Source organism: Lonchura striata, chromosome 31 (assembly GCF_050655825.1).
Source record: "Lonchura striata isolate lonStrDom1 chromosome 31, ASM5065582v1, whole genome shotgun sequence".
NCBI lineage: Eukaryota > Metazoa > Chordata > Aves > Passeriformes > Estrildidae > Lonchura > Lonchura striata.
This window is the reverse complement of record NC_140733.1, coordinates 3,117,497-3,188,412: the sequence shown is the minus strand read 5'-3', so window position 1 is coordinate 3,188,412 and position 70,916 is coordinate 3,117,497. Positions and strand designations below refer to the sequence as shown.

At 48.5% G+C, this 70,916-nt stretch overlaps 2 protein-coding genes across 2 annotated transcripts; one reads left to right on the top strand and one right to left on the bottom strand.

Moving 5' to 3' along the window:
• Nucleotides 1-14,078: 14,078 nt before the first annotated feature.
• LOC146764745 (uncharacterized) lies at nucleotides 14,079-24,907 on the bottom strand. The gene is made up of 2 exons (XM_085563674.1): nucleotides 24,844-24,907; nucleotides 14,079-15,367 (listed from the first exon to the last, which is right to left on the bottom strand). The coding sequence occupies exon 2, from the start codon at nucleotides 15,354-15,356 to the stop codon at nucleotides 14,532-14,534; it is 825 nt and encodes a 274-aa protein (XP_085419800.1). The 5' UTR covers nucleotides 15,357-15,367; nucleotides 24,844-24,907; the 3' UTR covers nucleotides 14,079-14,531.
• Nucleotides 24,908-59,844: 34,937 nt separating this feature from the next.
• On the top strand, nucleotides 59,845-61,573 carry LOC146764744 (uncharacterized). The gene has a single exon (XM_085563676.1). The coding sequence runs from the start codon at nucleotides 60,343-60,345 to the stop codon at nucleotides 61,138-61,140; it is 798 nt and encodes a 265-aa protein (XP_085419802.1). The 5' UTR covers nucleotides 59,845-60,342; the 3' UTR covers nucleotides 61,141-61,573.
• The last annotated feature ends 9,343 nt before the right edge of the window (nucleotides 61,574-70,916 follow it).

Here is a 70,916-nt window from a genome sequence, read left to right as displayed (position 1 = left end):
TTATTTGGGGGAGGAAAAAAAAAGGAAATGTTCTATGATACTATCATCATCATCATCACAATGAACTGCAAATTAGTTAAATGTCATCAACGACTCAGACTGTGGACTTACTTCTCAGAGTGCAGCACTGGCTTTACTATCCCTTGAATCTGCAGATGTGCTACAGTCTTTAAAATCCGTTTCATGCTTACCTAATTTGGAGTGAAGCACAGCTCTGTGAGAGCTTTAGGGATTGGGCCTACCCTGGCACTCTCTTGTGTCTGGAGTGACCTGCCCAAGGCATCTGCCACCTGAAGAGCAAAGCAGGGTATGGAAAAGCACAGGCTGCAGAGCAGCTCGAACTGCAGGGAGCCCATTCCTGTCAGGAGTAACACGATGTCATGGTTTGACACTGGCACAATGCCAGCGCCCCCATGAAAATGTAACCTATCAATTGAATGCTGTGAAACGTGATTGAGAACAGAGCAAAGCAGGCCAAACTTAATAACAAGGGGAAAACTTTATTACACTACTACTACTACTACTATAAAAGGAAAAAAAAGGGAGGAAAAAAACACACACAAAATTTGAAATGAAAATCTTTCAAAACATTCCTCCTCCCACCACCCACCTCCAACAAACCACAGCGAGACACGATTGGACCCTTAATCAAGTCTTCACCCTTCAAGAAAATCAATACTGAGTCCATTGGGGGAGAGGGGAGTCCCCCTATAGCACCATAGACCCCCAGGAAACACAGCTGCCACCTCTTGTGTTTCCATGTCACACATGGCACTGCCCAAACACATCGAGCCAGTGTGACACTCTCCTCTCCATGTCACAGTGCTCTCACCACCGTGCATGGACAGAGACTGCTTATAGGGCCCCTTTAAGGATGCTTTGCCAAGGACCAACAGGAACAACAGTCCAGTGTCTCATTTTGGGACTACAGTCCCCCCCATTTTCCCCTGAGGCTGGGGGTCCAAGAACAGAGATCACCTTCTCTTCTTCTCTGAAGACGGAGGGCATCCTCACACCCTCCTCTGCTTTCCTCTGTTCATCCTTGAACTGGTAGTTGCTGGTGGAGTTTCTTGGCTCACATTGCGTTCCCCTAAAATGCAGTCTCTCTTGAAGGAAGGATTGGTTCAGTCTATAGCTGACAAAAAGACTCCAGCCAACAGCCACTCCATCATCTCCCCCAACCTTCTTTCCCTAATAACTGAGGTCCCTGGCTGTCTCTCTTTTTCTTCAAATTGAGGAGGAGCAATATTTCACAAAGCCTTCATTTCACAGGAAAGGGTTAAAATTCCCAGACTCCCCAGATGGCTAAAATCTCCAGCTCAGGACGCTGTGCTGTCTCCCATGCTGGGCATCTTCCCCCCTCCTCCTCCTTCTCCTCTGCCCGCAAACTCACGGGTGTCTGCAGGCTCTCTATGTCTTTTTCTCTAGGCTGGCCGGGGGGGAACAAAGACATCTCAGACGTTCTCCGCCCTTCCATCCGCAGGAACTGGCCCAGCTCAATTCCAGACCCTTCACCCCCTGGCCTACCTCTGCAGGCCACATGGCTTCCCCTTCCCCACCCAGCTCATGGCTGGGCAGGGGAGGTTTGCACTCTGCAATGACCGGAACCAAAGAGAGCGAGTTCTCCTGGGAGTTCTGCTTTTAACCCCTCTGTGTTCTCAGAGGCGTGTCCACCTTCAATTGGTCACCCCAAGTGTCAGTATCCAAACCTGACCCCTGACTGGACTGACCTCTTCCTTCCAAGAAAATTCTTTTCCTGTGTCAAGCCACGACACACAACCATCCCACCTTAGGACTGGGTTTTGTGAGAAACAACTGCTCAATTTATGTTGGCGAGGTGCCACGGGAGACAAGACTTAAGATATCATGATCATCAAGTCTCAGTTTATTGTGACAGATTACACAGTTTATATATACTCGCTAATTAGCTCATGCATATTGTGAAAGCCAAGCTCCTAATTGGTCGCGTAGCCCTTCATACTTTGACTAATTTTACAGTTTCATGTCCCTTTCTATTTAACTATTCTTCTGCCAAGCTCCCTACAAATTTAAAAACTTTAAAATGTTTATTAAACATTTACAAAAACATAAGAGAAGGACTAATAAGGAAGAACAGGCCTGGGAAGGCCCCCTGCCCCATGGCTGCTTGCCAGGTGGCTGCCTCATCTTCAAGACTGATGCTTCACCTTTCACATTCCTGGAGGGTGTCTGATGCATCAGACACCCCTGGCCCCTCCCAGAGTCTGTCAGTCAACCCTTCTTTGCCCTTTATTGGTGGAATTTATTTCTTGCAGCTGCATTTGAAGGTCAGGTGTTGTCACATCGCATCCCCCCAGCAACAAGCTTTTCCATTCCTAACTCTCCCATGCAAGGGGTATATGTCGACACCTATTGTGGTGGACCCCCACCTCAGGGAATGACGTGCATTGACTCCATGTTTGCAGAAGGCTGAACAAAAGCTTTATTAAGCTGTCCTATATTACACGATACTAAAACCTATACCACTGCTATACTGAAGAAAAACCCATGACACTTAGAGACAGTCCAACACAGAGTGGCTCCAGTTGGTCAAATTAAATCAAAACACCATCACCAGAGTCCAATGAAGAAATCCCTCTTTGGTAAACAATCTCCATTCCACATGTGCCAAACAACAGATGCAGCAAATGAAGATAATTGTTTTTCTTTCTCTGAGCTTTCTCACAGCCTTCCCCAGGATTTTCCTGGGAAAGTCTGTGTCTCTCACTGTTCAAAGGATATGTGAATATCACACATGCCTTCTTTCTACCTGTCCTAGAAAGCCCACCTGTTCCAGGTGGGAACAATAGGGAGTGAAGGGGAAGGGGACTGTGGGGAGAACACAGAACATCTAAACAACAAATCACAAAAACACAACTCTACATCAATAAAGCTTCTCTTAAGATACACACAATATTCATCCCTTAATTGCAAGAGCCAATCCATCTCATTATCTATCTATTACAGTTTGGATGGAGACCAGAACTAATACCTTGCAAAAGGAAAAGAGGGTACAAAGGTCCCTGCAGTCCCCTGGCCTGGTACCCCAGCCAGTGGGGAAAGGAAGAGGGCAGCATGTGGCCAGGAGTTTAAAAGGGGGCTGTGTCCTCCAAAACTTTGAGAGAGAAAACCCCAGCAGCAGATGTCCCCATGGACTCTCTCCCTTTATTCAAATAAAGATGCAGGGCTCCTCTGGCTCCCTTATGGACACTGGCTTTTCACAGCCTGGTTTGTATGCACACCCATTTCCTTGTATCAGAGTATCACCAGCCTGCAGTGACTCCCTGCCACTCTGGTCTGCAGGAGAAATGGAACTAATTTCCATTAAGGCCCTCCCAGAGGGAAGGAAGAGCACACCCAGAGGAGACAAGCAACCCCTGCAGGCATCCAAACTTCTTCACCAGATGCCGAGTGAGTCGCAGAGGGGACGTAGTGGGTGCATTTCCCTCAGCCTTCTCCTGAGACTCAGCAGCCGGGGGCTTGCTCTGCACATGTGTGTTGAATAATATACCAATTTTATTTTTTTTTTTCATTTCTTTAGTCAGGCTTGTTATGGACAAATTCAATTGGGGAGGCTAATTATAGATAAATCAATTAACATGAATTTATTAAGCAAGTGGTATTAAGCAAAAGAACAGCACTGGGTGGCCGGGGAGTCTCTGTTCTGCCACGGCGCACCTTCCCCCTTTGACCTTTTTGTTTTTATAGTCCCTTTTTTTTTTTCTGGTTGACGTATTTTCTCCCGATGTACTCTTCGCAGGTGCAATTGGTTGCTAGGGGGTCTTTTTTCTGCCCTTGGTGGTCATAAGGATGAAGGCTCCTCATCTTCCTTGCAGATTTTCCTTGGCCTAAAAGTTAACTTGTATATAATTAGCTACACAGTCTTCTATGCTAGTTGCATCTGCACAATTCTTAAGCAGAATACTTGCTGTTTTCCCCCATTCTCCTTCTCCTCCCACATCTTGAGATTCCCTACTCCGTTCAGATTCTTATCTCCTTCAATGCTCATTTTGATGAACAAAGACCTTTTTATTTACTACAATCCCTCCTTTTTCTCTTGACCAATTTGTTCATTAAAACACTTTAACTTTTGGTAGCTTAAGACCAGGATTTCATCTACTTTTGAATCTCTGGGCAATGTTTCCTACCTATCTCTAATAAGTGTTAGATGAGCTGCCTCTAATCTTCCTTTTACAATGTCTATGTATTTATTAAGAATGCAAGTTTTAAAGTTAAACTTAGTAACAACAATATTACGGGACCTGCAATCTCCCTTATACAGAATTTCTCCTTGAGTGCCATACTCCAGAATTTTGCACCTCTCAGGGTACCATGAGACCTTTAAAAATTTATCTGGATGGGTGACAGACTAGGCGGTTGCTATGGCTTCACAGCCCTAATACTCACAGATATTCCCCAGGATAATTTCAATATCCCCCCCCAGGTTTGGAACTAGGACACCAATAGGTAGCCCGGAGTTCAGGTTTACTCCATCTCCTCCACACAGAGTTTACCAAGTCCTCATTAGTAACAAAAAAAACATGGGAGTTACAGTGGTGGCATTATGCTTAACAACTTTCCCTTGCTCTATTTTGGTCAGAGTCCAATTAAATGGCTGGTATGCATAGTCCCCTTGACCAGGCCAGGTACAACATATAACTAATATGCACAGAATTTGCCAGCAAGGGTGGAGTCCAAACTGCCCCAGGATTTGATTATCATTATCTCCCCATTCCCAGTGTTTGTTTTGACATGTTATTGCCGGGCTCACCTTTACCCTTGGGAGATCAGTATCCTTGAGGCAGTTCTTGAAATACTTTGAATTGTCCCATTTGAGGGCTCTTTCCTCCACCACTTCTCATCCCTCTGCCTCGCTCGCCGACTCGGTTGCTCCGAGCCGCGAGGCGCACCATCTTCTCAGCAGCAAGGATATTCTTCAGGAGGACCCTTACTCTGTTTTTGCTGCCTCTTTTTGAATGATTCCCAGCTTTTATCCTTCACTTGTGGTGAGTCACACTGAATCCCAGGTAAAGTTTTCCGGCAATTCCCTTTGATAATTTGAACAACTGGGGGAATTGGTTCATTGGAGTGGAAACAACAATTTTCAGGCCTAGCCCCCTTAGTAAACACCTCCCACCACTCTTGGGATTCCCTTGGTAGGGTCCCGTTCTCTTCTCCAATCCTTAGGACTGACTCTGTCAGTTCTCTTTCTAACTGATAACACCTTTACAAATACCCCTAGGAGGAGTGCCTCTGTAACTATGGACCCACCACCGTTCCTGGCAAATTTTACAAATAGAGCATACAAAAGGGTAACAATTACAATCCTTATTTGCACAATATACTCTAAAATCATTAGTTATAGGATATTCATAGTCCAATATCTCACTCTACCAGCTGGTTTGTACAATTTTTACTGAGTCCATTCAGTCCATTTAAATGTGACCTTAAGGTCCCCGGGCTGGCTGGTTATTCTCCAGGGCTCTTGGGCAGCAGCAGGAATCGCTCCCTTTATTCGGCTCGCATGGGTCCACCCCTCCTCGGCGGTTCTGACTGCAGTTTCTGTAGAGAGTAAAACAACATAGGGGGCTTCCCAGTTTGGGGTCAGTGAGGTTTCTTTCCAGGTTTTTATTAACACCTTATCACCTGGATTTATATTATGGATTGCTAGCTCTAAAGGAGGTTTTTGCACTAGTAACTCAGCTCTTCTAAGCCCTTCCCAAGCTTTCATAAGTTGCTTGACATATTGGTTAATTTGTTGATTACTCATTTCAGGGTGATCTATAGGAGAATCCATGTCATAAGGCATCCCATAAAGCATTTCAAATGGAGAAATTCCAATATCAGTTCTGGGCTGAGTTCTTATATTTAACAAGGCTAAAGGTAAACATTTTACCCAAGATAAGTGTGTTTTATACATCGATTTAGTTAGTTGTTTCTTAATTTTCCCATTTACACTTTCCACTTTACCCAAGCTTTGTGGATGCCAGGGAGTATGATATTGCCACTTTGTTCCTAGCATTGTAACTACTTCTTTAATTATTTTGGAGGCAAAGTGTGGCCCTCTGTCTGAGTCTATTACTTCTGCTATTTCATAGCGGGGGATTATCTCTTCTAATAGTATTTTTACTACTGTTTGTGTAGTTGCCCTGGAGGTAAGGAATGTCTCTACAAAGTGAGTCAAGTGATCTATTATCACCAATAAGTGTTTATACCTTCCTACTTTAGGCAAATCAGTAAAATCGATTTGAATGTGGGAAAACGGTCTATGTGCCAATTCCCGTCCCCCCATTTCCCACACCACTCAGGATTTCTCACACCTGGGTCTACTCCTGGGTCAGGGGTCTCTTCAGCCCCTCTAGAAATCTCAGCCCTCATTCTAGAGAGACTGCAGACTGTATAGAGAAAGTTACCAGATTAAACACCAGGAAGATGGTCTCTTTAACAGTCAGGGGAAACAGAACATTCTCTAATAGGGAGCTAAGAGATTCAGAGGAGAAGAAGGAAAGCAAAGGTTTAAAAGCCTCATCCCTTGCTACTCCTCTAACAAACTGGCTGCACAATCATGACCATGATCCATGCATTCCTGGAACAGACTTCAGCACCTTCATAAACTCCCTGCAAGCCATGACACCCAAGCCCAGCCTGATGGGTATTCTGGTCAGTGCTCTTCTACTCCAAAAACTACATATTAGGGACAATACTGGAGCTATTCCTGGATAAAAAAATAAACCTAGGGACCATAGAGGGATTAAGATCTCAAAAAACCCTAGGGACCAGAGACACATGCAAGCCTTCACCCCAAGAGACACTATGAATTCAAACAACATAACCAGTAATTGCTCCATACCAACACAAAGTAATTGGAACCAAAATATGATTACAACAGGGTTTTTTTCCACTCTCTCAAGCCACAAGTTTTGCAGAAAAATACTTGTTCTAGTTTAGAGCAAATTTTAGATAAAACCTCTGAAAGGAGCCCGCAGAAAACAAACCCCCACAACCCATCCCCACCCACCTGGTTCGGGAAGAATTTTCTCGGACAGAAATTGAAAAGAACCTGTTTATTTAACAAACAAAACCCTTCCCAGCACTAAAAAAATGAACAACATCAGATGACAACAAAACTTTTTCACCATTCTGCAGAGATGACAAATCCAGAAAGTCTCTCCTGGGAGTGGTCGCCCGGGTCTGGGCGCTGGGGATTGCTCTGGGCACTGGGGATGGCTGCTGCAGATCACAGAGCGCAGGCTCCCGGTGCTCCTCGGTGTTTCCCAAATCCCATTCCAGAGCAGGTTGGATGGTATTCAGGAAAGGGAAAGGGAAAAGAAACAGTCCAGGGAAAGAACTGGACTGCTTAGCTAAACTAATTTAAAAAGCAAAGGCAAAAGCAAAAGCAAGCAAAAAAAAAAGCAAAGCAAAGCAAGCAAAAGCCAGCAAGCAAAGCAAAGCAAGCCAGCCAGCACTGGCCTCTACTAGACAGCAGACCATGGTGGGAGGTGAGCCAGCTGATAACAAGGCAAAACAAACCTTCACTTTCTGAGTCAGTTCTGAGAGCACAGAACAGAATATCAAACACACACAGAACACACAATTGGAGATACAAACACCATAGCGTCACCCTCAGACATTCCACCCCTTATCTCCATATCTTCAACATCATGTAAAAACTCCATCAAGTAAAAACTTCCATCTTTCACTTACTCATAAACATTTCCTTCCATCTCATTTACTCAAACTTTTGACATTTACACATTTCCTTCTACTTCACTTGCTCAAACCTTTGACACTTACACATTTCCTTCTGTCTCATGTCTGTGTGTTTTCATGTACAGACACTGGCAGTAACATCCAGCAAACATTGATATTTGCACGAGTCTCACCCCACAGTCAGATCCCCCTGAGGTACACATCGTGTTGCTCCATCTCTCTGCATTATCCACCATGTACAGCCTGGTCCCTGAGCAAAGACAATCCCACAAATGGGTTTTCCTTACTTGAGGCAGAATTGATCCACACTGATTTCCCTAACAAACCTCTGGCATGTGCCACTGGGACTTTATCTCCATCTACTATATTCAGGGGCTCAGACTGGGCAGGACCTGCTCGATTGGTGGAACCTCGGCTGTTAACTAACCAGGTGGCCTTTGCTAAATGCTGCTCCCAATTTTTGAAAGATCCCCCACCCAATGCTCTTAAGGTGATTTTTAACAGTCCATTGTACCTCTCCACTTTGCCTGCAGCTGGTGCATGGTAGGGGATGTGGTACACCCACTCAATGCCATGTTCCCTAGCCCAGGTGTTGATAAGGCTGTTCTTGAAATGAGTCCCATTTGCTGACTCAATCCTCTCAGGGGTACCATGCCTCCAAAGGACCTGCTTTTCAAGGCCCAGGATGGTGTTACGGGCTGTAGCATGAGGCACAGGGTAGGCTAGGCTTCCAACCTTCCAGTGGTGGTTTCTACCATGGTGAGCACATAGCGCTTGCCTTGGCGTGTCTGGGGCAGTGTGATGTGGTCAATCTGCCAGGCCTCCCCATAGCTGTACTTGGACCACTGCCGACCATACCAGAGGGGCTTCACCCGCTTGGCCTGTTTGATGGCAGCACACGTCTCACAGTCATGGATCACATGATGGTGATGGAACACTGTCCATGGCTAGATCCACCCCTCAGTCTCATGCCCACTTGTAGGTGGCATCTCTGCCCTGATGACCTGAGGCATCATGGGCCCATCGAGCCAGGAACAACTCCCCCTTGTGTTCCCAATCGAGGTCTATCTTTGATACCCCTATCTTTGCAGCCTGATCTACCTGCTGATTGTTTTCCTGCTCTTCATTAGCTCTGCTTCTGGGGACATGGGCATCTACATGGTGAACCTTCACAGGTAGCTTCTCTACCCAGGTAGCGATATCTTTCCTCTCTTCAGTAGCCCAAATAGGTTTTCCTCTACACTGCCAGTTAGCCTCTTTCTACCTCTCCAGCCACCCCCACAGAGCACTGGCTACCATCCATGAATCAGTGTAGAGGTAGAGCTTTGGCCACTTCTCCCTTTCTGCAATGTCTAGGGCCAGTTGAACGGCTTTGAGTTCAGCAAGCTGGCTTGATCCACCTTCTCCTTCAGTGGCCTCTGCAACCCATTGTGTGGGACTCCATACAGCTGCTTTCCACTTCCGATTCATCCCTACGATGCGACAAGAACTGTCAGTGAATAGAGCCTAATGTGGTTCCTCTGCTGGCAGTTGGTTGTATGGTGGAGCTTCTTCAGCCTGTGTCACTGGTTCTTCTTCTTCATCTGTGACACCAAAACTTTCACCTTCGGGCCAATTTGTAATTATTTCCAAAATCCCAGGGCGATTCAGTTTACCAATATGGGCACGCTGCATGATGAGGGCAATCCACTTGCTCCATGGAGCTCTGGTGGCATGGTGGGTGGAGGGAACCTTTGCTTTGAACATCCACCCCAGCACCGGCAGTCCGGGTGCCAGAAGGAGTTGTGCTTCCGTGCCAATCACCTCTGAGGTGGCCTGGACTCCTTCATAGGCAGCCAAGATTTCCTTCTCTGTTGGGGTGTAGTTGGCTTCAGACCCTCTGTAGCTCCAACTCCAAAATCCCAGTGGTCGGCCTCGAGTCTCCCCAGGCACCTTCTGCCAAAGGCTCCAGGACAACCCATGGTTCCCGGCTGCAGAGTAGAGCACATTCTTGACCTCTGGTCCTGTCCTAACTGGGCCAAGGGCTACAGCATGAGCAATCTCCTGCTTGATCTGGGTGAATGTTTGTTGCTGCTCAGGGCCCCAATGGAAATCATTCTTCTTGCGGGTAACCAGGTAGAGAGGGCTCACAATCTGGCTATACTCGGGAATGTGCATTCTCCAGAAACCTATGGCACCTAAGAAAGCTTGTGTCTCTTTCTTGTTGGTTGGTGGGGACATAGCTGTGATCTTGTTGATGACATCTGTAGGAATCTGACCCCATCCATCTTGCCACTTCACTCCCAGGAACTGGATCTCTCAAGCAGGTCCCTTCACTTTACTCTTCTTGATGGCAAAACCAGCTTCCAGGAGGATTCGGATGATTTTCTCTCCTTTCTTGAACACTTCTGCTGCTGTGTTCCCCCACACAATGATATCATCAATATATTGTAGATGTTCTGGAGCTTCACCCTTTTCTAGTGCAGTCTGGATCAGTCCATGGCAGATGGTGGGGCTGTGTTTCCACCCCTGGGGCAGTTGGTTCCAGGTGTACTGCACGCCCCTCCAGGTGAAAGCAAACTGAGGCCTGCATTCTGCTGCCAGAGGAATGGAGAAAAACGCATTAGCAATATCAATGGTGGCATACCACTTTGCTGCCTTGGACTCCAGCTCATACTGGAGTTCCAGCATGTCCGGTACAGCAGCGCTCAGTGGTGGAGTCACTTCATTCAATGCATGGTAGTCCACTGTCAATCTCCATTCTCCTTCAGATTTACGCACAGGCCAGATGGGGCTGTTGAAGGGTGAGTGGGTTTTGCTGAGCACCCCTTGGCTCTCCAGCTCTCAGATCATCTTATGGATGGGAACCACAGCATCTCGAGTTGTTCTGTACTGTCAACGATGCACTGTTGAAGTGGCAATTGGTACCTTTTGTTCTTCTCCCTTCAAAAGTCCTACTGTAGTTGGATTCTCAGACAGTCCAGGCAAGGTGTTCAATTTCTGGATGCCCTCTGTCACTACAGCTGCTCTCCCAAATGCCCACCTGAGTCCCTTTGGGTCTTTAAAATACCCCCTTCAAAGATAATCTATGCCCAAAATACATGGGGCCTCTGGGCCAGTCACAATAGGGTGTTTCTTCCACTCCTTTCCTGCCAGACTTACATCAGCTTCCACCAAGGTAAAGTCCTGTGATCCCCCTGTCACACCGGCGATAGAGACAGATTCTGCCCCTACATGTCTCGATGGAATTAATGTGCATTGTGCACCAGTATCGACCAAAGCCTTTTATCTTTGTGGCTCCGATGTGCCAGGCCAGCAAATCCACACAGTCCAGAAAACACGGTTTTCCCTCACCTCTACCTGGCTAGAGGCAGGGCCCCTCTAAGCCTGGCTATCCTTCTTGCCTTGGGCGTATGTCTTAGAGGTTCCTTCAAGGGGATCGGACATGGTATCATCATCATCATGCCTGGCAGTTTGGCTACGGGCAACTGGAGCTGCTCTCCTTTTGGTGGCACTTCTCTCTGGGTCTTGCCTTCCTTCAATTCATGCACCCGTTGTGCCAGAGCAGCAGCAGATTTTCTGTCCCATCTCCTCATGTTTTCTCTGCAGTCATGCAGGAAGAACCACAGCTCAACTCATGGGGTGTACCTTCTCTCACCATCTGAGGAACATCTACATTGCATACCAGAACCTCTGATCTGTACTGCTGAAATTTGGAAAAGGTCCTCCTTAATCTCCTCCCTGAGTCTCTTATGATTCTCTTCTTACCTTCTAATTTCTGCAGATGTGTTTGCACTGCTGCAATTCTGGCATGGGTTGGGCCATGTACAGCATCTGCATATGCTCGGAGTTTCCTTGCCATGTCGAGCAAGGTCTCATCCCTCTCCTCCTGCTTCATTATTGCTAAAGCAGAAGCGTATTCATGTGGCCCAAGCCGTACAAGTTTTTGCCACATCACAGATGTACATGGTACCAAGTCTGGATTCCTAGTTGTTATTTCATCTGAGAAGATAATCTCTGCCACTGCCATTTCTCTCAGACGTTGGATCCCGTGTTCTATAGTCTTCCACTGGGTCTGCTGCATATAAAGATCATCTGCACACAGGTATCTTTGTGCTACACTTTCCAGAACCCGTGCCCAGAGGCTGTGAGGGTTAGCCCCCCTCATCATTCCTTGATCAATGACAGGATCATGTGACAGGAATCCCAAATGTCTCGCTTCAGTGCCATCCAGAATTGTAGCCTCGCCTGCAGCATCCCAAATACGGACCAACCAACTAATTACTGACCCCCGTGGCTCTCCCAGTCCATCCCAGTCTCTCCCAGTGCCTCCCGGCTGTCCATCTCAGCCTGGCGTGGCGCTGCCGCCCCTCAGCCAATCAGAGCGCGAGTCTCTGATGACTCATCAGTTGCCAGGCAGACCCGCAGCGCCGCGTGCCCCGCACTGGACTCGGCCTCCCAGTGCCGCGCGCTTCATTCCCAGTTCCTCCCAGTGCCGCCCCAGTCCTTCCCACTCCTTCCCAGCCCATTCCCAGTTCTTCCCAGTGCCGCCCCAGTCCCTCCCACTCCTTCCCAGCCCATTCCCAGTTCCTCCCAGTGCCGCCCCAGTCCTTCCCACTCCTTCCCAGCCCATTCCCAGTTTCTCCCAGTGCCGCCCCAGTCCCTCCCACTCCTTCCCAGCCCATTCCCAATTCCTCCCCAGTTCACTCCGAGATCTCCACCCTCTCTGCCAGTGCCCCCCATCCCCTCCCCTCTCTCTGAGTATCATCCCAGTCTTGCCCAGTTCATTCCCAGTCCCTCCCAGTCCATTCCCATTCTGCCCCATAGACACACCACCCCTCCTCTCTCTCTCCACCTTTCTCCCAGCTGATCCCAGTGTGTTCCCGCTCTCTCCCAGTGCCCCCCACCGTGTCCATCTCGCTGGTGCCCTCGAGCTCCCAGCCCAGCCCCGGCACCTGCTCTGCTCCTTGGTGGATATCTACCCTGCCCACACCCAGCTGAGGTGGTTCCAGGGCCAGCAGGAGCTCTCTGTGGTGGCCACCGACATGGTCCCCAATGGGGACTGGACCCACCAGCTCCTGGTGCTGCTGGAAACCCCAACCCGGGCCAGGGTCACCTCCACCTGCCAGGTGGAGCACATCAGCCTGGACCACCCAGTGAGCCAGCACTGGGATACAGGGGAGGAATTGGGGGCGCTGGGAGAACCACTGGGATGTGCTGGGAGCAACTGGGAGGGAGTTGGAGAGATCCTGGTTTCAACTGGGAGAGGAGGTTGTAGGTTTGGAAGGGCTAAGAAGGGGTTTGAAGGATACTGGGGAGGGTGGGATGGGGTTCTGGGGGTCCTGGTGGGCACTGGGAAGAGACTGGGAGAGGATTTGGGGGTCCTGGGGCAGTGGGGGCAACTGGAAGGAGGCTGTGGGATCCTGAGAGGGACAGGAGGGGCTTTGGTGGGTCCTGGGGAGGTCAGGAAGGGATCAAGAGGGAGGTTTCAGGGGATCCTGAGTGGGTTGGGAGCGATGAGGAGGGTGCTTGGAGGGGCCTGGGTGTCTGTGAGAGTTTTTGGGAGATCCTGACCACTGTGGACCACCCAGATGCTGCTGGATGCTGCCGCAGCAAGATGCTGACAGGAACTGGAGACTCCCGAGTTGGGTTTTGTCTTCCTGGCACTGGGATCGGGTTCTACGTGCGCAAGAGAGTCTGGGGGGTCCCGTGAGTCGTGTCCCCCCTCCCCCAGAGTGTGTGTGCTCCCCGGGGCCCCCAGCCCGGTGTCACCCCCTTTTCTCTGCCCACAGAGCTCCTGAGCCGCTGGCGGCCGCAGCCGCTCCCTGTGACCTCGGGCCCGGCCGGGACCCCCGCTCCATCCCCACGCTGATTTTGGGGGGGTCGTGTCCCCCCAGCCCTGCTGTCACTCTGCCCCTGCCCCCTGCTCCCAGTGTTCCCAGTAAAGCTTCCCAGTTAAACCCAGCCCAGTTCATGGGGGCACTGGGGAGGGACTTGGGGGGACCCCACGGCGGGGCCGGCCCTGGGCAGGGAGGGCGGGTCCAGGTGGGAAACACTGCCTGCTGCGGGTCTGCCCGGCAACTGGTGAGTCATCAGCCCCGCTCGCTCTCATTGGCTGACTCTTCTCCACCGCGTTCTCTCATTGGCTGAGGAGAGGCCCGGCAGTGCAGAGAAGGAACGGGAGAGATCCCGCCCCGAGCACCGGCACGGGGACAACAGACCCGGCCTGGGCACAGGGAGGGAATTTATTACCAACCAAACCACGGCAGCACCAGAAGAAGGGAAAGAAATCCCTCCAGCACCTTCCCCCACCCAACGGGGATCACCCACAACAGGGTTATCCACCATGGAGAGACAGGGACACCCGAGTTTAGACCAAAGCCAATTTTATTGAGTGTACCAGGTGTTTATACAGGGATTTACTTGTATGGTGCTTATAGAGGGCTCTGTTTTTGGTAGCAATTTCCCATTGGTTACACATTCTTCGTGACATCCAGTAACCTGGGAACATTTCTTTTATCACAAAGACTCACACCATGTTGCTTGGCCACTTCTTGCCCAGGGAGACTTCAAGTGTGTCTGTGTCTCCCACAGTTTCTGCTCAGTCAGGCCTCAGATATCAGGCCCCCTTATCAGCTCCATTGCTTTACTCTCTGTTTTATCCCCATACGGGGGCACCAGGGCTCTGCCCCACGGGGGTCACTGGGGATCATCCAGCCTGGATCCTCCCATGGATGGAGCTGCAGCAGCGCACCAAGCTCTTCCCTCACTCTCTTCCCTCACTCCAAGCTCTTCCCTCACTCGGGGCACTCACAGGGCTTCCCTTAGTGGCACCTCCGTTGGTGCTGGGTCAAGGCTGAGCTCTGTGAGAAGCTCTTCCCACACTTCCCACACTCGTAGGGCCTCTCCCCGGTCTGGATGCGCCGGTGCACGGTGAGGCTGGAGTTTTGCTTGAAGCCCTTCCTGCAGTCGGGGCAGCGGTAGGGCCTCTCCTCTGTGTGAATCCGCTCATGTAGGAGGACACTGGAGCTGGTCCGAAACCTCTTCCCACACTGGGGACACTCGTAGGGCCTCTCCCCAGTGTGGATGCGCTGGTGTGTTCTCAGGCCTGAGCTCCTCCCAAAGCTCTTCCCACATTCCAAGCACTCATAGGGCCGTTCCCCAGTGTGGATCACCTGGTGGTCAACCAGGCTAGACCTGTGACTGAAGCCCTTCCCACACTTCCCACACTCGTAGGGCCTCTCCCCGGTGTGGATGCGCCGGTGCCTGATGCGGCTGGAGTTGTGCTTGAAGCCCTTCCCGCAGTCGGAGCAGCGGAAGGGCCTCTCCTCTGTGTGACTCCGCTCGTGTCTGAGGAGATGGGAGCTTCTCTGAAACCTCTTCCCACACACCCCACACTCGTAGGGCCTCTCCCCAGTGTGGATCCTCTGGTGCCGGATGAGGCTGGAGCTCCACCTGAAACCCTTCCCACATTCCAAGCACTTGTGGGGCTTCTCCCTGCCATGAGGCTTCTCCACCAGCTCCGAGCTCCGCCTGGATCTCCGCCCGCCTTCCTGGCTCAGGGGGGCTCTTTCCTCCCCGCAGCTCCCTGGGCTGGGTTTGCAGCTCCTCCTCCTGCAGCATCTCCGGGGCTTTTCCTCCTCCTCCATCCAGCCACGCCCTGGAAATGTAAACTCCTGGTTTGGGGAAAAAACAAGAGGAGAGCACCTTGGACTGGAGGTTTCTCCTTGCCCAAGTTCATCTCAGGAAGTCATTGCGAATCTTGTGTCTGTAAGAACCTCCAAAGCACCAAGATTCAGCCCAAAAATCCCATAAACTTCCAAGACACAGAACAAAAACACCCCAAACATAACAGCTCAGCAAATCCTCCTCCAAAAGGTAAAGATTCAGCTGCCACATAAAACCAAAGCACCAACATTTAGCCCAAGAAAACTCAGAAACACCAAGATTCACCCCGTGAAAATCGTGGATCCACCTCCACAGTCACCTGCTGCATGTGGGGGGAGCAGCACTCCTGGGGCTGGGGGGAGGCTGCACCTATAAGGACTGGTGGAACCTTCTGCTGCTTCCTCTTTCTGCTCCTCCTCCTCCTCCTCTTGTGTGCCTGCTCTTCCTCACACTCCTCTTCCTACTGCCATTCCTCCTTATCCTGCAAAATCCCACCTTCTCCTGCCACCTGCATCGTTTGACCATTCTGTTCCTCAAGCCTGCTTCTCCTTCCCTTCTCCTCCTGCCCCCAGGCCCAGCACCCACTGCCGGCTCCCTCTTCCCCCCAGCCCCACAGCATCCCAGCGCAGGGGCAGGGATGGAGCTGGGGCAGGTCGGGCTGGGGCAGCGCTGGGCTCTCGGCCGCTCCCGCCCGCACTCGGTCCCCACTGCAGCCGCTCCCGCCAGGACAGCGCGGGGGGGCCCGGCCTTGGCGCTGCCCCACTCCCACCTCCCCAAATTCCCCTCGCGGGGCCATGGGGCCGAGGGGGGGCGCAGGTGGGTCCAGGTGGGGAATGCTGAGATAATTTCAAGAGTGGGTCCCCTAGAAGAAGAATTGGAATTTGTGGTAGACACAGGGGCAAAAAGAACCTTTCTGTTAAATATTCCAAAAGGTTATAGTGTAAGCAAAGATACCGTAATAGTAACAGGAGCAAAAGGAGAGAGTTTCACCGTACCCGTTATTAAAAATGTGGTAATAGAGGGAGAAACTAAATTTTGGATGAGGGATGTTTTCTTGGTCCCAGGGGCAGGTAGCAATTTACTGGGACAAGATTTACAGGTGAAATTAGGAATAGGGGTTGTTCCAGAAGATGGGAAGATGACAGCTAGACTTTTAAAACTAGGCCAGGAGGATGGAAGAAGAATTAACAAGGAAGTTTGGGCTGGGGAGGGAAATAGGGGAAGATTAAATATTGACCCCATAAAGATTACAACTGAGGAAAAAAAAATTGTCCCATACATGTATGGCAGTATCCTGTATCTTTAGAAGGACGGGAATGTTTAAAGCCAGTAATAGAAGGACTAACAAAGGATGGACATTAGAACCTTGTATGTCTCCCCATAATACCCCAATACTCCCAGTAAAGAAGCCTGATGGGAGCTATAGACTGGTACAAGCCTTAAGGGAGGTTAACAAAGAACTCAGACCCGCTATCCAGTGGTACCAAATCCTTATACTCTTTTCAGTAAAGTTCCTCCCCAGCATCAGTGGTTTAGTGTAGTGGACCTTAAAGATGCCTTTTGGGCTTGCCCATTAGCCCAGGAGAGCAAGTTATCTTTGCTTTTGAATGGAAGGACCCACTAACTGGAGAAAACAGCAATTAAGATGGACAAAACGACCACAGGGGCTTACAGAATCCCCAAACTTATTTGGACAAGCTTTAGAAACAATACTACAAACTTTCCCCACTCCCCCTGAAATATAAATTATCCAATAAGTGGATAATCTTTTACTTTCTGGGGAAGCTGAAGCTGGAGAGGCTACTATAAATCTTTTGAATTTTCTTGGGGAAAAAGGATTAAGGGTATCAAAAGGGAAGCTGCAATTTGTAGAATCAGAGGTAAAATATCTTGGACACTTGCTTAGTAAGGGTAGTTGGAAGCTCAACCCAGACTGAAACACAGGGATTCTATCCCTTCCCCCTCCCCCTTCAAAGGGGGAAATCAGAAAGATACTCAGATTATTGGGATATTATAGATTGTGGATTGAAGGAAATACACAGGCAGTAAAATTTTCTAATAAAAAAAACTGACAGAGGGAGATGATATAAAATGGATCAAAAAGGGTAATGAAAAACTAAGAAAAAAGAAGTAAAAACTAGCCCCAATATCAACTTTAAGCTTACCTTCACTAGCAACACTCTTTCATTTGTATGTAAATGAAAAAAAGGGGGTAGCTCATAGGGTTTTGTTTCAAGAGTGGGGAGGAGTAAAGAGACCCGTGGCTTATTTATCAAAGATGTGGGATCCAGTAAATCAAGGCTGGCCAGTGTGTATTCAAGCTATAGCAGCTACTGCAATCCTAGTAGAGGAAAGTCATAAACTGACTTCTAGAGGTAAATTAATTGTAATTGTGTGCACACCTCATGCAGTACTAAATTTCTTCCAATTTGCTTTGTGATTTTTATCTTGAAATACATAACTTACTGTACTCTAGGATTGAAAAACTAGTTTACACCTGTGACATAGCAAAACCTGCTATTAATTTGAGTCAATGCAAGCTGTTCAATCAACTGTTCTCAGTGTGTAAAGTTAAACTAAAGGTAACACCAACTGCTTGGTAGGTCAATGAGAAACAATTTTCCTTCCAACCAGTCCTTTTTCAAGTACCCAAATGTGTTTTGCTTTCTTAGTTTTTTTGTTTTGTTTGTTTGCTAGTTTTTCTGGAAGTGCTAACTACTTGCAGTGTATCTAGAAGAGCAAATAAAATTGTGCATACAAAACACTTGTAAAAAAATAGGGTTCCTTTTTTCCCACAATGGGAGGTGGCTACATATAGAAAAGGGAAACTACAAATCTAAATGAAGAAAAAGTTTCAGTATCTTCTAATGTAAACAATTTGTTACTTCCAGCATCACAGTGGGTGTGTGACACACACATATGAAAAAGATGGTGAGGGAGATCTCTGTTTACTACAGTTTCCTATTTCTTGAATGAGTTAGAGAGCTATGAAGCAATTGTGATTCCTTGTGTGGATTACCCAGGCCTGCAGGGAGGGCTTGGCCATGGTTCCCTCTGTGCTGCAGGCAGCCCTGCAGCGTGGCAGCAGTGGCTTGCCTCTGGTGAGTTTGCAGGCAGGGTGCTCCAGCACTGCAGTGCTCAGGGGCAGTTTCCTATTTTGACACCAAAGCTTAAATTCAAGAGTGCCTCTTCCCATCCAGTTATTGTTTGTACTGTAAGAACCTCTTCAGAGAGTGTCTCCTGGCAGTCAAAAAGAGAGTATTGCAGAGATAAATTCCTTACTTGCTGTCTCCCCCACTGTATCCACATTTTGTCTATTCCCTCTTCAAATTATAGATTTGTAAAACTCATGCTCTGTGTCCTCAGATGCCCTTCCCAAATCAAACCTTGGCTTCTTTGCAAATTATATTGCACTAACAAGGATTGCCTTAAATTTTTTATTGCAGGCAAGATCACTTCAGAAGTAAGTTTTTGTTTACCTTGTTCCTACAACCCTTTCAAGCTTGTGAATGGAAAATTGTGACAGCAAAATAAGTCTTTAGTTTTAGCACTGTCAGCTGTGGGTAGCTGGTAGCCCTTGGTGGAGGGTGCCGTGAATTAAAGGCCTGCAGAACACACATAACAAAAGTAATTAAATTTGTAAGGAAGTTGAAAAAGGAGGGAGAGGTGATTGGCAGACTCACCTCTCCAGGATGTAGGACTAATGTTAGAAAGTGGACTGATATTGGAATGTGGATGTTGAAATGTGAAGAGAGAAAAAGAGAGCGAAAGAGAGAGAAAGGGAGAAGAGAGAAGAAGAGAGAAGAAGAAAGAGAGAAGAAGAGAGAAGAAGAGAGAAGAGAGAAGAAGAGAGAAGAAGAGAGAAGAAGAGAGAAGAAGAAAGAGAGAAGAAGAGAGAAGAAGAAAGAGAGAAGAAGAGAGAAGAAGAGAAAAAGAGAGAAAAAGAGAGAAGAAGAGAGAAAAAGAGAAAAAGAGAGAAAAAGAGAGAAGAGAGAAAAAGAGAGAAGAAGAAAGAAAAAGAGAGAAAAAGAGAGAAGAAGAGAGAAAAAGAGAGAAAAAGAGAAAAAGAGAGAGAAAGGGAAACAAAGAGAAAGAGAAAGAGGGAGAGCGAAATACACCCCAAAGTCCCCATACCGTCGCTATCTGTGAGTTCTCCTCCATTCCTGCTAGACAGAGTGACAACAAGGGGAGGGGAGTGAGGAAGTACAGTCAAAGGCAAAGCTGTGAAAAAGAGGGAGAGCTGGACCACCAATAGAGATAAGATCAAAGCAGAGATAGCTGACTCTCACAATGTGCTTTATTTTCTTAAACAAGACTTCTTTTTTTTTCCTTCTGATTTTTGTTATTAAGGAAAGGAGGCTTTTGTTCTGAAGAATGGGTCTGTAAGACTAAAACAGTTGGATGTTGCCTAAAAAGCAAAAAACCAAGAGATGTGATACATCTTGTGTTAAATTTGGGCTAGTCTTTTTTTTATTTAACTAATTATAGCTCACAAGAAGAAGAATTGGCCTCTGCAGCAATTAGCACAGATGGATACAAGAAGAAGAAGCAGCTATAGAAAAAGTTTTTAGTTAAACCCAGAAAGTTTTGAAGAAAACTAATGGTGAAAGTTAATGCAGTATTGTTTTTCTTTTCTTTTAACACTGTGTTATTAAGAAGTCCTTTCCAGGTACTACTAAAGCAGCAATCCCAACCATGGAAAAGAGGGTGAATTCATGCCAGCAAAATAAAAGAATTTGTGAAGAAACGTGAGGAATGGACTATCACATCTAAACCAGGTGATACCAAATTAACTTTCACCCAGGACTGGGTGGTAATGGTTTAGGAAGACCCAAATGATCCAAGGCAGGTACAAAGAATAACACCTAACTGAGAAATAAGGCAAAGCTTGCATCACTGGTTCTAAGCCCTGCCTGAATAAGCCCTGAGACGCCTCCGACACCTCCTTGGCAGAGGAACACTGCCACTTCAAACAGGAGGATCGGGAGTGTTTGAGTCAAAGAGTTCTTATAGTCTGGCCTTAGCCTGTGGCTTGTACAGGCAAGAAGGGAAATTGCCATTAACACTATGCTGTATACTTTATTTGATTCATCCCCACATTGGACATGGCAGCTGGGTTATAAGTGAATGTTTAAATTATGAGAATAATTGGCATTGTAGCTCACAAAATCTATGTTCTTGTGGCAAGAAGTATTGAGTACTGAATCAATCCCCTATACAGAAAGACCTCAAAAACTGAAGTAATAAATTGCTTTTGTAGATGGGGATTATCAATGCCTGTGGACTGAGAGATACCTGAGGAATGGTGGAAAACCACAGTTAAAAGGTGTCAAAAACAATTTGCCTGGAAATGAGTAAAAAAGGAGTGACAAGGGAAACAGAGGGCAAGCCTGGATTGAGCACTGTACTCACCAGCGAGAAGATCACACGTACCTGCTGTGGGCAGCAGCCCCACAGGCAGGGGAGGTGGGGGTATAAGCCATGCCAGACCTCTGTCATTCCTGTTTCTGTCTCTCATTTGTTGTCTTTTCCCTTCTGAGATAGCAGCAAGATCGTGTCACAAATGCTACAGAAAGTATCACATGGAAAGAAACCAAAGTTCCTTTTTGTTACACACCCCCATGTCAACAGCCACTGTTATAACCCATCCAAATTAAGTACCTGCAGGAAAAAGGGGGAAAATTATCACATACAAAGAACTTAGGAAAAAGTAGTAATACTTGGGGCATGGAATGTCCAAAAGGAGAGAGATGGATTTGTTTTACATTTGATCTTAGAAATATAGTCCAAGATTCGGTAAAGAGACAGTTAGTAAAAAAAAAAGGTAAAACAAGCACAGCAGTCTAGCTCTGTGTTAACCCCAAATTATATCCTCAGTCATATTAAATTACTCCAAGCAGTTATAGAGAAGTTAATAAACAAAGCTGCTCAGGCATTGGAATTAATATGGAGTCTGCAAAGCCAAACATTACCTGCAGTGCATTAAAATAGGTTGGCTTTACGCTATTTATTGGCTAAAGAATGGGGTGTACAGATTGTTGAAAATAGATGGCAATGAGGATGTCATCCTGGAAAAAACAAAGGATATCAGAAAAAAATTATGACCCAGGTATCAGTCCAAAAATGGGAAAATAACGTTAAAAACTAGCAGGTGGGGTAATGTATTGAAAATGGGATGGTGGAAGAAATTAGGATTCTTCCTTTTATGTGTTACAAGTGTTTTGATATTTCTTCTTTGTTTAATCCCATGTTTTATTTGATTACCAACAGAGTCCAAAGAATGCAAGAGGACAGGAAATATTCTTTATAAATCATTTGGCTTGAGCAGTAAGAAGTGGGATTGTGAAAAATGCATATTTATGACTGGCTTTTCGCAAATGGTACAATGAATATTATATGTGTAATGTTAGAAAGTTATGCTGTATTAATTCCCTTACATATTGTGTTAAGTGTAGTTTTAGGTTACAACATAATGTTAAAATAGAGATTATGTATGTGGGGGGAGTTTTCTTTTTAGGAATGAGATGCTCCCTTCGAAGAACACCTAAATCTTCCAAAGGAGAGGAATTTATGGCTTCTGATCAGGAGAAGCTAATTTCTTCAGGCCTTGCTCAGACTTGAAGACGCCAGGGGATTAAAGGGAACAGTTGACATACAACAGAGTTTCTTGTTTAGAACAGAATGTATGCATAACGATGAAGGATGTATGAATATGCAACAAGTGTCTTGGTTTAAGGGTGATTCCTTTGTTCACAAGTCAAGCTTCTCTTGACTTAGGGTCCGAGAGCATCTGGACATCCACAATTCTTTGCTCTTTTTGTCTTGTAATTGTCCTTATTCTAATTGTATTATTATTTTTATAACCATTTTATTATTATTAAACTTTTAAAATTTTAAAAACCAAGTGATTAGAGTTTTTCAAAATTTTCAAAACTAGATGAGATTTAAAGGTGACCCTTTAACTCATGAACAATAAATAGATGATTTGAAGGAAAAAAAAAAGCATCAGATTGTGGGGGGGGGCACAACTGAGGCTGCTGAAGGCTGCTGTGGAAGAGAAGCTGCATTCCAGGCACCCAGGAGGAGCTTCAGAAATGCAAATTTAACACTGCTGGGGCAAACTGGGGACAATGTACCTGGCTCTTCTTGCCTGGGGCAGGAATTGGCTGATTCCATCTGCCCCTCACCCCAAGCTCTGCCTGCTTGCACGGATGGAATCTGCACAGCTGAAGGCAGAGCCCATGCTGAGGATCTCTGACTCTGCAACAGAAATGGCTGAAGCTGCAAAGGGAAACAGCAAATGGAGAATGTTGTGAAAACTTCACTAAAATAAGGGGGGGATCATCCCTCTGCCCACTCCAACATCTGCTGTCACTGTCTGTGCTGTACAGGGTGTATCAGAGCACTGGGGGTTTTGCTAGAACAAGTTCAGGGAAATCAGTTGGAATTCAAGTATATGATGAAGGATTAAGAAAAAAATGGTAAATTGATGCAACTTCAGCTGCAGGGAGCACTCAAAAATGGGGAAAAAGATAAAGGGCCAACAGAACAAATCCTACAACACCATGGACCAGCCCCTGGGAACCAAAAAAATTTTGTGAAAAATGCATGTTATCTGGCTCCACGCAGATAGTTACTATATGTATTATATTACATTGATAAGTTGTGCTGTATTAACATTTTAATAGTATGGTAAATGTATCTTTGAAGATAAAATGAAGCTTTAGTAGTTAAAAGAGAAAATATGCATTGCGGGGGGGGGGGGGGGGGTTAAGGAATGAGAACACCTAAATTCACTCAAGGAACACCTAAATTCTCCAGACAAGAGCAATTTATTGTTTTCTTACTAGAAGAAGCTAATTTCTTCAGGCCTTGCTCAGACTGAAGCACGCCGTGGGGATTAAAAAAACAGCTGACATACAACAACAGACAGAGTTTCTTGTTTTAAATAAAATGTATGCATAACCATGAAGGATATATGAATATGCAACAGTGTATTTTTTTAGGGGTGATTCCTTTATTCACAAGGTATGCTTGTTGTGGCTTAAGTGCCCAAGAGAGCATCCTGACATCTGTAAGTCTTTGTTTTTATTGTCTTGTAATCATCCTAACTCTAAATTTTAATTAGTCTAATTGTATTCCTACTTTTAGAACCATTTCACTATTATTAAACTTCTAACATTTAAAAAGCAAGTGATTGGCATTTCTCACAAATTCTTACCAGGAGACTGAGAACCCATTTATCATTTCAATGGCATCATTACATTGCAAGCTGTCCTCGAAAGAAGAACCAACCAGACAGCTCCAGCTCCTGACTTTCCTGCCGACCAAGCCACTGAAATGAGGAACACAACATTTCACCAGGGGATGGGATCAGTTTATCTGTGAGCAGAAAAAGGAGGAGTTTGTGGAAAACTAAATGACTCAAACTGCTGCTGGTAAAGAGATGACAAGGGAAAAGTGGTGAAAAGGATAACAAAGGAAATAGGAGAGCAGTTTATGTATTGGTCAAACACAGAAAGGATGGGAATGGGACACGGTTTCCTGGCTCCCCAGCACACCAGGGGTCAAACGAATGCTGCTTCTCCTCTTCTGTGCTGCAGCAACTCTCATCTTTTTACCATGCTCCACACCTTGGCAGTGCAGCTCATCCAGCAGCTGAGCCAGGGCATGCAGGTGGCAGCCAGGCCTCCTGATCCACAAACGGCTACAAAAGGACAGGGAATGAGGGCACCGAGAATAATCCCAAAACCAAAGAGGGCCCGGGAAGGACAAAACAGAGTCAAGGAGTGAATCTGCCTGGAGATAGGGTCGGGCACCTGTAGATAAGGGGAGAATCCATCAGTTCCAATAAATGTTACAAATTGACCCAGACAGCTGCTCAAAGTCCCGCTACATTCCCGAAATTCGCCGAGAAGAACAAAGACTTATCAGAGCCATGAATATCGGCTGTTATACAAAAGGAGGGTGCACATTAACGAGGACAGGCTCCAGGCGCATCGGGAAGTCGGAACCTTCCAAGGAACTCAGCCGGTGGGCAAAGGCAGAGGGAGATGCGGCCGGGAAAATGAGGATAAAAAGGAGGCTGCGGACTACAGCCACGGCAGAGAGCGCACGGCAAATGCCCCACGGCCTCTGCCCCTGCTCGGCAATAAAGTCACTTTGACAGGACTCCTCGCTCTCCGCCGGGCACACGAACCTCCGGCGACGGGAATTTCCCCGCCCGCTCCCGGCCGCGGGGCAGCCCCTCTGTCCTGCCCACAGCAGCCGGGCCGAGCCAGCGCTGCTCCGGCAGCGGCTCCTGCCCGGCCCCGGCGGGAAGGAGACCGCGGGCAGCCGCTCCCGCAGCGCCCTCAGCCCGGGGCCGGCACGGGCCGGACACGGCACCGGCGAGCCGCCGGAGCCCCCTGCCGCCCCCTCCGCCCGCAGCCGGCCCCGAGCCCCCGCAGAGCCCAGCGCGGCTCCCACCTGCGCCGGGGCCGCCTCCGAGCTCCGCCGCCGCCGCCTCACCGCGCTCCGGCCGCTGCCGCCGCTGCCGGGCCCGCGCAGCCGCTCGGCCAATGGCGGCGCTGGGCGGCCACGGCCGCCCTCAGCCCGCCGCCGGGGCCGCGCCGCGCCCCGCTCCCACCAATCAGCGCGCCGCAACCGCGACTGACGGCACCGGCGGCCAATGGCAGCGAGCTCGGGGCGGGCTCTGCGCACGGCCCCGCCTCGCCCCGCGCTCTCGGCGCCCCCGGGCTGCGTGAGGGGAAAGCCGGAGATGAGGAACAGCCCCGGCACGGGCCCGGCCCGAGCCGGGATTGAGCTGCCCACACAAACAAACTTCTCCGCGCCTCCCGCCACGGCTTTCCCGGCCCTGCGCCTCCCGTGCCTCCGCCTCTGCGGGAAGCCCAGGAGCCTCACTTCTCCTGCCCCTCGTTAGCGCATCAGTGCTTCGCTTTGATTTCCCCGAAAAGGGAAACCTGCCCGAAGCCCTGTGGGTGGGTGGGGCAGGGCAGAGATTTCTGGCAGAAAACTCCAAAGACTCGGAGCAGGAGAAAGAGAAGTCAGTGCAGAGCCTTAAATGCAGCTTTCCCCACGCCTCCCTGCTCCCAGCTGCACCTCCTCCCCCGGCAGGGCAGGAGACAGGGAATGGGGCCATGCTCAGCTCATCCCCCGGGGCTTCTCCCTCTGCTCAGGGACAGGAGTCGTTCCCTGCTGCACCCTGCGCTCTCTCCCGGCCGAGACTTCTCCAGGAACTTCTCGGAGCGGAGTCCATCCCTGGGCACAGCCCCCTCCGAGTGCTGCAGCGTGGGTCACTGTGCCACGGGCTCAGTCCTGCCAGGACAGGCTGCTCCAGCGGGGCCCCTCTGCCCGCGGGCTCACAGCCTCCTCTCAGGCACCGCCGTTGTGAATTAAAATTTTAAATCTTTCCTAATAATAAAATTGTTATAAAAATAATAATATAATTAGATCAATAAAGTTTAGAGTTAAGATAATTATAAGACAATAAAAAGCAAAGAATTACGGACGTCTGGATGCTCTTGCACACTAAGTTACCAAAAGCAGTCTTTGTGGACAAAGGAATAGCTTTAAAAACAATAGCTGGCTGCATATTCATATATCTTCCATGGTTATGCATACATTCTATTTAAAACAAGATCTCTGTCTGTTGTATGTAAACTTTCTTTTAATTCTTAAGGCGTCTTCGACTCTGAGTAAAGCTTGAAGGAATTAGCTTCTTTTGATAACAAAACTATAAATTCTTTTTTTTTTTTTTAAAGATTTAGGTGTTCTTCAAAGTGAGTATCTCATTCTAAAAAAAAAAAAAAAACAAACTCCCACCACATACATAGTCTCTATTTTAATATTATTTTGGAACCTAAAACTTACACCACTAGTTTATTTAACACACTACTTAAGAGAATGAATACAGAATAACTTTCTAACATTACACATATAATATTCATTATAATATTTGCGAAAAGCCAGTCATAAAATATGCATTTTTCACAATCTTTCTTCTTATATTTTATAAATCATTTGGCTTGAACAATATTTTTTATTTACTTGTATTCTTTGGACTCCGTTGGTAATCTAATAAAACATGGGATTAAACAAAGAAGAAACATTAAAACACTTGTAACACATAAAAGGAAGAATTTTAATTTTTTCGACTATTTAATTCTCAATACAGTAACCCACTTCTTAGTTTTTAACATTATTTTCTCATTTTTGGACTGATACCTGGGTCATAATTTTTTTAATATATCTTTTGGTTTTGGGTTTTTTTTTCTTTTCTAGGATGACTTCCCTATTGCTATCTATTTTTAATAATTTGTATACTCTTTTTTTTAGATAATAAATAGTTTAAAGCTAACATATTTTAATACACTGCAGTTTTTGTTTGGATTTCCTGACTTAATATTAATTCTAATGTTTGAGTATCTTTGTTTGTTATCTTCCTTATAACTGTTTGGAGTTTTATAATATGATTTAGTATAAAATTGGGGGTTAATACAGAGTTAGACTGTTGTGTTGGTTTTACTTTTTTTTTTTGTTTACTAATTCTTTTTTACTGGATTTTGGACTATGTTTTTAAGATTAAATGTAAAACAAATGCATCTCTCTCCTTTTGGATATTCTATGTTTTATGTATTACTATTTTTTCTTAAGTTCTTTGCAATCTAATAATTTTCCCCCTTTTTCCTGCAGGTACTTAATTTGGATGGGTTATAACAGTGGCCAGGAAACCCTCGGCTTCTCCTCTCCACGGGGTTCCTCTTCTTCCTAAGACCCAGTCCCAGTTTCCCCGGGGGGGATTCTCTTTTTTATCACTCCCTTGGTCTCTTTACTGGCCGCTTTTCACACTAAAAAGGCGAAAAGCAGCGTGAGAGACTGCAGCAATCACTTGGCAAGTCTGGGGTACCCAGCAGCCTCTGTCACACACATTCATTCCCCCCTTATCCGCCCCATCCCAACAAATACTCACCTGTCCTTTGTCCTTGGGTCTTGGTTCTTCCTGTACACTTTAGTCTCAGAGGCTAATTACCGCAGTTTTAGGGAATCCTTTCCCTTTTCTTTGTTTTATTGTCTCCTTCTGCCCATGGATCATAACCTGTGTCTGTGGTCACACACCAGGGGAACAGAGCGAGGCTGCCTAAATAGGGCAGGACCCGTCTTCCTCACCCTGACTCTCCTCAGGCCCCGGCAGAGAGGTGTTAGAAACCATCCTGTGCTACCATAATTGTGAAAAACGCCAATCACTTGGCTCCCTGGGCTGGGTTTGCAGCTCCTCCTCCTGCAGCATCTCCGGGGCTTTTCCTCCTCTGCCATCCAGCCACACCCTGGGAATGAAAAATCCTGGTTTGGGGAAAACCAAGGTGGGAGCGCCTTGGACTGGAGGCTCCTCCTACCCAAGTCCATCCCTAGAACTCAGCAGGACTCTTGTGTCCATGAAAATCTCCACAGTATCAAGGTTTAGCCCAAAACAACTCTCCCAGGAGTTCCCTATCTCTGATCTCTCCACTTTTGGGGTTCCAGAGGTTTCCTTTCCTTGGGATGATGGGGGTCCAATGGCTCCAGGGGTTCCCCCTTCTCAGGTGTCCTGCTTAGGGATGATCCAGGGGCTGTTGGGGCTCCATGGGGTCCCTTTTCCCCTGATGCTCTACTCTGAGATCCCAGGTGTCCCAGGGGTTCCTCCTCTCCAGGCTCCCCCCCTTTCCAGCCAGCCGGGGGACCCCCAGCTCCAGGATCGCCCCTCTCTGCTCTCCCCACTCCGGGGGTCCCAGGGGTTCCCCTCCTCTGCTCCCCCGGGGGTCCCCAGGACAATGTCCTCCCCCTGGTGACACTGGGCAAGGGCCACATGGACTCCCAAAGATCCCCCAGGGGGCTCAGCTTTGGGGTCCTGCAAGATCCAAACCTACACACACACAGAGAAAAAAACCTCCCGGGGTTTATTTGGGCCTCCCAGACAACATCTGGGGCTGAATTCCACAATCTGCAAGCTCCAAACACACCCCAATAAAAAACCCTCTCAGGGACCCCCCGATAGATTTGGGGCGAGCTCCCCTTCCCCTCTCACCTGCAGGATGAGCTGGGGGCGATGGTCCTGGGGCCAAGGGTGCTGCGGCCTCAGGGGGCACTGAAACCTCCTGTTTCTCCTCCTTTTCCTGCTCCTCATCCTCATCTTCCTCCTCCTCCTTCCTAATCCCACCTCCTGCCCAGTTCCTGCCTTCTGTATATTTCGAGTGCAGCACCTTGCTTGTTTTTAGAGCGAGAACAAAGATCCCCGCGGGAACACGGCTTGCTGGCTTTAGTCAGAAGTAGCAGTGACTAAAGGTCCTGTTTCCTCTGCTGTGCTCCCGTCCTTGTTCCTCCTCAGTGTTCAGGCTGGGCTATGGGGTGTCCCTGTTTGCTGCATTTTCAGAGCTCCTCCTGGAGCCTTTGGGCAATAGGCTGTGCCCTGGGAGGGTTCTTTGTGCTCCTTTGTGACCCAGGAGAACCTTCTGGGTGGTTTCTGCGTGAGCTGCTGCTGTGATGTCACAGGAGCACTGCCACGTCCCCGAGGTGCTCCCGTGGCTGTGGGACACGGAGGCCTCAGTGTCCCCAGTGGCTCTGGGCACTGCTCCTTGCCGGAGAATCCTCCTGCCCGAGGCATTCTCAGCACCAGCCCAGCCCTGACGGGTGTCCTTGTGTGCTTGCAGGGCTGCAGTCTACAGACGTGTGCAGCGCAGCCAAAATGATCCAGCACGTGGCTGCTGCAGTTTGCACGCTGTACTCTGTGGCTTATTCGGGATATTTTTTAACCCACTTGGCACGTAAGTCGAGGTTTTCTCGGTGCTGTGGCTTTGGGCTTGCTGTGTGCTTTCTGTTCTTCCTCTGGACCCGAGCTGACTTTGTAACCAAATGGCCATGAAGGCACCATTGCTTTGGGAGAGCTCCTGCCAGCAGCTGCAGCTGAAAAAGGGGGTGTCTGCAGCCAGCGGGGCGTGCACAGCATTTGCAATGAGCCCTGGGGGGTTCTGTTCCCTCCAGCGGGGAGTCTGTGGCAGCAGAGCCGGGAACTCCCTGTCCAGCCAAAAACTGACCCAGCCCAGCATTTTGTGCTGTTCTCTTGCTGTGGGAAGGGACTGTGGCTCCTGGAGGGACGCTGGGAAAGCAAAATGCTCTCTCGGGGTTGCCTTGCACTGTGGCATTTCCCACGACAGGCAGTTTTTTCCTGACAGCATCTGGTTCATGTTCCCTCTCCTGTTGCAGGGCACCTCATGTGTGGATTCCGAGCAGCTCCTCCTCCGGTGAGTGAGAAAGGAACCTTTGGTGTTTGGAACTGTGCAGCAAGCTGTGAGCTCGGCGTGTGGCAGCTGAGTGCCAGCTTAGGAGGCTGATGGAAAGTTCCTGTCAGAGTCTTTGCAGCAGCAGCAGCAGCAGCAAAGGGATCCCCAGCAGATTTCTCCTTTTCTGCTGCTGAGCTTTTGAAGAGCTGCAGGTCTGGTTTTGCAGGCAGAGGATTGCTTGCTAGCTTTAGCCACAGTGGAATATCGTTTTCCCAACAATAAGTGGCACTGTCGACTTTAGCCCATTGTTAGTTTGAAGGGCTCCAAACCCAATTTCTGCTTTGTGCAGCTGGATGTGCAGCTGAGGATAAATAAGGTGATCACTGAGATAGAACTTCCCGTCCCTCACGCTGCCATCTGTCCACAGGGCACAAAAGCAGCACCAGCCCCTCCTCTGGCTCTCTCTGCTCCCAAAGAGGAGGCCAAAGAGGAGGAAGACAGCAGTGAGCTCCCCGCTGTTCTGGGGGACGCTGGTGAACTTCCCTCGGTGCCGGTAGATGACAGTGAACTTCCCGCTGCTCTGGGAGACAAGGGCGAACATCCCGCACTGTGGGAATACAGCGGCGAGGCTCCCGCGGCGTGGGACAAGGACAGTGGACATCTCCCGGCGTGGGACGAGGGCAGTGGATGTCCCCTGGTGCAGGACGAGGATGGCCAAGCCCCCATGGTGTGGGATGAGGACAGAGGACATCTCCCGCTGTGGGATGAGGACAGAGGACATCCTGTGCCTTGGGAAGAGGAGGCTGAACTTCTCCTAGCATGGGAAGAGGACAGTGAACATCCCCTGGCTTGGAAAGATGATGGCGAACCTGCAGCATTTTGGGAAGAGGACCCAGAACCTCCCTGTGCTTGGGAAGAGGACACTGAACCTCCCTGTGCTTGGGAAGAGGACACGGAACCTCCCTCCGCTGTGGGATCCTGGGCTGAAGGTTCTGACAGCAGCACAGCCCTGCAGCCAGAGGGGAGAGGGGAGTGGTGCCTGGTGCAGCTGAGTACGTCTGCTCTGTTCCTGTGTTCAGAGCAGGGGGCTGTGTGTGTGTCTCGGCATCAGCTGCAGCCAGCGTTGCTCTGCAGCTGAATGTCACAGGGGCATTTATTGTCCTTCCCCAGCTGAGACCAAGGGGCTCACGGCCCCAGGGAGTGGGGCTGTATTCTGGCTCTGCTCTGGCGGGGTCTCGCTCTGGGAGGGAGCCTCTTCCACGTGGTTTCTTTCAGGGAACATCGTGAGCGTGGAGGAGCCTGCCGAGAAATACCTGGAAGTGGAGCAGATTGGCCAAGGGTAAGTGCACGGCAGCTACTTCTGCACAAGCAGCCCAGGGGCTGTGCTGGTGCAGGATCAAGGGAGAAGTCAGGAGAGCTCCAAACACCTTCAGACACTGGGGTGCCATCCTGCTGTCTCTCAGTCCTGATCAGAATTGAGAACTGTGGTCAGAAGGAGCCGTCACAGGCCCCTGAGGCCGGCAGTGTCCTGCCTGCAGCAAGGAGCAGGACCTGGGAGATCTTCTGTGTCTGGAACTGGATTGCCTAAAAGAGCCACTCACCATCTGGAGACTGTCAGACAACAGCTCTCACGGAGATTTCTTTCAAATATTTTGCTTCATAAAATATCTTCCGGTCAGAATTAACAACCTAAAGGTTTAGAAACAGGAACCAGAGATGAACTAATGAGTGCTCTATTCTAGCACAGCTCGTAGAGCCCATACATTCAGGAACAGACACAGAGCTGATGCACTCTGGGGGAAAATGCATCACCTGCCTGATGGCAGGGCCCTTGTGGATCCTGCAGGTCTTAGGCAGGAAATGGAAAAGGATGAAATGCATTCTTTTCCAGTTCTTTAGACACCCATTGCTCACTTCAGGTTTTGAACTAAAGCAATTCAGCGTGGACATTTGGGATTTGCTCCAGCCCAATTCCTTCGTGTTGGGTCTCAGTTTTCTCTTGCACACCTGGCATGGCAGAGGGCTGGTGGCTGCTGTGCTGTTGTGGTAAGGGTCAATGCACCCAGGTGTTTGTGAGCGCTGCAGGCAGCAGAGATCTCCTGTCTGGGCTGGCTTTCACTCCCAGGGCCTCAAGCACTGCTTCTTTCTTCTCTGCTGTTTTGTCTCCAGGGCTTTTGGAACCGTTTCCAAAGGACTCGACAGGGCCACTGGAGGAGAGGTCAGTGCCAACACGCCCAGCACGTCTGGCAGCTCTCCAGGGCTCTCCCCTCTGCTGGGAGCTGTGGCTGCAGCTCTGGGGGCCAGCAGAGCTTTCCTGCACAGGCTGCTCCTCTGAAGGCAGAGCAGTGTCAGCCTGCAGAGCACAGCTGGGACACACTTGGTCCTTCTGGAGTGCCCAAAGGGATGCAAGGAGGGCAGCAGTGTCTGTCAGAGCAGGACATGCTGGCTTGCTCTTCATATCTAAAAGTGTGAATGGATCAGTGTTGGAGACTGAGGCCCAATTTATCTTCACCCCAGCCGCAGACAGGAACACTATTTAGCAGTTTTTCCATCCTGCCTTTCATCTTCAAAGGGTACCTCAAGGCCTAATTAGGGTGAGATCCTGCTTGGGCTCAATTTGGGACTTTAGTTCCACTTCAGCTGTCCACAGAGAGAGAGGGACAGAAATGAGAAGATGGATGTCCAGAGCAAAGCTCTCTCCTAAACCCTGCAGTTGTGTTTGGGTCTGGGGTCAGTGACAGCCTGTGACAGGGATCACCTGAGCAATGGATGTGTGTGTTTGCTTTGTTGTGCAATCCCAAACAGAGCAGCTGCATCTGAAATCATGACCAAATCCCATGCAATTGCTAAAGGGTTCCCGGCTGTTTTGCTCTGTTTTCACAGAACCAGAATTACCTCCTGCTTGCAAAATGTATTTGAATAATAATGAGAGTGTTGAGGCCATTTGAGAAGACTGTAGGTGCAGAGAATGTGGTTAGAGCTGGGAGGCTGACAGCTGAGGGGCCATTTCTGCAGAGCTTGCAAGGCCAAATGTCTCTGGCCATGTGTCCTGTAAGCAGCCCCAGCAAGCAGAGCAATGGGCTGTGGGAGTGGCCCTTGCTGAGTTCTGGTGCCCATCCCAGGGCAGTTTGGCACAGCCCGGCTCCGTCGCTCCAAAAAGCCTCGCCCCGTGTTGGCTGTGGCCTCCTGCCACAGACTCCTCCAGTTAAAGGTCTGCAATGTCCCCTCAGGTGGCCATAAAGAAAATGAGTCTCAGAGGGCAGAACAGGGAACGCGCTGTGAATGAGCTCCTGCTCCTGAAGGACAAGAAGAACCCCAACATTGTCAACTCTTTGGACAGGTGAGTGCTTCAGGCCTCATCCCGTGCACGGGCCCTGCCTTAACCTTTCCTGGCACCCGTAGTCTGTAGCCTGTTTTGAAAATGCCTGACCCAGCCGTATCTTCCCAAAACAACAGCCTGGCAGTTCGCTCCCTCCGTGTGCTTTGGTTGCTTTGGTTTGGATTTTCCTTCAAGCTGACCCTGTTTTCTGTGTCTTACAACAAGTGCTGATAAACCACAGCAGAAATTATTTCCCTTGGCTTCTTCTTCCCAGCCCTTTTGCATTGCTGCAGATGCCAGGAAAACCAGGGCCTTGTTTGCACAAATGCCTCATTTGCCCATTTTTCACTGGCCTTGCCTGTTTCTGAAGGGACTTTCTGAAAGGTTTTCTGATTGCTTTTGTCCCAAGTGCTGCACAGCCTCCTCCCCTGGATAACCCTGGGAGTTGTGTTGCCTTGTTCTGCAGGGAATGGTGGAACTGATGAGCTCAGAAGCTGAACCAGCTGGGGGCCAGTGTTGTGGTTCCACACTGATCTGGGCTGTTGCTAAACTGCATTTTTCACCTGCTTGCCATCTAAGGACTCTCCTTTCTCACAGGTGTCTCTTCCCTTAGACTGTGCAGATTCCAAGGACTCTGCAGCCTCGCAGGAATGTCTCTCCATGGGATTCTGTCCTCATGGACAAGTGACCTGGAAACAAAACTCCACTCCAGGCTTTTCCATGGGGGAATTGAGCACTGCACATTCATCTCCATGCCACTGCTTTCCTCTTCCAGCTTCCTTGTTGGCGGAGATCTCTGGCTGGTGATGGAATACATGGATGGAGGAACTTTGCAGGACGTTGTCAGACAGACACGCATGGCTGAAGGAGAGATGGCAGCTGTCAGTCGGGAGGTGAGGGATCCTGCCTGTGGCTGCCACGGCTTGGACACGATGGTCCTTCCATACAGGCGTGAGAACAGGAGTGGCTCCATGCTCAGGGCTCTGTTTGTTGGTTTCATGAGCTGGAGAAGAAAGAGCCTCTGCAGTGAACGGCCTGCCAGCATTGCTGCACTTCTGCTCTGTTCTTGCTCTCTTTCCTGCTGTTGTGGCACTCTCTGTCTGTTCTGGATTTGATGTGCTGTTCTCAGCTTTGCCCTGAACCGTTTGCCTGGAGCCTGTCTGCTCTGCACTCCTGGCCTGTCACAGCAAAGCTGCTGCTGGCAGAATTCAGACCTGTCCTTTCTTGTGTGATAGATTCCGGCCATTGGTTTTTGTCCTGGTGTTTCTTGTTCTCTCTCAGTGCCTGCAGGGCCTGGATTTCCTCCATGCGAACCGGGTGATCCACAGAGATCTGAAGAGCTCCAACATCCTCCTGGGCATGGCCGGCTCTGTCAAGCTGGATGGGTGTTCCTGGCCAGGCACGGCGCTCCCGGGTGCGGCTGTGGGGCTGCTTCCCAGTGCCGGCCAGAGCCCCACAAGGGCTGCTGGGGGCACTGCCCGGCCCCTGCTGCCAGCTGAGAGCGGCTGCCCCTGCAGAGAGCTCCGGAGATCAGCAGGGTGCCAGGGGTGGCTTTGCTCTGGGTATGGCCCTCCCAGAGGGCAGGAGTTGGAATCTAAATCTTAAAGGGAATCAGTAAAAGCCACTGCATGAAAGCTGAGGGTTTCTTTAAGGGTCCAGTTCCACCTTCCCTTGGCTACAGCCCTGAGCACTTTTCCAGCTGACTTCACTACTCCATTCTCAGACTGAGAATGGGGAGTCTTGGTGCTTGGTTTCCTCATTCCAGCTGCCTTTGACAGTGTTTGTTTCTGTCCTCAGCTGATTTTGGCCTCTGTGCTCAGCTCAGCTCTGAGCAGGACCGGTGCAGCTCCATGGTGGGCACTGCTCACTGGATGGCCCCAGAAGTTGTGACCAGTTCTCCTTATGGCCCCAAGGTGGACATCTGGTCCTTTGGCATTGTGACCATTGAGATGGTGGAAGGAGAACCTCCTTACTTCAAGGAAACGAGGGCCATGGTAAGAGGCAAATTCTCCAGGGGCTGCAGAGCCCTGTGAGCACAGGGTGACCCTGCACTGGGAGCAGCAGCTGGAGGTTTCTGCACCTGGGGAAGGGAATTCCCAGAGCACTTGAACCTCAACACAGACAAATATTCTGCAGTCTCCAACAACAATTTGCTTTGGGATTTATGCTGTTGCAGCTCTTCTGGCTCTGAGGATGACCTGAAAATGTGAATCAAGTGCATCAGCTCTTTCCAATGGCTGTGGCAGCACTAGGGTTTGGGTTTTTTGGTTGGCATAGGAAAATGAGCTGTGAGCAGCATCTCTGCCAGGGAGGAAAGTGCCCCTGGAGCTGGGGCTGAGAACCCGGGGTCGCTGTGAGCACCTGTGGGTGGGAAGGAAGCTGGCAGAGCACTGAGTTTGCTTTTCCTGCAGGCTCGCGCTCTGATCCGGCACAACGGGACCCCGCAGCTGCAGGAGCCCCGGCGCCTGTCGGCTCTGCTGCGGGACTTCCTCGAGTGCAGCCTGGAGCCGGACGAGGAGCAGCGCTGGTCTGCCCAGGAGCTGCTGCAGGTGAATGCCGAGCGGCCGAGGGGAAGCAGCAGTGCCAGGGAGGGGTTTTCTGCTGGGGCCCCTCCGATAGTCTCCAGCCTCGCTGCGTTCCACACGCAAAGCAAGCAGAATCCTCGCCGGGTTTGGCTTGGCAGGGTCCTTTCGAGGGCATCTGCCCCTGGTGCCCCACGAGGAGCAGGGCCATCTTCAGGCAGGTCCGGTGCTCAGAGCCCTGCCTGGCCTGAGCTTGGATGTTCCCAGGGAGGAGGCACCTCCCACATCCCTGGGCACCTTCTGTCAGTGTTTCCCCACTCCTGGCAAAAAGATTCTGCCTTAGATCTAACCTGAGCCTGCTTCCCTCTCCTGAGTTTCTGACCATTTCCCTTTGTCCTGTTGCAACAGAGCCTGTGAGAAAGTAACAGTTCATTTCTTTCTTTTTTATCCTTTGGGCAGCACCCGTTTTTATCATCAGCCAAGCCTCTCTCCAGCCTGACCCCTCTGATCACCGCAGCAAAGCAACTGAGGGAGCAGCGGAGGAGATGAAGCACTGGAGGACAGCTGTTAGTTACAGTAGTTAGTTAGGACAACTAGTTAGTGATGGTAGTTAGCAGTGCTAGTTGGTTATGGTAGTTAGGACAGCCTGTTTGTTACGGCTCTTATGACAGCCTGTTTGGTATGGCAGTTTTTTGAATAAAAACTCTTTTAAACCTCAAGTCCTGTTGGAAATAAAGGGCCAGGAGACCTTGTGCTCCTTTTTTGACAGGCCTTTATTATAAAGAAAGCCTATGGGGGTGGGGGCTCGGGGTTCGCGACGCCGCCGCTGCTCCCAGTTGAGTCGACGTCCCGGAGGAGGGGTAGACGATCCTGTCGACTACGGCAGAATCGGAGTCTGCGCCCTCACGGGATACGTCCCAAGACTCGTTCGTAGCTCGCTGGTCTAGGGGTCTCTTTGTACTCTTGCTCTCTTAAGTTTATGGCGATCACCTTCAGAGTTCTTAAGAGTCTTCTCTAGTTCTCTGAAGGTTTCCCTACAGGTGTGTGTAGATTATTTGGTCATCTTTGTCCTTGGCTCGTTGTCAGAGTCCATTCTGTTGTGCGTAGAAGTCTGATAATTATTAGTCAACGCTCGCTTGGCCCTCTGGGAAATCGGAGGCCTCCTCTGGGAGTGGTTTTCTGGGAGCAGCTTTGGAACTACCCGACGCAGTGGGACAAGGGGTCAGAAAATGCTTTTAAACTACCAACAACAACACACCCGGTAAGTAGAAGGTCTTCATAAGGGGATTTTTAACAAAATACTTATAACAGGAGAGGGGTACAGAGACTTAAGGCGTTAACTAGGGGAATGCAATCTGGGTATAGGGGTAAATATATGAGGTAATTAACAAGGGATTTCTGAACTGTGAGGAGATAAAACAGGCAAAAGATTAGACATTAAATTTCATCTATAACAATTCCCCCCTCTCTTATTTTGACCGGGCGTAGGCCCGCGTCAATTAGCCACTTCTGGCTCCTGAACATGAACCTTTTTTAGCTTTTTGGTATTGCTCATATGCTTCTTTTGCTGCTTCTTGTTCTGTACTTTTTAGCATCATTACTTTGGTCTGCTTATTGTCTTGAGAGGTTTCTAGGGTAGTGGGAATCATATAGCTAGATCGGATTATTGATATAATTATCTTGCTTAAACAGGGTATGAGGCAAGGAAGAAACATTAATCCAACTAATCCTGTTATAGCAAAGAAAGCTGCTTTTTTCCACCAGTTACTTTTCCAAGACCAAAAATTATCCCACCAGTCTGAATTAATTAGTGGGGTCCACTCCTGGGTTCCTACATGTGCAATTTTTCTAATTTCTTTGGAGATGTTACGAATGACTTCACTTCTATCATTTATTTCAAGGCAGCACTCAGTAGTGTTAAACTTCCCGCATATTCCTCCTTCATCCGCCAATAGGTAATCAACAGCTAGCCTTATCTGATACACTACTGTTCGAGTCTGGGAGAGTTGGTCACTGACATGTTCTAGGGCCAGGGCTGTCCTATTTGAAATAGTTTCTATCACGGCTTGTAGTCTTATTAGACGATTTAACAGATATATGGGGGTTCGATACCCCCACGAGCCGTCTTGTGCCCAAGTAGCGGGCCCATAGGTGTTGATAATTTTCTCTGGTGTCCAGGTTTTTCCTTTCCATTCTTGGGTTGCTCCTAGGTTAATAAGACTTCTTTTCTTTCTTTTTGTTGGATTTTCTAGATTATCATATAAAGGGACTCCCAACCCTGGACCTGCCTCTTTGGGGAGTAGGAAGAAAGCTGGTTTTATAACTCCCATTGTGCAGCTGCCCGTCCAATCCCCTGGTAGTTGGGTATAAGCTGCTTTCCCGCAAATCCAGAAGAAGTTCCCTGGAGCTCTCCAGAAACTTTCATCAGTTATGTGTGGAAGCTCCCAATATTTTGATATGGAGCGAGTTCCCTTGAATGGATTTGCTCCTTTTTCTGCACATTCGAATAAACGATAACCTTCGTGGTATATGCACCCTCTCTCCTTTTTATTTAAACTCCAGTATCTGTTGGGTTCTTGGGGAACCCATCGAGTAAGGAAAGGTGTTCCTTTTGTTAGCAAGTATCTTTTACAGGCTAATCTGCCTACTGAGGTGCGAAACTGGCTTCCCGTCCGTAGGATACACTCCTCTCCGATCACATCGCCTTTCAATTCCCATTTTTCCTTTCTTCTATAGCCTGGCATCATTTGTTCCTCCCCTGATAGTTGGATTTCTAAAATTTCCCGAGGTTTAAGGCTTATGCCTTCCCAAGGCCATACATCTGACATTTGTGTACTCCCACAAACCCAGCATCTGGTAATGTTTAGTTCTTTGCTGATCTTTTCCATTAAGTCAATGAATAGATTTTTACCACTTAGATCTTCCCACTCCCTGTTACTAATTGTCATATCCACCTTTCTTTTTTTAATGATGTCTATTTCTCCTTTTATTATTCCTCTCTTTTCAAAGCATAACCAAGTATCTTTCATGGGACACTCCCCTAGGATCCGTTGCCTAAACGAGGCTGTGTTCTTGGTGATCCAATAGATCTTCCCTCCCTCTTGGCAGGTCTCTAATTGTGACTGATTATAGCAGGAAGGGCTCAGGTTGCTGTGTACTCTAATCAGAGATTCCAAGTTCTCCCCATCGTACAATGGATGGTAGCACTTGATACAGGAGTCTATTCCTCCCGTGCCGTAGAAGCACATTATTACTATTATTAGTGCTTTCATGGAGGGTTGACCCCTTTTTCTCAGGAGTCCGGTAGGAGCCATTATCCTCGACCTCCCCCGGTCTTGCCTCCTGGAATTGTCTCCTGGGTTTTGTACTGGGGAGCCGAATCCTTGTCCTCCCTGCTTCCCTCCCGTTTCTCCCTCTTTTGGAATTTGTTTTTCTCCTGAGGGGTACTTGTCCCAGGAAAGGTATGCGATATGCCTTTAAGAAAGTGCAGCTGTGTCTTTGGGGGTTTCAAACACTAATAACGGTTAAAACATATTTGGAAAACTTACAAACTTCTTTACTTATAACTAGTTCTGTCTGTAGAAATTATACTGGTAGCAGAAGTTACTGGCGTGGTTTTGCTATTATCAGTTCTTAGGGGTTTTTCTCAGTTTCACCTTTAGAGCTCCAGCGGGAAAAGCAGTCCAGGTTGGGGTGGTTTCTGTGGAATCGGTGTCCTCACTCGGGGGTTTCACAGGCCCTTTGACTCTCGAGATGTGTGTCCACCCCTTCTCCAGAGTCCTAACCGCAGTATGAGTGGTGAGCAGGACTTGATATGGTCCTTCAAATCGGGGAGTAAGAGGAACATTATTCCATGATTTAATCAAAACCCAGTCACCAGGATTAATGTTATGGGTGCATACTTCTAAGGGAGGAGTCTGAGGGAGGTACCCCTTTTTCCTAAGTTGTTCTAGCGTTTTTACAATTGTTTCTAAGTACTTCCGAGAGGCTTCCTCCCCTTCTACATATTGAGCAGTACTATAAGGGGAGAGTAAAAATGGGAGGCCAAACAACATTTCATAGGGGGATACTCCGAGGTCTGCCCTAGGGCGGGTTCTTATTTGTAGTAACGCTAGAGGAAGGCACTGTACCCAATCTAGGCCCGTCTCTAGAGTTAGTTTTGTAAGGGTGGTCTTGATAGTCTTATTCATTCTTTCGACTTTGCCAGAGCTTTGGGGGTGCCACGGGGTATGTAACCTCCATCGAATGCCCAGGGCTTCAGTAATATCATGCAGAATGCGGGCTGTGAAGTGAGGGCCTTGGTCGGAGTCGATGTTATTTACTAGCCCGTATCGGGGGATAAGGTTCTCTAATAATATTTTTACCACTGTCCCTGAGGTTTCGTTGCGAGTGGGGAAAACCTCAGGCCAGTGGGTCAGATGATCTACGATTACCAAAAGGTGTTTATATCCCCTTGCTGGGGGCATCTCTGTAAAGTCAATCTGCACATTCTGGAATGGCCTCTCGGCCAGTTCTCTCCCACCTGCTATAGGTTTCCTCATTACTTTCTGGTTTACTTTTTGGCACGTTATGCAGCCCTGAGTGACAGCTCTCGCGATGTCATATACCCCTTTACACGCATAGTTTCTCAAGAAATGATCACAGAGCCCTTGGGTTCCCCAATGGGTAAGTTGGTGCATTTCAGCTAGGAGTCTCCGTGCTAGGGCCTTACATATAAACTTTCTCCCATCTGGAAGTATCCACTCCCCTTGGGGCCCTTGTTGTAATTTTAGATCTTTTATTGCTTTTTGTTCCTGCTCAGTAAATATTAGTTTTTCTTGCATGGTATTCTCTTCCCTGTTTGTCTCAGTTGCCCGGGTTAGTTTCAGGATTTTGATTGACTCCTCTGGGTCTTGAGCTGCTCTTTTTGCCGCTAAATCGGCCGCTCGGTTCCCCCTTACTTCTAAGGAATCACCTTTCCTATGTCCTCTCACATGCACTACCGCAATTTCTTCAGGCCCTTTTAATGCTTCTAGGAGGGATTGGATCATCTCCCTGTGTACTAGATCTCTTCCTTTCGAGTTCAAATAGCCCCTTTCTTCCCAAATTTTTCCGAAGGTGTGGACTATACCAAAAGCGTACCGAGAATCGGTAAAGATGGTTCCACTCTTCTTGTCTAGGAGCTCTAACCCTCTCTTTAGAGCATATATTTCACATAGCTGTGCTGACCACTGTGCTGGCAATTTCCCCTTTTCTAGAACTTCTAGATCTCCTTTACTAGATACCTGCACTATTGCATATCCTGATTTCCGTGTTCCATCTACTACTCTTGATGACCCATCACTGAAATATATTTCCCCTTGTTCTAGGGGTATATCACTTAAATCCGCTCTCACTTTCGTCTGCAGGCTAATCACCTCCATGCACTGATGTTCAAAGCCTGATGCCGGTTCACCTGACAAAAACTGGGCCGGGTTTATTAGCTTGGTGGTCGTTAGCTCTAGGTGGTCTGAGCTCATCAGCATGATTTCATACTTCAATATCCGGGCGTCTGAGAGCCACTTATGCGCCCCTTGGCTAAGGGTTCCCTTGATGTCATGGGGGGTATATGCCCTAATTTTCCCTTGAAATGTTAGTTTGTTGGCTTCTTCTACAATAAGGGCTGTGGCTGCAATGGCTTGGAGGCAAGTGGGCCATCCCCGAGCTACTGGATCTAGGAGTTTTGACAAATAAGCAATGGGCTTCTTAAAACCCGCCCAATCCTGAGTTAATACCCCATGGGCTATCCCTTCCTCTGTATTGATAAATAGATGGAATTCTTTTTTCAGATCTGGCAGTCCCAGGGCTGGTGCTGAAATAAGTGCCTGCTTGAGCCCTTCTAGCTTTTCATTATCCTCTTTTGTCCACTCTACTGGATCCGGGAGAACTAGCTTTTCATATAAAAATTTGACTTTCTGTGTGTAACCTTCTATCCATAATTTGCAGTAACCGAATAGGCCTAATAATTTTCTGATGTCTCTTTTTGTTTTTGGAGCCGGGAGGGATATAATTCCTGATATCCTTTCAGGATTTAGCTTCTTGTACCCTGGTCCAATCATGTGTCCTAGGTATATTACCTGGGGTTCCATAAACTGCAATTTATTTTTTGATACTTTTAGCCCAATTTCCCCCAAATAATTTAATAACTTTATGCTAGTCCTTCGGACCTGTTCTTGATCCTCCCCAGAGACTAGAAGGTCATCTACATATTGTAGGATCTGGACTCCTTCTTCTGGGGCAAATACTTCCAATATCTTTTCTAAAGTTTGCCCAAAAAGGTTAGGGGACTCGCAGAAGCCCTGCGGCAACCGAGTCCATCTCAGCTGCATTCTCCTACTCCCTTCGGTGTTTTCCCATTGGAAGGCAAACCAATCCCGACATTCCGGGGCTAATGGGCAGGCTCAGAAAGCATCTTTCAGATCTACCACCGTAAACCAGGCGTGGCAACAAGGAATTTTACTTAGGAGGGTGTACGGGTCTGGTACTGTAGGGTGTTTTGTGATGGTCCTCTTGTTGATCTCTCTAAGATCTTGTACTAATCGATATTTTCCTTCTGCCTTTCGGACGGCCAGAATTGGGGTGTTATGGGGTGACATGCAGGACTCTAGGATCCCTTCACTCAGCAAGGATTGAATAATGGGCTCCAGCCCCCTTCTACTTTCTAGCGATAGTGGATACTGTTTGACTTGTACGGGGGGTCCTTCTGTCATTTGTACCTTCAAGGGGGGAATGTCTAATTTCCCATACTTCCCTGTCTCCGCCCAGACTCTTTGATCTATCTTTCCCAATTCTACTTCAGTCAGCTTAAACATTTTCACTACCATTCTCCCTCCCTGGGGAATTATCCCTATTCCCAGTTGGATTTGGATGTCCCTCCCCAACAGGTTAGTATCTAGATCTGGGAGGTAGACCAGGTCTACTTGACTTATTCGTGAGTTCCCTCTTACCAGTACTTTCTCTAATACCGATGCAAAAAAAGGTCTGCTTTCCGCCCCTATGAGCTCGCATGTTTTATCCCCGATTTTTACTCCGCGTGGAACTGCATTTATGCTAGATCGATCCGCTCCAGTGTCAACTAAAAACTCAAACTCTTGAAAGTGGGGACCCACCTCTAAAGTTATCAAGGGCTCTATAGGATGGTACACGGGGTCCCCTAGAACGTAGAGCCCCTGACACCCCTAATCTTCCCCTCTTAGCACTTTTTCCAAGGCTTCCTGTTCTCTTATCATAACTTCATCTCGGGCGGCTTTCTTGCACTCCCTCCTAAAATGTCCACTCTCTCCACAGTAATAACATTTTAGATCTCTGGGCTGCCTAGGTTTCATATGGCTATGTGCTGCTGAAGTTTTATGTCCTCCAGGTGGATTCGAACTTCCCATTCCTCCTGCTGGTTCCTTCTTTATTCCTACACTTTCCTTTGTCCCCACACTTTCCCTTGCCACTGCCACCATCATACGGGCCTTATTCCTCATCTTCTCCTCCTCCCTACGCAAGTACACTTTCAAAGCCTCCTTCAACAACTCATTAATCCCTTTCTCTTGCCAGTCTTCTAACTTTTCTAGTTTCCTCCTGATATCCGGCCATGCCTTGGACACAAATTGAACTTTTAGCAGTACTTGGCCTTCTCTACTCTCTGGGTCTATGGTGGAATATTGCTGGAAACTCCTTTTCAATCTCCCTAGCCAAGCCGCTGGAGTCTCATCCTTTTCCTGGCAGCAATCGAATGCCAACTTTGAGTTGGTTCCTTTTGGCACAGCTTCCCTGATTCCCCTGATCATTAATGTCCGGTATTCCTCCATATTCCGTCTGTCCCGCTCCCTATTGGGGTCCCAGCCCGGATCATTAACTGGTAGCTTACACTCTGCAGTGACCCCGGTCTGATTCTCTCTGTCCCAAATCTTCACGGCTGCTGCCCGAACTAACTTTACCTCTTCTGGACTAAACAGGATTCTTAAAATGGAGGTGAGCTCCCCCCAGGTGTAGATGTTGGGACCCAGGAATTGATCAACCTGCTGTGCTACCCCGACCGGATCTTCTACCAAGTTACTTAACTCCTTTTTAAAACTTCTTACCTCTGAAGAGGTTAGAGGTGCATTTACATACCCTATTCCCCCGAGGACTCCCCCCATGGGTACCTCTCTCAGAGGGAATAGTCTGTCGGTCTGCAGGGTCCGAGATCGAGTATTGCAATACGGGCCCTTGTCTAAACTCTCTCCTGGGATTTCATTACAGGTCTGAGGCGGTGATGGCTCTTTAGGTTCAGTCTCGTTATTCGCTACAAGCTGAGATTTTTCCCATAGTAAGGGAGGCTTAGGGACCACCTTCGGTGAGGGGGATTGAGACATCTGCGTGGTCGATTTCGCTGATAGATGTCCAGAGTGAACTGAGGGACTCGGGGTATAAGGGGGAAGGACGGGGGTAGAGAGAGGATCGGTGACTAGGGAAGAAGCTGGGACTTGGGACTGGTCCTTAGGAGTTAGGGGAACAGAAGTTATGGGAGTGATAGGTGGTGGGGGTGAAAGATGGGGAACCTGAGAAGGGGAAGAGAACATCGGGACAAGAGTTAGAGCAAAAGGCGTCTGGGGAGCAGAAGGAATCGCCTGAGGTGGCGTAGCAGGTATTGACTGGTCAGACGGGGACGGTGAAAAATTGGGTGAAGAAGAAACATGGGTTAGGAGTGGGATCTGGGGTGGAGACAAAGGTACGGGGGTAGAGTCCGGAGGAGGGGGTAGTGGAATGGGGTTTCGGGGTCGCGAGGGAGGTTCGAGGGGAGGAGGCAAATGATCCAGAGGATCCCAGTTTCTACTTCTTTCTTCCCTTTCCCCTTCTTCTCCCTCCTTATGTTCCTTCAATTTACACATTCTTGCTGACTTCACACCAGGTCTTTCCCTTACCCAGCATTCCGCATACACTAGTTGGTCCCTATCTGGTTCGGGTTGGCTACTTAAGCCTTCCTTCAATTGATTGCACATCCAAACATCTGCTGACCCGAACCATGGCCACTCGATACCTAATTCTGGCCATATTTCCATACAGAAATGAATCATTTTAATCTTGTCTAAGTCCCGTGTCAACTCATTCCTTTCCCACTCATCTAACATTCTCCCGAGGGGGCTATCCGGGGGAATGTTCCTGACCTTCTTAGCTCTCTTTCCACGGGAAGACTTCTTACTCCCACACTGTCCCATCTTAGCAAAAAAAAAAGAAATCTAACGTGCCCCTACCCGAACGTAAAACAACTGACGGGCAACACAAATGAAACTAAACTTATTCCTTTTACAACTGATTTCCAACAGAAAAACTTATACCTCCTGTGGCCTATCACTGACCGGCCCACAGAAACTAAAAACCCGCAGTCTCCCGTCCCGGGGCCTCTTCCCTAAGGAAACTGCCTGAACTTAAATAAAACCCAGGGGTCCCTTCCCACACCCTTTTCCTCAGGCTGGGTCCCAGCGGCTACCCCTCGGTCGGGAAGTTTTTTTGGAGTGGGGTCCAAGCGGGCTAATCCCTCCCCCAGTCCGCAACCCCCCTTCCCAGAAACCCAGAGCCCGATCCCAGCGGGGTCAGCGCTACCCCCTTTCGGCCGCTCCTGGGTCCTGACCTATGAGGCCGGGTCCTAACGGAGGTCTCGGGGGCCCACCCTGGCCCCTACTCCCTCCCCGTACCTCCCGTGAGGCTCGGTCTTAGCGGGGGCCCGGGGTCCTCCCTCCCTCCACCTCACACCGTACACAGGGAAGCCACCCAGCTATCCCTGGAGGGAGACGTCTCACTCGCTTCTCTGGGCCCCGAACCGGGCCTCTTTCGCTTCCCCCCGTTCCCGGCCGGCCCCCTCGCGGGAGTCCGGAACCGCGGTACTAGGGGGTCCCACTCGCTTCGGGGGTCCGAGCTGCCGGCCCCCGTCTCATTCACTCTCACACTCGCTCGTCTCCCGTATCCCGCCGCCGGAGGGTCTCACCAGTCCGGCGCTCGTTGGTCGTCGACTCCTCCTCCGTAGGCTGTCCTCGTCGTCCGGATGGGGCCAGCTGTCCCACGAAGGCTCGAGGAGGGTGGCCAGTCCTCTCCGGTCCTCGTAGGCGTGGCCGATCCCGGACGAGCCCCCAAATTGTTGGAAATAAAGGGCCAGGAGACCTTGTGCTCCTTTTTTGACAGGCCTTTATTATAAAGAAAGCCTATGGGGGTGGGGGCTCGGGGTTCGCGACGCCGCCGCTGCTCCCAGTTGAGTCGACGTCCCGGAGGAGGGGTAGACGATCCTGTCGACTACGGCAGAATCGGAGTCTGCGCCCTCACGGGATACGTCCTGAGACTCGTTCGTAGCTCGCTGGTCTAGGGGTCTCTTTGTACTCTTGCTCTCTTAAGTTTATGGCGATCACCTTCAGAGTTCTTAAGAGTCTTCTCTAGTTCTCTGAAGGTTTCCCTACAGGTGTGTGTAGATTATTTGGTCATCTTTGTCCTTGGCTCGTTGTCAGAGTCCATTCTGTTGTGCGTAGAAGTCTGATAATTATTAGTCAACGCTCGCTTGGCCCTCTGGGAAATCGGAGGCCTCCTCTGGGAGTGGTTTGCTGGGAGCAGCTTTGGAACTACCCGACGCAGTGGGACAAGGGGTCAGAAAATGCTTTTAAACTACCAACAACAACACACCCGGTAAGTAGAAGGTCTTCATAAGGGGATTTTTAACAAAATACTTATAATAGGAGAGGGGTACAGAGACTTAAGGCGTTAACTAGGGGAATGCAATCTGGGTATAGGGGTAAATATATGAGGTAATTAACAAGGGATTTCTGAACTGTGAGGAGATAAAACAGGCAAAAGATTAGACATTAAATTTCATCTATAACAGTCCCTTGAGGTGTCCCTTCCTCCTCCTCCCTCCGTGACTCGGCTGCCCGGAGCAATGTGAGGGGAGAGCGGGCCCAGCCTGGCCCAGAGCTGAGCCCCAGCAGAGCCCTGGCAGAGCCCAGAACAGCCTCGGATCTGCAGAGTCAGCCTGGGAGGAGGCGCTCGGAGCCTTCTGGGCTGCACCCGACTCTTGGTTACAAACTGCGTGTGCTGGAAAATGCCACCGGCTCTGCCAGAGGGCAGAAGGGGCCCGGGGAAGGCCCCAGTGCTCCCTGCAAGGGAAACACCGGCCCTGGGTTTGTTATAGAGAACTATGTAGTTGGTGGCTTTTGCTCTTATGTCTTGACTTCTGCAACTTATTCTTAATCACAACGATTTTGATACAGTACAGTTTGTAATCACTTTTAACTGCTTTTGCTGTAATATAATTTGTCAGCTTTTTGTGGCCAATGCCCTGGCCCCTGTGTAGCTCATATCCTCAGAACTTCATTCATGGCTGATAGTTTAGTTTGTGCACAGTGTGAAAAACATACATACTAGTTTTGGCTTTTGCAAAATATTGAACTGGATGCCATGTGCCATGCATTAGAATGTTAACTTTTGCAGAAGTAGCTGTAGTTGTGAAATAATAACTAATGCTTTTATTTTTGTAACTAACTGACAGTAATAACTCAGAGGTATTTGTGAAACAGCCAATGTTGATTTAAATACTTGTGGAAGTAGCTAAAACCGTCTGTATGGCCAGATAACATTTAAGGAACGGGTGTGCTGAGGACCCTGCCGCTGACCCTTTGACTGTCAGGAACTGTCTCCTGCTGATGTGGAAACCCAGGTGTCCCAGGGTGAGGTTCTGGTGTTTGTATCCCCAATCGTGGGTTCTGTTCATGTTTGATATTCTGTTCTGTGCTCTCAGAACTGACTCTGAAAGTGAAGTTTGTTTTGTCTTGTTATCAGCTGGCTCACCTCCCCCCATGGTCTGTTCTCCACAAGAGGCTTGTGCGGGCTGGCTTGGCTTGCTTTTGCTGGCTTTGTTTGCTTGCTCTTGCTTCCGCTCTTGCCTTTGCTTTTTCCTGTTAGTTAGTTTAACTAGGCAGTCCAATTTTTTCCCTGGACTGTTTCTTTCCCTTTCCTTCTTCTGAATACCATCCAACCTGCTCTGGACTGGGACCTGGGAACCCTGAGGAGCACCGGGAGCCTGCGCTCTGTGATCCGCAGCAGCCATCCCCAGTGCCCAGAGCAATCCCCAGCGCCCAGACCCGGGCGACCACCCCCAGGAGAGACTTTCTGGATTTGTCATCTCTGCAGAGTGGTGAAAGAGTTTTGTTGTCATCTGGTGTTGTTCATTTTTTTTTAGTGCTGGGGAGTGTTTTGTTTGTTAAATAAACAGGTTCTTTTCCACTTCTCTCAGAGAAAATTCTTCCCAAATCAGGTGGGTGGGGAGGGGCTGTGGGGGTTTGTTTTCTGGGGGCTCCTTCCAGAGGGTTGGGGGATTTGCATTCCAAGAGCACTCAGGGTTGCGGATTGAGGTTATGCCCAAGGGGATCTGGGGTTGGACAACACAGCAGGACTGAAGGTTAAAAATGTCCAAGGGGATCTGGGGTTGGAAAACAGTAGCAACTAAAATTCTGCTGGGTTGAGAGACATCCAGGATTAAACCTGCTGGGTTGATGGATTAACATTCCATGAGCACTCAGGGTGTAGATATGTAATGTAGACTGTTTGAAAGTAAAAGGTACCTTGTTGTATGTGAGAGTGAGTGAAAAATAAAAGTGAGTAAATGTAGATTAATGGAAGTATATATAATGTAGATTGTTTATTTTGAGCTTTACTTTATCTCCTTGGAGGGAGGTGGATTGTGTTGAATGGTATTGTGAGAGAAAGGACTTTTTGAGTAGTTGAAAGAAGGTGGTATTCAGGTTGTTAGAGAAAGTGGGAAACAGAGGCAGAGGACTTGTGAAGAAATGTGAGGAATGGACTATCACATCTAAAATGGACAACACCAAAATACACCAAAGGAGTGTTGAAAAGGACTTGCATAGAAAAATCAGCAAAAAGGAGTGACAAGGGAAACAGAGGGCAAGCCTGGACTGAGCACTGTATTCACCAGCGAGAAGATCACACGTACCTGCTGTGGGCAGCAGCCCCACAGGCAGGGGAGGTGGGGGTATAAGCCATGCCAGACCTCTGTCATTCCTGTTTCTGTCTCTCATTTGTTGTCTTTTCCCTTCTGAGATAGCAGCAAGATCGTGTCACAAATGCTACAGAAAGTATCACATGGAAAGAAACCAAAGTTCCTTTTTGGTACACACACCCATGTCAACAGCCACAGACTCACCCAAACTGAGTAACTGCAGGCAAAATGGGGAAAAACTGCAGTGTACCAGAATAGGTTGGCTTTAGACTATTTATTGGCTAATGAAGGGGGTGTTTGTAGAAAGTTTAATATATCAGACTGTTGAAAATAGATGACAACGGGGAGGTCATCCTAGAAAAAAACAACCCAGACACCAATCCAAAAATTGGAAAACAGTGTTAAAAACTAACTGGTGGGGTAATGTACTGTGGCTGGGATGGTGGAAGAAATGGGGATTCTTCCTTTTATGTGTTACAACTGTTATAAATGAAAATTTGTCCAGCCAAATTAACATGAAAAAATAAAATATTTATTTTGCAATCAAATTCTATCTAGGCCAGCCACAAGGAAAGAACAGAGCCGAGCCCGGGGTCGGCCCTGGGTGTGCAACAAAGAGGTCAGCCTCAGCACAGGTTTTCCTCTAAGCCCACACACCTCCATCCTGGCACAAGCGGTTTTTATAGGGAAAATTCTGCCTGAGGCCAAGATTTTGGCAGTCAGTGTTCTCTTCAGAGTCCACATGTTAATAAGATTTTCTGCTTTGGTGATGAGGGAGAACAATTCAATGTCTGGAGTTTGTTGAATCCCTTGATGAAATTTACAGGAGGGAACACTGCATTCACCTGTGTCTGCCCAAGGATTTCCATGATATCCATCTCGGGTCCTTCAGGCAAGGATCAGCACCTGGGGTTCCTGTATCTCCCCAGCCATGGCCCATCTCCTGGGGAGCCGCACCTTCTTACTTGTAAATCAGTTTCCAATATACACCCGATCTCAACTGCGAGGGTGGGGGGGAATGCTTATACAAACGTGTAGAGTGTTAGAGTGTTCTAACAAATCTAACAAATATTCAATATCACATATATCATACTAGAAATGGCACCAATTATATCTGCTACATATAACAGTATGGTAAATGTAGCTTTGTAGATAAAATTAAGCTTTAGTAGTTAAAAGAGAAAATATGCATGTGTGTGTTGGGGGGTGGTTTAAGGAATCAGATACTCACTTCAAGGAACATGCAAATTCTCCAGAGAAGAGCAATTTATGGTTTTCTTATTAGAAGCTGATTTCTTCATGCCTTGCTCAGACTCGAAGACCCCGTGGGAATTAAAGAAAGCAGTTGACATACAACAGACAGAGTTTTTTGTTTCAAATAGAATGTATGCATAACCATGAAGGTTATATGAATATGCAACTGTGTATTGTTTTAGGGGTGATTTCTTCATTCACAAGGTACATTCCTCTTGGCTTAAGTGCCTGAGAGCATCTGGACCTCAGATATTCTTTCCTTTTTATTGTCTTGTAATTGTCCTAACTCTAAATTTTTATTAGTCTAATTATATTCCTATTTTTATCACCATTTTAATATTATTAAACTTTTAATATTCTAAAAACCAAGTGATTGGCATTTTTCACAAATTCCTATCAGGAGACAGAGAAACAATTTATAATTTCAATGGCATCATTTGATTACAAGCTGTCCTCGGAATAAGGACCAACCAGACAGCTCCAGCTCCTGACCTTCCTGCCGACCAAGCCACTGAAATGAGGAACACAACATTTCACCAGGGGATGGGATCAGATTATCTGTTAGCAGAAAAAAAAGCAGTTTGTGGAAAACTAAATTACTCAAACTGATGTTGGCAAAGAGATGACAAGGGGAAAGTGTTGAAAAAGATAATTAAGGAAATAGGAAAGCAGTTTCTGTATTGGTCCAAGCATGGAAAGGATGGGAATGGGACACGGTTTCCTGGCTCCCCGGCAGACCAGGGGTTAAACGTTGGGTGTCTCCTGGATTTTCCCCGGAAAGGGCCCATCTCTGCACCGAGCTACCTTTTTTCATTTCTAAATTAGGTCTTTCTTTCCCTGCCAACTGTGGTTTCTCCAGCCACGGCTGCAGCCACTGCTCATTTAAAACTTGAAGATTCTTTTTCTAGAGGCACAACAGACTTGATGTATATTTTTCATAAGCACAAATTATTCCATAACACATATTACAATGGGGCTGCGGAGATCCCCTGCAGGTCCATGGGGAGGCAGAGATCCCGCAGCTGGGAGCAGGGAGGCGTGGGGAAAGCTGCATTTAAGGCTCTGCACTGACTTCTCCTTCTCCTGCTCCGAGTCTTTGGAGTTTTCCGCCAGAAATCTCTCCCCTGCCCCACTCACCCACAGGGCTTGGGGCAGGTTTCCCTTTTCGGGGGAAATCAAAGCGAAGCACTGATGTGCTAACGAGGGGCAGGAGAAGTGAGGCTCCTGGGCTTCCCGCAGAGGCGGAGGCACGGGAGGCGCAGGGCCGGGAAAGCCGTGGCGGGAGGCGCGGAGAAGTTTGTTTGTGTGGGCAGCTCAATCCCGGCTCGGCCCGGGCCCGTGCCGGGGCTGTTCCTCATCTCCGGCTTTCCCCTCACGCAGCCCGGGGGCGCCGAGAGCGCGGGGCGAGGCGGGGCCGTGCGCAGAGCCCGCCCCGAGCTCGCTGCCATTGGCCGCCGGTGCCGTCAGTCGCGGTCGCGGCGCGCTGATTGGTGGGAGCGGGGCGCGGCGCGGCCCCGGCGGCGGGCTGAGAGCGGCCGTGGCCGCGCAGCGCCGCCATTGGCCGAGCGGCTGCGCGGGCCCGGCAGCGGCGGCAGCGGCCGGAGCGCGGTGAGGCGGCGGCGGCGGAGCTCGGAGGCGGCCCCGGCGCAGGTGGGAGCCGCGCTGGGCTCTGCGGGGGCTCGGGGCTGGCTGCGGGCGGAGGGGGCGGCAGGGGGCTCCGGCGGCTCGCCGGTGCCGTGTCCGGCCCGTGCCGGCCCCGGGCCGAGGGCGCTGCGGGAGCGGCTGCCCGCGGTCTCCTTCCCGCCGGGGCCGGGCAGGAGCCGCTGCCGGAGCAGCGCTGGCTCGGCCCGGCTGCTGTGGGTAGGACAGAGGGGCTGCCCCGCGGCCGGGAGCGGGCGGGGAAATTCCCGTCGCCGGAGGTTCGTGTGCCCGGAGGAGAGCGAGGAGTCCTGTCAAAGTGACTTTATTGCCGAGCAGGGGCAGAGGCCGTGGGGCATTTGCCGTGCGCTCTCTGCCGTGGCTGTAGTCCGCAGCCTCCTTTTTATCCTCATTTTCCCGGCCGCATCTCCCTCTGCCTTTGCCCACCGGCTGAGTTCCTTGGAAGGTTCCGACTTCCCGATGCGCCTGGAGCCTGTCCTCGTTAATGTGCACCCTCCTTTTGTATAACAGCCGATATTCATGGCTCTGTTAAGTCTTTGTTCTTCTCGGCGAAGTTCGGGAATGTAGCGGGACTTTGAGCAGCTCTCTGGGTCAATTTGTAACATTTATTGGAACTGATGGTTTCTCACGTTGCTTCCTTATCTACAAGTGCCCGGCCCTATCTCCAGGCAGATTCACTCCTTGACTCTGTTTTGTCCTTCCCGGGTCCTCTTTGGTTTTGGGATTATTCTCGGTGCCCTCATTCCCTGTCCTTTTGTAGCCGTTTGTGGATCAGGAGGCCTGGCTGCCACCTGCATGCCCTGGCTCAGCTGCTGGATGAGCTGCACTGCCAAGGTGTGGAGCATGGTAAAAAGATGAGAGTTGCTGCAGCACAGAAGAGGAGAAGCAGCATTCCTTTAACCCCTGGTGTTCTGGGGAGCCAGGAAAGCGTGTCCCATTCCCATCCTTTCCATGTTTGGACCAATACATAAACTGCTCTCCTATTTCCTTTGTTAGCTTTTTCACCACTTTTCCCTTCTAATTTCTTTACCAGCAGCCGTTTAAGCCATTTAGTTTTCCACAAACTGCTTTTTTTTCTGCTCACAGGTAATCTGATCCCATCCCCTGGTGAAATGTTGTGTTCCTCATTTCAGTGGCTTGGTCGACAGGAAGGTCAGGAGCTGGAGCTGTCTGGTTGGTTCTTATTCTGAGGACAGCTTGTAATCAAATGATGCCATTGTAGTGATAAATGGGTTCTCTGCCTCCTGATATGAATTGGTTTGGGTTCTCAGGGGCTGGTCCATGGTGTTGTAGGATTTTTTCTGGTGGTCCTTCAATACTTTTCCCTGTTTTTGGGTGCTCCCTTCAGTTGGGGCTGCCTCAGTTGACTGCTTTTTTCTAATTACATCATCAAATACTTGAATTCCAACTGATTTCCCTGAACTTGTTCTAGCAAAACCCCCAGTGCTCTGATACACCCTGTACAGCACAGACAGTGACAGCAGATGTTGGAGTGGGCAGAGGGATGATCCCCCCCTTATTTTAGTGAAGTTTTCACAACATTCTCCATTTGCTGTTTCCCTTTGCAGCTTCAGCCATTTCTGTTGCAGAGTCAGAGATGCTCAGCATGGGCTCTGCCTTCAGCTGTGCAGATTCCATCTGTGCAAGCAGGCAGAGCTTGGGGTGAGGGGCAGAGGGAATCAGCCAATTCCTGCCCCAGGCAAGAAGAGCCAGGTACATTGTCCCCACTTTGCCCCAGCAGTTTTAATTTGCATTTCTGAAGCTCCTCCCGGGTGCCTGGAATGCAGCTTCTCTTCCACAGCAGCCTTCAGCAGCCTCAGTTGTGCCCCCCCCACAACCTGCTGCTTTTTTGTTTTCCTTCAAATCATCTATTTATTGTTTATGAGTTAAAGGGTCACCTTTAAATCTCATCTAGTTTTGAAAATTTTGAAAAACTCTAATCACTTGGTTTTTAAAATTTTAAAAGTTTAATAGTAATAAAATGGTTATAAAAATAATAATACAATTAGAGTTAGGACAATTACAAGACAAAAAGAGCAAAGAATTACGGATGTCCAGATGCTCTCTCATGTTCTTGACACTAAGTTAAGAAAAGCTTGACTTGTGAACAAAGGAATCACCCTTAAACCAATACACTTGTTGCATATTCATACATTCTTCATGGTTATGCATACATTCTGTTCTAAACAAGAAACTCTGTTGTATGTCAACTGTTCCCTTTAATCCCCTGGCCTCTTCAAGTCTGAGCAAGGCCTGAAGAAATTAGCTTCTCCTGATAAGAAGCCATAAATTCCTCTCCTTTGGAAGATTTAGGTGTTCTTCAAAGGGAGCATCTCATTCCTAAAAAGAAAACTCCCCCCACATACATAATCTCTATTTTAACATAATGTTGTAACCTAAAACTACACTTAACACAATATGTAAGGGAATTAATACAGCATAACTTTCTAACATGACACATATAATATTCATTGTAACATTTGCGAAAAGCCAATCATAAATATGCATTTTTCACAATCCCACCTCTTACTGCTCAAGCCAAATTCTTTATAAAGAATATTTCCTGTCCTCTTGCATTCTTTGGACTCTGTTGGTAATCAAATAAAACATGGGATTAAACAAAGAAGAAATATCAAAAGACTTGTAACACATAAAAGGAAGAATCCTAATTTCTTCCACCATCCCATTCTCAATACATTACCTCACCTGCTAGTTTTTAACGTTATTTTCCCATTTTTGTACTGATACCTGGGTCATAATTTTTTTCTGATATCCTTTGTTTTTTCCAGGATGACATCCTCATTGCCATCTATTTTCAACAATCTGTACACCCCATTCTTTAGCCAATAAATAGCGTAAAGCCAACCTATTTTAATGCACTGCAGGTGATGTTTGGCTTTGCAGACTCCATATTAATTCCAATGCCTGAGCAGCTTTGTTTATTATCTTCTCTATAACTGCTTGGAGTCATTTAATATGACTCAGGATATAATTTGGGGTTAACACAGAGCTAGACTGCTGTGCTTGTTTTACCTTTTTTTTTACTAATTGTCTCTTTACCGAATCTTGGACTATATTTCTAAGATCAAATGTAAAACAAATCCATCTCTCTCCTTTTGGACATTCCATGCCCCAAGTATTACTACTTTTTCCTAAGTTCTTTGTATGTGATAATTTTCCCCCTTTTTCCTGCAGGTACTTAATTTGGATGGGTTATAACAGTGCCTGTTGACATGGGTGTGTGTGACAAAAAGGAACTTTGGTTTCTTTCCATGTGATACTTTCTGTAGCATTTGTGACACGATCTTGCTGCTATCTCAGAAGGGAAAAGACAACAAATGAGAGACAGAAACAGGAATGACAGAGGTCTGGCATGGCTTATACCCCCACCTCCCCTGCCTGTGGGGCTGCTGCCCACAGCAGGTACGTGTGATCTTCTCGCTGCTGAGTACAGTGCTCAATCCAGGCTTGCCCTCTGTTTCCCTTGTCACTCCTTTTTTACTCATTTCCAGGCAAATTGTTTTTGACACCTTTTAACTGTGGTTTTCCACCATTCCTCAGGTATCTCTCAGTCCACAGGCATTGATAATCCCCATCTACAAAAGCAGTTTATTACTTCAGTTTTTGAGGTCTTTCTGTATAGGGGATTGATTCAGTACTCAATACTTCTTGCCACAAGAACATAGATTTTGTGAGCTACAATGCCAATTATTCTCATAATTTAAACATTCACTTATAACCCAGCTGCCATGTCCAGTGTGGGGATGAATCAAATAAAGTATACAGCATAGTGTTAATGGCAATTTCCCTTCTTGCCTGTACAAGTCACAGGCTAAGGCCAGACTATCAGAACTCTTTGACTCAAACACTCCCGACCCTCCTGTTTGAAGTGGCAGTGTTCCTCTGCCAAGGAGGTGTCGGAGGCGTCTCAGGGCTTATTCAGGCAGGGCTTAGAACCAGTGATGCAAGCTTTGCCTTATTTCTCAGTTAGGTGTTATTCTTTGTACCTGCCTTGGATCATTTGGGTCTTCCCAAACCATTACCACCCAGTCCTGGTTGAAAGTTAATTTGGTATCACCCGGTTTAGATGTGATAGTCCATTCCTCACGTTTCTTCACAAATTCTTTTATTTTGCTGGCATGAATTCACCCTCTTTTCCATGGTTGGGATTGCTGCTTTAGTAGTACCTGGAAAGGACTTCTTAATAACACAGTGTTAAAAGAAAAGAAAAACAATACTGCATTAACTTTCACCATTAGTTTTCTTCAAAACTTTCTGGGTTTAACTAAAAACCTTTTCTATAGCTGCTTCTTCTTCTTGTATCCAGCTGTGCTAATTGCTGCAGAGGCCAATTCTTCTTCTTGTGAGCTATAATTAGTTAAATAAAAAAAAGACTAGCCCAAATTTAACACAAGATGTATCACATCTCTTGGTTTTTTGCTTTTTAGGCAACATCCAACTGTTTTAGTCTTACAGACCCATTCTTCAGAACAAAAGCCTCCTTTCCTTAATAACAAAAATCAGAAGGAAAAAAAAGAAGTCTTGTTTAAGAAAATAAAGCACATTGTGAGAGTCAGCTATCTCTGCTTTGATCTTATCTCTATTGGTGGTCCAGCTCTCCCTCTTTATCACAGCTTTGCCTTTGACTGTACTTCCTCACTCCCCTCCCCTTGTTGTCACTCTGTCTAGCAGGAATGGAGGAGAACTCACAGATAGCGACTGTATGGGGACTTTGGGGCGTATTTCGCTCTCCCTCTTTCTCTTTCTCTCTCTTTCCCTTTCTCTCTCTTTTTCTCTCTTTTTTTCTTTTTCTCTTTTTCTCTCTTTTTCTCTTTTTCTCTCTTTTTCTCTCTTCTCTCTTCTTCTCTCTTTTTCTCTCTTCTCTCTTTTTCTCTCTTTTTCTCTCTTTTTCTCTCTTTTTCACTCTTCTCTCTTTTTCTCTCTTTTTCTCTCTTTTTCTCTCTTTTTCTCTCTTTTTCTCTCTTTTTCTCTCTTTTTCTCTCTTTTTCTCTCTTTTTCTCTCTTTTTCTCTCTTTTTCTCTCTTTTTCTCTCTTTTTCACTCTTCTCTCTTTTTCTCTCTTTTTCTCTCTTCTTCTCTCTTCTTCTCTCTTCTTCTCTCTTCTCCCTTTCTCTCTCTTTCGCTCTCTTTTTCTCTCTTCACATTTCAACATCCACATTCCAATATCAGTCCACTTTCTAACATTAGTCCTACATCCTGGAGAGGTGAGTCTGCCAATCACCTCTCCCTCCTTTTTCAACTTCCTTACAAATTTAATTACTTTTGTTATGTGTGTTCTGCAGGCCTTTAATTCACGGCACCCTCCACCAAGGGCTACCAGCTACCCACAGCTGACAGTGCTAAAACTAAAGACTTATTTTGCTGTCACAATTTTCCATTCACAAACTTGAAAGGGTTGTAGGAACAAGGTAAACAAAAACTTACTTCTGAAGTGATCTTGCCTGCAATAAAAAATTTAAGGCAATCCTTGTTAGTGCAATATAATTTGCAAAGAAGCCAAGGTTTGATTTGGGAAGAGCATCTGAGGACACAGAGCATGAGTTTTACAAATCTATAATTTGAAGAGGGAATAGACAAAATGTGGATACAGTGGGGGAGACAGCAAGTAAGGAATTTATCTCTGCAATACTCTCTTTTTGACTGCCAGGAGACACTCTCTGAAGAGGTTCTTACAGTACAAACAATAACTGGATGGGAAGAGGCACTCTTGAATTTAAGCTTTGGTGTCAAAGTAGGAAACTGCCCCTGAGCACTGCAGTGCTGGAGCACCCTGCCTGCAAACTCACCAGAGGCAAGCCACTGCTGCCACGCTGCAGGGCTGCCTGCAGCACAGAGGGAATCATGGCCAAGCCCTCCCTGCAGGCCTGGGCAATCCACACAAGGAATCACAATTGCTTCATAGCTCTCTAACTCATTCAAGAAATAGGAAACTGTAGTAAACAGAGATCTCCCTCACCATCTTTTTCATATGTGTGTGTCACACACCCACTGTGATGCTGGAAGTAACAAATTGTTTACATTAGAAGATACTGAAACTTTTTCTTCATCTAGCTTTGTAGTTTCCCTTTTCTATATGTAGCCACCTCCCATTGTGGGAAAAAATGAGCCCTATTTTTTTACAAGTGTTTTGTATGCACAATTTTATTTGCTGTTCTAGATACACTGCAAGTAGTTAGCACTTCCAGAAAAACTAGCAAACAAACAAAACAAAAAAAACGAAGAAAGCAAAACACATTTGGGTACATGAAAAAGGACTGGTTGGAAGGAAAATTGTTTCTCATTGACCTGCCAAGCAGCTGGTGTTACCTTTAGTTTAACTTTACACACTGAGAACACTTGATTGAACAGCCTGCATTGACTCAAATTAATAGCAGGTTTTGCTATGCCACAGCTGTAAACTAGTTTTTCAATCCTAGAATACAGTAAGTTATGTATTTCAAGATAAAAATCACAAAGCAAATTGGAAGAAATTTAGTACTGCATGAGGTGTGCACACAATTAATTTACCTCTAGAAGTCAGTTTATGACTTTCCTCTACCAGGATTGCAGTAGCTGCTATAGCTTGAATACACACTGGCCAGCCTTGATTTACTGGATCCCACATCTTTGATAAATAAGCCACGGATCTCTTTACTCCTCCCCACTCTTGAAACAAAACCCTATGAGCTACCCCTTTTTTTTCATTTACATACAAATGAAAGGGTTTTGCTAGTGAAGGTGAGCTTAAAGTTGATATTGGGGCTAGTTTTAACTTCTTTTTTCTTAGTTTTTCATTATCCTTTTTGATCCATTTTATATCATCTCCCTCTGTCAGTTTTTTTTATTCAAAAATTTTACTGTCTGTGTATATCCTTCAATCCACAATCTATAATATCCCAATAATCTGAGTATCTTTCTGATTTCCCCCTTTGAAGAGGGAGGGGGAAGGGATAGAATCCCTGTGTTTCAGTCTGGGTTGAGCTTCCAACTACCCTTACTAAGCAAGTGGCCAAGATATTTTACCTCTGATTCTACAAATTGCAGCTTCCCTTTTGATACCTTTAATCCTTTTTCCCCAAGAAAATTCAAAAGCTTTATAGTAGCCTCTCTAACTTCAGCTTCAGCTTCCCCAGAAAGTAAAAGATCATCTATACATTCGTGCCGCGCTCCCAAATAACGCAACTCCACACATTAGATAACTTGTATTCCAGGGGGAGTGGGGAAAATTTGTAGTATTGTTTCTAAAGCTTGTCCAAATAAGTTTGGGGATTCTGTAAGCCCCTGTGGTAGTTTTGTCCATCTTAATTGCTGTTTTCTCCAATTAGTGGGTCCTTCCATTCAAAAGCAAAGATAACTTGCTCTCCTGGGCTAATGGGCAAGCCCAAAAGGCATCTTTAAGGTCCACTACACTAAACCACTGATGCTGGGGAGGAACTTTACTTAAAAGAGTATAAGGATTTGGTACCACTGGATAGCGGGTCTGAGTTCTTTGTTAACCTCCCTTAAGGCTTGTACCAGTCTATAGCTCCCATCAGGCTTCTTTACTGGGAGTATTGGGGTATTATGGGGAGACATACAAGGTTCTAATGTCCATCCTTTGTTAGTCCTTCTATTACCAGCTTTAAACATTCCCGTCCTTCTAAAGATACAGGATAGTGCTGTACATGTATGGGACAATTTTTTTTCCTCAATTGTAATCTTTATAGGGTCAATATTTAATCTTCCCCTATTTCCCTCCCAAGCTCAAACTTCCTTGTTAATTCTTCTTCCATCCTCCTGGCCTAGTTTTAAAGGTCTAGCTGTCATCTTCCCATCTTCTGGAACAACCCCTATTCCTAATTTCACTTGTAAATCTTGTCCCAGTAAATTGTACCTGCCCCTGGGACCAAGAAAACATCCCTCATCCAAAATTTAGTTTCTCCCTCTATTGCCACATTTTTAATAACGGGTACTGTGAAACTCTCTCCTTTTGCTCCTGTTACTTTTAGAGTATCTTTGCTTACACTATAACCTTTTGGAATATTTAACATAAAGGTTCTTTCTGCCCCTGTGTCTACCACAAATTCCAGTTCTTCTTCTTGGGGACCCACTCTTGAAATTATCTCAGCATTCCCCACCTGGACCCACCTGCGCCCCCCCTCGGCCCCATGGCCCCGCGAGGGGAATTTGGGGAGGTGGGAGTGGGGCAGCGCCAAGGCCGGGCCCCCCCGCGCTGTCCTGGCGGGAGCGGCTGCAGTGGGGACCGAGTGCGGGCGGGAGCGGCCGAGAGCCCAGCGCTGCCCCAGCCCGACCTGCCCCAGCTCCATCCCTGCCCCTGCGCTGGGATGCTGTGGGGCTGGGGGGAAGAGGGAGCCGGCAGTGGGTGCTGGGCCTGGGGGCAGGAGGAGAAGGGAAGGAGAAGCAGGCTTGAGGAACAGAATGGTCAAACGATGGATGTGGCAGGAGAAGATGGGATTGTGGAGGAGAAGGAGGAATAGCAGGAGGAAGAGGAGAGACACAGGAGGAGGAGGAGGAGGAGGAGCAGAAAGAGGAAGCAGCAGAAGGTTCCACCCCTCCCTGTGTCTGCAGCCTCCCCCCAGCCCAGGAGTGCTGCTCCCCCCACATGCAGCAGGTGACTGTGGAGGGGGATCCACGATTTTCACAGGGTGAATCTTGGTGTTTCTGAGCTTTCTTGGGCTAAATGTTGGTGCTTTGATTTTATGTGGCAGCTGAATCTTTATGTTTTGGAGGAGGATTTGCTGAGCTGTTATGTTTGGGGAGGTTTTGTACTGTGTCTTGAAGTTTGCAGGATTTTTGAGCTAAATCTTGGTGTTTTGTAGGTTCTTATAGACACAAGGTTCCCAGTGACTTCCTGAGATGAACTTGGGCAAGGAGGAACCTCCAGTACAAGGAGCTTTTCTCTTGTTTTTCTGTCAAATCAGGATTTGTCATTGCCAGGGCGTGGCTGGATGGAGGAGGAGGGAAAGTCCCGGAGATGCTGCAGGAGGAGGAGCTGCAAACCCAGCCCAGGGAGCTGTGGGGAGGAAAGAGCCCCCTGAGCCAGGAAGGCGGGCGGAGATCCAGCCAGAGCTCGGAGCTGGTGGAGAAGCCTCATGGCAGGGAGAAGCCCCACAAGTGCTTGGAATGTGGGAAGGGTTTCAGGTGGAGATCCAACCTGATTAATCACCAGAGGATCCACACTGGGGAGAGGCCCTACGAGTGTCCCCAGTGTCGGAAGAGGTTTCAGAGAAGCTCCACTCTCCTCCTCCATGAGCGGATTCACACAGAGGAGAGGCCCTTCCTCTGCCCCGACTGCGGGAAGGGCTTCAACCGCAACTCCAGCCTCACCGTGCACCGGCGCATCCACACCGGGGAGAGGCCCTACGAGTGTGGGAAGTGTGGGAAGGGCTTCAAAGACATGTCTGGCCTGATTGAGCACCAGGTGATCCACACTGGGGAACGGCCCTATGAGTGCTTGGAATGTGGGAAGAGCTTTGGGAGGAGCTCAGGCCTGCGAGCACACCAGCGCATCCACACTGGGGAGAGGCCCTACGAGTGTCCCCAGTGTGGGAAGAGGTTTCAGACCAGCTCCAATCTCCTCCTCCATGAGCGGATTCACACAGAGGAGAGGCCCTTCCACTGCCCCGACTGCGGGGAGGGCTTCAAGCAAAACTCCCACCTCACCAAGCACCGGCGCATCCACACCGGGGAGAGGCCCTACGAGTGTGGGAAGTGTGGGAAGAGCTTCTCACAGAGCTCAGCCTTGACCACACACCAACGGAGGCACCACTAAGGGAGGCCCTGTGAGTGCCCCGAGTGAGGGATGAGGGTTTGGGAAGAGCTTGGAGTGAGGGAAGAGATTGAGGGAAGAGTTTGGTGTGCTGCTGCAGGTCCATCCCCCATGGGAGGATCCGGGCTGGATGATCCCCAGTGACCCCCGTGGGGCAGAGCCCTGGTGTCCCCGTATGGGGAATAAAACAGAGAGAAAAGCAATGGAGCTGATAAAGGGGCCTGATATCTGAGGCCTGACTGAGCAGAAACTGTGGGAGACACAGACACAGTTTCAGTCTCCCTGGGCAAGAAGTGACCAGAAAAAATGGTGTGAGTCTTTGTGATAAGATAAATGTTCCCAGATTACTGGATGTCTCGAAGAATGTGTAACCAATGGGAAATTGTTACCAAAAACAGAGCCCTCTGTAAGCACCATACAAGTAAATCCCTGTATAAACACCTGGTACACTCAATAAAATTGGCTTTGGTCTAAACTCGGATGTCCCCGTCTCTCCATGGTGGATAACCCTGTTGTGGGTGATCCCCGTTGGGTGGGGGAAGGTGCTGGAGGGATTTCTTTCCCTTCTCCTGGTGCTGCCGTGGTTTGGTTGGTAATAAATTCCCTCCCTGTGCCCAGGCCGGGTCTGTTGTCCCCGTGCCGGTGCTCGGGGCGGGATCTCTCCCGTTCCTTCTCTGCACTGCCGGGCCTCTCCTCAGCCAATGAGAGAACGCGGTGGAGAAGAGTCAGCCAATCAGCGAGAGCGGGGCTGATGACTCACCAGTTGCCGGGCAGACCCGCAGCAGGCAGTGTTCCCCACCTGGACCCGCCCTCCCTGCCCAGGGCCGGCCCCGCCGTGGGGTCCCCCCAAGTCCCTCCCCAGTGCCCCCATGAACTGGGCTGGGTTTAACTGGGAAGCTTTACTGGGAACACTGGGAGCAGGGGGCAGGGGCAGAGTGACAGCAGGGCTGGGGGGACACAGGTCGCCCCCAAAATCAGCGTGGGGATGGAGCGGTGGTCCCGGCCGGGCCCGAGGTCACAGGGAGCGGCTGCGGCCGCCGGCGGCTCAGGAACTCTATGGGCAGAGAAAAGGGGGTGACACCAGGCTGGGGACCCCGGCGAGCACCCACACTCTGGGGGAGGGGGGACACGACTCACGGGACCCCCCAGACTCTCTTGCGCAGGTAGAACCCGATCCCCAGTGCCAGGAAGACAGAACCCAACTCAGGAGTCTCCAGTTCCTGTCAGCATCTTGCTGCGGCAGCATCCAGCAACATCTGGGTGGCCCACAGTGGTCAGGATCTCCCAAAAACTCTCACAGACACCCAGACCCCTCCAAGAACCCTCCTCATCGCTCCCAACCCACTCAGGATCCCCTGAAACCTCCCTCTTGATCCCTTCCTGACCTCCCCAGGACCCACCAAAGCCCCTCCTGTCCCTCTCAGGATCCCACAGCCTCCTTCCAGTTGCCCCCACTGCCCCAGGACCTCCAAATCCTCTCCCAGTCTCTTCCCAGTGCCCATCAGGACCCCCAGAACCCCATCCCACCCTCCCCAGTATCCTTCAAACCCCTTCTTAGCCCTTCCAAACCTACAACCTCCTCTCCCAGTTGAAACCAGGATCTCTCCAACTCCCTCCCAGTTGCTCCCAGCACATCCCAGTGGTTCTCCCAGCGCCCCCAATTCCTCCCCTGTATCCCAGTGCTGGCTCACTAGGTGCTCCAGGCTGTTGTGCTCCACCTGGCAGGTGGAGGTGACCCTGGCCCGGGTTGGGGTTTCCAGCAGCACCAGGAGCTGGTGGGTCCAGTCCCCATTGGGGACCATGTCGGTGGCCACCACAGAGAGCTCCTGCTGGCCCTGGAACCACCTCAGCTGGACGTGAGCAGGGTAGAAATCCACCAAGGAGCAGAGCAGGTGCCGGGGCTGGGCTGGGAGCTTGAGGGCACCAGCGAGATGGACACGGTGGGGGTCACTGGGAGAGAGCGGGGACACACTGGGATCAGCTGGGGGGAACTGGGAGAGAGAGGAGGGGTGGTGTGACCTTGGGGCAGACTGGGAATGGATTGGGAGGGACTGGGAATGCACTGGGAAAGACTGGGGTGTCACTCAGAGAGATGGGAGGGAATGGGGGGCACTGGGAAGGAACTGGGAATGAAGCGCGCGGCACTGGGAGGCCGAGTCCAGCGCGGGGCACGCGGCGCTGCGGGTCTGCCTGGCAACTGATGAGTCATCAGAGACTCGAGCTCTGATTGGCTGAGGGGCGGCAGCGCCACGCCAGGCTGAGATGGACAGCCGGGAGGCACTGGGAGAGACTGGGATGGACTGGGAGAGCCACGGGGTCAGTAATTAGTTGGTTGGTCCGTATTTGGGATGCTGCAGGCGAGGCTACAATTCTGGATGGCACTGAAGCGAGACATTTGGGATTCCTGTCACATGATCCTGTCATTGATCAAGGAATGATGAGGGGGGCTCACCCTCACAGCCTCTGGGCACGGGTTCTGGAAAGTGTAGCACAAAGATACCTGTGTGCAGATGATCTTTATATGCAGCAGACCCAGTGGAAGACTATAGAACACGGGATCCAACGTCTGAGAGAAATGGCAGTGGCAGAGATTATCTTCTCAGATGAAATAACAACTAGGAATCCAGACTTGGTACCATGTACATCTGTGATGTGGCAAAAACTTGTACGGCTTGGGCCACATGAATACGCTTCTGCTTTAGCAATAATGAAGCAGGAGGAGAGGGATGAGACCTTGCTCGACATGGCAAGGAAACTCCGAGCATATGCAGATGCTGTACATGGCCCAACCCATGCCAGAATTGCAGCAGTGCAAACACATCTGCAGAAATTAGAAGGTAAGAGGAGAATCATAAGAGACTCAGGGAGGAGATTAAGGAGGACCTTTTCCAAACCTCAGCAGTACAGATCAGAGGTTCTGGTATCCAATGTAGATGTTCCTCAGATGGTGAGAGAAGGTACACCCCAAGAGCTGAGCTGTGGTTCTTCCTGTGCGACTGCAGAGAAAACATGAGGAGATGGGACGGAAAATCTACTGCTGCTCTAGCACAACGGGTGCATGAATTGAAGGAAGGCAAGACCCAGAGAGGAAGTGCCACCAAAAGGAGAGCAGCTCCAGTTGCCCGTAGCCAAACTGCCAGGCATGATGATGATGATGACATGTCCGATCCCCTTGAAGGAACCTCTAAGACATACGCCCAAGGCAAGAAGGATAGCCAGGCTTAGAGGGGCCCTGCCTCTAGCCAGGTAGAGGTGAGGGAAAACCGTGTTTTCTGGACTGTGTGGATTCACTGGCCTGGCACATCAGAACCACAAAGATAAAAGGCTTTGGTCGATACTGGTGCACAATGCACGTTAATTCCATCAAGACACATAGGGGCAGAATCTGTCTCTATCGCCGGTGTGACAGGGGATCACAGGACTTTACCTTGCTGGAAGCTGATGTAAGTCTGGCAGGAAAGGAGTGGAAGAAACACCCTATTGTGACTGGCCCAGAGGCCCCATGTATCTTGGGCATAGATTACCTTTGAAGGGGGTATTTTAAAGACCCAAAGGGACTCAGGTGGGCATTTGGGAGAGCAGCTGTAGCGACAGAGGGCATCCAGAAATTGAACACCTTGCCTGGACTGTCTGAGAATCCAACTACAGTAGGACTTCTGAAGGGAGAAGAACAAAAGGTACCAATTGCCACTTCAACAGTGCATCGTCGACAGTACAGAACAACTCGAGATGCTGTGGTTCCCATCCATAGGATGATCTGAGAGCTGGAGAGCCAAGGGGTGGTCAGCAAAACCCACTCACCCTTCAACAGCCCCATCTGGCCTGTGCGTAAATCTGAAGGAGAATGGAGATTGACTGTAGACTATCATGCATTGAATGAAGTGACTCCAGCACTGAGCACTGCTGTACCGGACATGCTGGAACTCCAGTACGAGCTGGAGTCCAAGGCAGCAAAGTGGTATGCCACCATTGATATTGCCAATGCATTTTTATCCATTCCTCTGGCAGCAGAATGCAGGCCTCAGTTCGCTTTCACCTGGAGGGGCGTGCAGTACACCTGGAACCAACTGCCCCAGGGGTGGAAACACAGCCCCACCATCTGCCATGGACTGATCGAGGCTGCACTAGAAAAGGGTGAGGCTCCAGAACATCTACAGTATATTGATGATATCATTGTGTGGGGGAACACAGCAGCAGAAGTGTTTGAGAAAGGAGAGAAAATCATCCAAATCCTCCTGGAAGCTGGTTTTGCCATCAAGAAGAGCAAAGTCAAGGGACCTGCTCGAGAGATCCAATTTTTGGGAGTGAAGTGGCAAGATGGACGGGGTCAGATTCCTACAGATGTCATCAACAAGATCATGGCGATGTCGCTACCAACCAACAGGAAGGAGACACAAGCTTTCCTAAGTGCCATAGGCTTTTGGAGAATTCCTGAGTATAGCCAGATTGTGAGCCCTCTTTACCTGGTTACCTGCAAGAAGAAGAATTTCCCCTGGGGCCCTGAGCAGCAACAAGCCTTCACCCAGATCAAGCAGGAGATCGCTCATGCTGTAGCCCTTGGCCCAGTCAGGACAGGACCAGAGGTCAAGAATGTGCTCTACTCTGCAGCCGGGAACCATGGGTTGTCCTGGAGCCTTTGGCAGAAGGTGCCTGGGGAGACTCGAGGCCGACCACTGGGATTTTGGAGTCAGAACTACAGAGGGTCCGGAGCCAACTACACTCCCACAGAGAAGGAAATCTTGGCCACCCACGAGGGAGTCCAGGCCACCTCAGAGGTGACTGGCACGGAAACACAACTCCTCCTGGCACCCCGACTGCCGGTGCTGGGGTGGATGTTCAAAGCAAAGGTTCCCTCCACCCACCATGCCACCAGAGCTACATGGAGCAAGTGGATTGCTCTCATCACACAGCGTGCCCATATGGGTAAACTGAATCACCCTGGGATTTTGGAAATAATTACAAATTGGCCCGAAGGTGAAAGTTTTGGTGTCAGAGATGAAGAAGAAGAACCAGTGACATGGGCTGAAGAAGCTCCACCATACAACCAACTGCCAGGAGATGAAACACGCTACGCTCTCTTCACCGACGGTTCCTGTCGCATCGTAGGGATGAATCGGAAGTGGAAAGCAGCTGTATGGAGTCCCACACGACGGGTTGCAGAGGCCACTGAAGGAGAAGGTGGATCAAGCCAGCTTGCTGAACTCAAAGCTGTTCAACTGGCCCTGGACATTGCAGAAAGGGAGAAGTGGCCAAAGCTCTACCTCTACACTGATTCATGGATGGTAGCCAGTGCTCTATGAGGTGGCTGGAGAGGTGGAAAAAGGCTAACTGGCAGCATAGAGGAAAACCAATTTAGGCTGCTGAAGTGTGGAAAGATATCGCTACCCAGGTAGAGAAGCTACCTGTGAACGTTCTCCATGTAGATGCCCATGTCCCCAGAAGTAGAGCTAATGAAGAGCAGCAAAACAACCAGCAGGTAGATCAGACTGCAAAGATAGGGGTGTCAAAGATAGACCTCGATTGGGAGCACAAGGGAGAATTGTTCCTAGCACGATGGGCCCATGATGCCCCAGGTCATCAGGGCAGAGATGCCACCTACAAGTGGGCATGAGACCGAGGGGTGGCTCTAACCATGGACAGTATTTCTCAGGTGATCCATGACTGTGAGACGTGTGCTGCCATCAAACAGGCCAAGCGGATGAAGCCCCTCTGGTATGGTGGGCGGTGGTCCAAGTACAAGTATGGGGAGGCCTGGCAGATTGACCACATCACACTGCCCCAGACATGCAGGATGGTTGGAAACCTACCCTGTGCCGCATGCTACAGCCCATAACACCATCCTGGGCCTTGAAAAGCAGGTCCTGTGGAGGCATGGTACCCCTGAGAGGATTGAGTCAGACCATGGGACTCATTTCAAGAACAGCCTTATCAACACCTGGGCTAGGGAACATGGCATTGAGTGGGTGTACCACATCTCAAACCATGCACCACCTGCAGGCAGAGTGGAGAGGTACAATGGACTGTTAAAAACCACCTTAAAAGCATTGGGTGGGGGATCTTTCGAAAATTGGGAGCAACATTTAGCAAAGGCCACCTGGTTGGTTAACAGCCGAGGTTCCACCAATTGAGCAGGTCCTGCCCAGTCTGAGGCCCTGAATATAGTAGATGGAGATAAAGTCCCAGTGGCACATGTCAGAGGTTTGTTAGGGAGATCAGTGTGGATCAATTCTGCCTCGAGTACAGACAAACCCATTTGTGGGATTGAGTTTGCTCAGGGACCAGGTTGTACATGGTGGATAATGCAGAGAGATGGAGCAACACGATGTGTACCTCAGGGGGATCTGATTGTGGGGTGAGACTCGTGCAAATATCACTGTTTGCTGGGTGTTACTGCCAGTGTCTGTACATGAAAACACACAGACATGAGACAGAAAGAAATGTGTAAGTGTCAAAGGTTTGAGCAAGTGAAGTAGAAGGAAATGTGTAAATGTCAAAAGTTTGAGTAAGTGAGATGGAAGGAAATGTGTATGAGTAAGTGAAAGATGGAAGTTTTTACTTGATGGAGTTTTTACATGATGTTGAAGATATGGAGATAAGGGGTGGAATGTCCAAGGCTGACGTTATGGTGTTTGTATCTCCAATCGTGTGTTCTGTTTATGTTTGATATTCTGGTCTGTGCTTTCAGAACTAACTCAGAAAGTGAAAGTTTGTTTTGCCTTGTTATCAGCTGGCTCACCTCCCCCCATGGTCTGCTGTCTAGAAGAGGCCAGTGCTGGCTGGCTTGCTTTGCTTTGCTTGCTGGCTTTTGCTTGCTTTGCTTTGCATTTTTGCTTGCTTTTGCTTTTGCCTTTGCTTTTTAAATTAGTTTAGCTAAGCAGTCCAATTCTTTCCCTGGACTGTTTCTTTTCCCTTTCCCTTTCCTGAATACCATCCAACCTGCTCTGGACTGGGACCCTCTAAACACCGAGGAGCACCAGGAGCCTGCGCTCTGTGATCTGCAGCAGCCATCCCGTGCCCAGAGCAATCCCCAGCGCCCAGACCCGGGCGACCACCCCCAGGAGAGACTTTCTGGATTTGTCATCTCTGCAGAGTGGTGAAAGAATTCTGTTGTCACCTGGTGTTGTTCATTTTTTTAGTGCTGGGAAGGGTTTTGTTTGTTAAATAAACAGGTTCTTTTCCACTTCTCTCAGAGAAAATTCTTCCCGAATCAGGTGGGTGGGGAGGGGCTGTGGGGGATTGTTTTCTGGGTGCTCCTTCCAGAGGGTTTTCCCCAGATTTGCCCTAAACGAGGACAAATATTTTGCTGCCCATTTCGTGGCTGGAGAGAGTGAAAAAACAAACCCCATTCTAATCATATTTTGGTTCCAATTACTTTGTGTTAGTATCGAGCAGTTACTGGCTTTGTTGTTTGCATTCGTAGTGTCTTTTAGAGTGGAGGCCTGTATGTGTTTCTGGTCCCTAAATTTTTTTGAGATCTTAATCCCTCTATGGTCTCTATGTTTATTTTTTTATCCAGGAATAGCTCCAGTATTGTCCCTAATACATAGTTTTTGCAGTAGAAGGGCACTGACCAGAATATCCATCAGGCTGTGCTAGGGTGTGATGGCATCCAGGGGTTTATGAAGGTGCTGAAGTCTGTTCCAGGAATGCATGGCTCATAGTCATGGTTGTGCAGCCAGTTTGTTAGAGGGGAAGCAGGGGACGAGGCTTTTCAGCCGTTGCTTTCCTTCTTCTCCTCTGAATCTCTTAGCTCCCTATTAGAGAATGTTCCATTTCCCCTGACTGTTAAAGAGACCATCTTCCTGGTGTTTAATCTGGTAACTTTCTCTCTACAGTCTGCAGTCTCTCTAGAATGAGGGCTGAGATTTCTAGGGGGGCTGAAGAGACCCCTGACCCAGGAATAGACCCAGGTGTGAGAAATCCTGAGTGGTGTGGGAAATGGGGGGGACGGGAATTGGCACATAGACCGTTTTCCCACATTCAAATCGATTTTACTGATTTGCCTAAAGTAGGAAGGTATAAACACTTATTGGTGATAATAGATCACTTGACTCACTTTGTAGAGGCATTCCCTACCTCCAGGGCAAGTACACAAACAGTAGTAAAAATACTATTAGAAGAGATAATCCCCTGCTACAGATTAGCAGAAGTACTAGACTCAGACAGAGGGCCACACTTTGCCTCCAAAATAATTAAAGAAGTAGTTACAGCTCTAGGAACAAAGTGGCAATATCATACTCCCTGACATCCACAAAGCTATGTAAAGTGAAAAGGGTAAATGGGAAAATTAAGAAACAACTAACTAAATTTATGTATAAAACACAGTTTTCTTGGGTAAAATGTTTACCTTTAGCCTTGTTAAATATAAGAACTCTGCCCAGAACCGATATTGGAATTTCTCCATTTGAAATGCTTTCTGGGATGCCTTATGACATGGATTCTCCTATAGATCACCCTGAAATAAGTAATCAACAAATTAACCAATATGTCATGCAACTTGTGAAGGCTCAGGAAGGGCTTAGAAGAGCTGGGTTACTAGTGCAATAACCTCCTTTAGACCTAGCAATCCATAATATAAATCCAGGTGATAAGGTGTTAATAAAAACCAGGAAAGAAACCTCACTTACCCCAAATTGGGAAGCCCCTTATGTTGTTTTACTCACTACAGAAACTGCAGTCAGAACCGCCGAGGAGGGGTGGACCCATGCGAGCCAAATAAAGGGATCATTCCTGCTGCTGCCGAAGAGCCCTGGAGAATAACCAGCCAGCCCGGGGATCTTAAGGTCACATTTAAATGGACTGAGTGGACTCAGTAAAAATTGTACGAAACAGCTGGTAGAGTGAGACATTGGACTATGGATATCCTATAACTAATGATTTTAGAGTATATTGTGCAAATAAGGATAGTGATTGTTACCCTTTTGTATGCTCTATTTGTAAAATTTGCCATGAACGGTGGTGGGTCCATAGTTACAGAGGCACTCCTCCTAGGGGTATTTGTAAAGGTGTTATCAGTTAGAAAGAGAACTGACAGAGTCAGTCCTAAGGATTGGAGAAGAGGACGGGACCGTACCAAGGGAATCCCAAGAGTGGTGGGAGGTGTTTACTAAGGGGGCTAGGCCTGAAAATTGTTGTTTCCACTCCAATTCCCCTAATTGTTCAAATTATAAAAGGGAATTACCAGAAAACTTTACCTGGGATTCAGTGTGACTCACCACAAGTGAAGGATAAAAGCTGGGAATCATTCAAAAAGAGGCAACAAAAACAGAGTAAGGGTCCTCCTGAAGAATATCCTTGCTGCTGAGAAGATGGTGCGCCTCGCGGCTCAGAGCAACCGAGTCGGCGAGCGAGGCAGAGGGATGAGAAGCGGTGGAGGAAAGAGCCCTCAGACTGGGACAATTCAAAGTATTTCAAGAACTGCCTCAAGGATACTGATCTCCCAAGGGTAAAGGTGAGCCCGGCAATAACATGTCAAAACAAACACTGGGAATGGGGAGGTAATGATAATCAAATCCTGGGGCAGTTTGGACTCCACCCTTGCTGGCAAATTCTGTGCATATTAGTTATATGTTGTACCTGGCCTGGTCAAGGGGACTATGCACACTAGCCATTTAATTGGACTCTGATCAAAATAGACCAAGGGAAAGTTGTTAAGCATAATGCCACCACTGTAGCTCCCATTTTTTTTGTTACTAACAAAGACTTGGCAGACTCTATGTGGAGATGGAGTAAACCTGAACTCCGGGCTACCTATTGGTGTCCTAGTTCCAATCCTGGGA

What these genes read in the sequence shown, in the direction of transcription:
- LOC146764744 (XM_085563676.1), top strand. Translation starts at nt 60,343, where the DNA reads ATGCTGCAGGAGGAGGAGCTGCAAACCCAGCCCAGGGAGCTGTGGGGA.
- LOC146764745 (XM_085563674.1), bottom strand. Translation starts at nt 15,356, where the DNA reads ATGGAGGAGGAGGAAAAGCCCCGGAGATGCTGCAGGAGGAGGAGCTGC.